This window comes from Coffea arabica, chromosome 1e (genome assembly GCF_036785885.1).
Source record: "Coffea arabica cultivar ET-39 chromosome 1e, Coffea Arabica ET-39 HiFi, whole genome shotgun sequence".
NCBI classification, from domain to species: Eukaryota; Viridiplantae; Streptophyta; class Magnoliopsida; order Gentianales; family Rubiaceae; genus Coffea; species Coffea arabica.
The window spans coordinates 2,725,318-2,796,185 of NC_092311.1; the positions used below are offsets into that span (position 1 = coordinate 2,725,318).

General features: G+C 35.7%; 6 protein-coding genes across 8 annotated transcripts; 2 read left to right on the forward strand and 4 right to left on the reverse strand.

The window, feature by feature from the left end:
• Positions 1-4,335: 4,335 nt before the first annotated feature.
• Positions 4,336-8,957, forward strand: LOC140007827 (F-box protein At4g22280-like). 3 transcript variants are annotated; one of them, XM_072051233.1, is made up of 3 exons: positions 4,342-6,076; positions 6,201-6,362; positions 6,441-8,957. In XM_072051233.1, the coding sequence occupies exons 1-3, from the start codon at positions 5,009-5,011 to the stop codon at positions 6,741-6,743; spliced, it is 1,533 nt and encodes a 510-aa protein (XP_071907334.1). In that variant the 5' UTR covers positions 4,342-5,008; the 3' UTR covers positions 6,744-8,957. The 3 variants fall into 3 exon arrangements, with proteins under 3 accessions (XP_071907329.1, XP_071907336.1, XP_071907334.1); XM_072051228.1 differs by having other exon boundaries at positions 4,336-6,076; positions 6,201-8,957; XM_072051235.1 differs by lacking the exon at positions 6,201-6,362 and having other exon boundaries at positions 4,338-5,874; positions 6,392-8,957.
• A 1,200-nt stretch (positions 8,958-10,157) lies between these two features.
• LOC113690520 (F-box protein At4g22280) lies at positions 10,158-12,610 on the forward strand. The gene is made up of 3 exons (XM_027208456.2): positions 10,158-11,840; positions 11,953-12,123; positions 12,205-12,610. Exons 1-3 carry the CDS (start codon positions 10,770-10,772, stop codon positions 12,496-12,498), a joined length of 1,536 nt encoding a protein of 511 aa, XP_027064257.2. The 5' UTR covers positions 10,158-10,769; the 3' UTR covers positions 12,499-12,610.
• Positions 12,611-16,185: 3,575 nt separating this feature from the next.
• LOC113699334 (F-box protein At4g22280-like) lies at positions 16,186-18,766 on the reverse strand. The gene is made up of 4 exons (XM_027219632.2): positions 18,677-18,766; positions 17,134-18,394; positions 16,854-17,015; positions 16,186-16,774 (listed from the first exon to the last, which is right to left on the reverse strand). Exons 2-4 carry the CDS (start codon positions 18,196-18,198, stop codon positions 16,442-16,444), a joined length of 1,560 nt encoding a protein of 519 aa, XP_027075433.1. The 5' UTR covers positions 18,199-18,394; positions 18,677-18,766; the 3' UTR covers positions 16,186-16,441.
• A 2,030-nt stretch (positions 18,767-20,796) lies between these two features.
• Positions 20,797-25,007, reverse strand: LOC113699326 (general transcription factor IIH subunit 2). The gene is made up of 5 exons (XM_027219619.2): positions 24,780-25,007; positions 23,782-24,090; positions 22,786-23,247; positions 22,023-22,395; positions 20,797-21,159 (listed from the first exon to the last, which is right to left on the reverse strand). The coding sequence occupies exons 2-5, from the start codon at positions 24,070-24,072 to the stop codon at positions 21,011-21,013; spliced, it is 1,275 nt and encodes a 424-aa protein (XP_027075420.1). The 5' UTR covers positions 24,073-24,090; positions 24,780-25,007; the 3' UTR covers positions 20,797-21,010.
• Positions 25,008-25,739: 732 nt separating this feature from the next.
• LOC113699318 (scopoletin 8-hydroxylase-like) lies at positions 25,740-28,709 on the reverse strand. The gene is made up of 3 exons (XM_027219606.2): positions 28,127-28,709; positions 27,224-27,569; positions 25,740-26,252 (listed from the first exon to the last, which is right to left on the reverse strand). The coding sequence occupies exons 1-3, from the start codon at positions 28,633-28,635 to the stop codon at positions 26,001-26,003; spliced, it is 1,107 nt and encodes a 368-aa protein (XP_027075407.1). The 5' UTR covers positions 28,636-28,709; the 3' UTR covers positions 25,740-26,000.
• Positions 28,710-33,370: 4,661 nt separating this feature from the next.
• On the reverse strand, positions 33,371-35,410 carry LOC113699309 (UDP-glycosyltransferase 74G1-like). The gene is made up of 2 exons (XM_027219595.2): positions 34,516-35,410; positions 33,371-34,215 (listed from the first exon to the last, which is right to left on the reverse strand). The coding sequence occupies exons 1-2, from the start codon at positions 35,269-35,271 to the stop codon at positions 33,493-33,495; spliced, it is 1,479 nt and encodes a 492-aa protein (XP_027075396.1). The 5' UTR covers positions 35,272-35,410; the 3' UTR covers positions 33,371-33,492.
• Between the last annotated feature and the right edge of the window lie 35,458 nt (positions 35,411-70,868).

Genomic DNA, 70,868 nt, shown 5'->3' on the forward strand with positions numbered 1-70,868 from the left:
CAATCTCTTTAGATAGAATTACCATTTCAAATAAATTTTCAGGAAAGGCTGGAGGGGTCATAAGCGGTCCCACTTAAAACCCAATCTCCTATAACAGAATTTTCGTGCACGGTGTATTATCACAACTAAACCCATGTATACATAAATAATACGTACACATGAATAAAAATACACCCAAATGAGTCATATAAAACACTACAAATAAACCCAACAAATATATTGAATACTGTACTACAATTGAAAAGAAACTACCAAATAAATGCGGAATAAATAAAAGAGATAAGGAAAGAACGCACCTGAAAAATTGATAACGAAGTTCGACCAATTTTGCCTAATTTTCGAGCACCGCCTAAGCAGCGCTTTTATAATTTAGGAGAAGAAAGAATTACAAAATAATTCTTTTTCAAATTCTTTGTTGGTGTACCTATTGGGAAGGCTTGAGAGTTTGCACCTACAACTAATCCCACCGATGTGGGATTTGGAAATTATGCCAAAAATTCAAAGTCAACAATTGTTGGCTTTGAATTTCAACAATTCCAACATGCTTCATTCAACATCTGAGGGAGATTGAAATCAGAAACTTCAATGGGATGGAGCATGAAGGTAGTAGAGTATTTCTTGGAGAATGGGATTTCTTTGAAGAAGATGACTCTTTGCAGAGTTAAGAATCCTTTTAAGTTTTCATCAAAAGGTTGCAAAAGAATATTGTCATTTAGTAAATGCTCTGCAGATTGCTAGATTGTATTCAAATGATCTGAATTCGAATACATTTTAATAAATGCCTATCTGATGTAATGAAAACCTCCCAGTAAAAGAATATCAAGTTTCACTCATTTAATCTTGCTTTAACGAAATTAATTGTCAGTTCTAAATTTATTTTATTTCAGCTCCTTTTAATAAAATACAAGCAGGAAAAACATATTTTGTTCTTGTCATTTTTGTGTTCAAAATTCTAATCATATATGTGATGTCGTTGTTGAGGCTATTGGGGTGGATTGAACAGCTGATCCTTTAATTGCAGAATTGGAATTTTCAATTCATAGTGTTCAGGAGCAAACATTGATACATGAATTTTCGCCCATGGCTTTTATGGATTCCTAATAACATTCACTTGTAAGGTGAAAAAACATTGATACATGTTCAACATTGGGAATACCTTATATTCATGAACATTGGGCTTGAAGTATGAAACGATTCTGCTACAAAATTGGGCTACGGTTAGATATATTGGTGTTATCCATATGGTGCCTGTAGATGAAAGATTTTGGTGGAAATTGACTTGTTGATATCTACTGTACTTTTTTGTCTTGTCCAAAATCGTGGTAGTCGTGCTTTAATAGATTTATACTGACGGATCATCTCTCCAGGAAATCTCTACATGTGGAATGCAAATTATGTTCTTAGGTTAACCATGACTGATTATCATTACGATCATCCTCAGAACCCAAAAGGGCTTTTAAAAGAAAAATGCCAGATGAGGGATTAAGTGCCTTTCCCGATGACATTCTTCTTCATATCCTGTCATTCTTCTGTACAAAAGATGCTGGAAGAACCTCAGTTTTGTCCACCAGTTGGAGAGACCTTTTTATTTGGCTTCCTTATGTTTATCTTACTTTTTCAGAACCATATAAGTGCAATTTCACAGATAAGCGTTGCTCATTGTGCTGTCGTTCCAAGAATGAGCGTGACATATTGGTTTGTAAATCCATGACATTTACCAATTTCACCAATCGAGGGATTATGCTACGAAAAGGGCTCCTATAAGGAAATGGGTAAAATACCAAAAAAATTCCTTGTGATTTACCAAATGTTCAATTTAACTCCTTATAGTTTGGAAACATACATTACAGCTCCACATGGTTTTGATTAAATTAAAAATTTAAAAAAAAACATCCAATTTAATGGTTGTACGTGAAATGTCATCTATAAGTGCCTAGCCAATCTAGTCCATTTTGACTGAACAACCAGTCACATAAAAACTGCCAGTGGACAGAGGAGAAAGAAGGATGCTCACATTCTAGCTTTCATTAAAATCGTTTTGAAAAAAAAAAGAGTTTTAGCTGGAGTAGTATCAACTGCGATTGAAGGAAAAATAACCTTATAGAACCTGCCCCAAAATTTCGGATACAAATTTCATCTTAAAATGCATCCAAAAGATACCAATTAATCTAAATCAGGAACTTCATCTATGGTGTGAAGAGGAGATCGAATGACAGAATGCATGTACGAGGTGGATTTGGAGCAAGAACAATTACAACCATTTTTGAACAATGAAACTCATTTTGAACAGTTTGTTACTCCATGTAAACTACTTGTACAACTTCATAATAGATACATAATTATTATGTATAGGACCACATGAATATTACTGGAATATCATACATTTGTTGTAAAGTTGTACAAGCAGTTAAGAAGGAGGTACAAAATATTCAGATAGAATTACACTGTTCAGCAACGATTGACTAGGCAACTGCTTCTACCCAAGTCCGTAGGAGGTAGCATTAGTGAACTTTTGAATAGTAAGTTTTGTCTCTCTACAACACCACCACAATCTAGCATGAACAGTGGAACCCGGAAGTGCTTCTTATATGTAAAAGGATATAGCATTTTGATAAAGAATATTTGTTAGGTTTGTGCAGTGTTTATGACTATTTTTGTCTGGGTGTAAACAATTTTATGATGTTTTAATGCATGTTCATTAGTGAGATTTGATTAATGTGGCTCAAAGTTGAATTGAATTTGTATCAATGAATTACCATTTGTGGTTCACGGCATGTGATTGTTTGTTTGGCTTTGTTGATTTCATATCCCTCTTTTTTCAAGACAAAAAGGTTCTTGGTTCTATTAGAGTGTGTCTCTAGTGTCTGTAGTCGGTGAAAGGGACAATAATTTTTTTTTTTTACTCAAAATCTATCATGGTGGGGTAATTGTGGAGGAAAATGACAAAAAATATGTTGCCGAAAATGTGGAGGATTTGTGGAAAGTGATTAAATGGACTCTAATCCAGCTTCCACAGAGGTTGCTTAAAAAGTTGAAGTTTAAGGGTTCCCTAATTTCAGTTATTTGGTTTGTTTAAGATGTAGGAAGAAGTTTTCTCACCGAAAATGTTTTAAGGTAGTGGACTGAAAACAACTTATCTTGAGAAATTACGGAAGTTAATTTCCTTTAAACACGCATCTACCTCTCTTCCTTTTAACAAGCATCAAAACTTCATGGTTTCCTGCTTAATTCTTCACTCTTGACATAGCAAAGGAGGAAAATCTAACCTACCAGTTACCCGCTAATCATTGGCTAAGAAAACACCATATAAAAAACCACTATAACATGATGCTGACTATTTTGTTGATTGCCTATCAACTCTCTAATCGCCAACAATCATTTTTTGATAATACATATCTAGGCTATCTTCACTTTCAACTGTAGAGTTACGAGTTGGAAGTCAGCTTTTTTTTTTTTAAGTTTTTTTTTTTTTGTATCAATTGAATTACGCATCAGAGGAGGGTTGGCCTTCAAGCAACAAAATTCCTTTCATCTCGTTTTGATCTCATGTTTATTGACCAAACCACTGTAAGATTTTTGTTTTAGATCATTATAATATTGGTTCCATATGGGTTTTTGTTTTCTTGTCGAGAATTCTTCTTCCATAGCTTACCAAACACTAGAAAATTAGGATCGGAGCAAATAATTTTCCTAAAGAAAACCTTTTACACTGTACCAAACTGACCCTATGGGGACATTTAGTTTTGACAAGAAACTTATTGTAATTGTAAACTTTTGACATATATTTGTGGCCTTATAACTCCTCATAGTTATGCATATTTTTTGTGGCTTTTGATTGAAATTGAATGTAAACTTTATTTTGATGGCATATAAATTTGTATTTAGGTAACTAGATTTTATGTTTTATCAATTATTTTATTGTTGAATGAATTATGTACCAAATTTGGTGCTTGATGCAATTATTTTTCATAATTGTTGTTAAATATTTTAATTTAGAGACATTGTGTGTTGGATTGTTATCTTGGAATGCTTGTAATACGGACCAAACTTTGTCAAAACTTAAAAAAAAAAATTTTGTCCCACCAAAAATTTTTTCAAATTGATTTTTAATGAGGGTTGGTATATGGGTTTCCTTTTTTACCCCTCGATCCACCTACAATTTTTTTGTGAGATCCGTGGCTCAATCCAAAAACAAACTACATTGACTTGACATATATAATTGAGGGACTAAAATTGGTCACAATTAAAATTTAAAAACTATATCAACTTCTGATACATAATTTAGGGACTATTTTGGGGTTTAGCCCGCAACGGGACCTAAATATTTTCTCACTAGGATTATTCCCTACGCTCCAAATTGGGCAATGGGGTACGGGAAAGGAAGGTAAGAATAGGCAGTTTTAGATTTGAAAAATTGGGAATTTAAAGAAAAGTAACCATTTGGGCATTCGGTATTGGGTATTGGGTTAGCCCTTGTAGCTTGTACTCGACATGTTGCTACTTTCTGTTTCTCCAATTAATTTCTCCCATATTGGGAATGATAAAAGGGTATTTGGAATGATTTGCCCAAAACCGAACTCCCAAACGAACCCTTAAGGCTTGAACACTGCAAATGCAAGAAACCTTGGGACAAGTGCAGGCCTTTTAATGGGGTGGAAAAGCTTCAGCCCTGCAGGTATTTGGAAGCAACAGCATTTCTAAATTTCTAATCTTCATGGAGAAGAACATCACAACTCAGTTGATGCTTACAGAAGCTAGATTGTAAGGACGGTGTTTGAGAAAACCCAGCAGAAAACCAGGTTTTTCTTGATCTTTTTGGTGTCAATTTTCGTTAGGATTGCTTTGGTATCTTTCTGCAAAATTGTGCATTTATAGACTGGATAATTTTGGTACGTGTCTTCTCTGAATAAAAGAAAAGATCCCTTCTGGTTTTAAGCCTCACAGTTTCATAATCTCTGAGAAACTTGAAAAAGGGGAAAGAAAAAAGAAAGAAAAGATAAACGCCCAGATGGCTGATCCTCCAGACAAGAAGGTGCTTAAGGCCACTCAAGAAGATGATGGTAACGTTGATAGGTTGAGTGCACTTCCGGACTGTGTACTGCTCTATATCCTCTCACGTTTCTGTTTCTGCACAGAAAGTGCTGCAGCCACCTCAGTATTGTCCAAAAGATGGAGAAACCTTTTCGTTTTGCTTCCTGAAATTAATCTATATTTCTTTGCGGACGAGGATGTTTCTGACCGTGATAGACTGTACTCAGATTTTATAAATTTCACAAACAGGGTGATCCGACAGCGAAATGAAGCTCCAATTAGAAGAATTCGACTCGTTCTGAGCCATTTTTCGGAAAGGCACCGGATGCTCTTTGAGTGGCTGTTGATATCTGTTGCTGCTGCATTTTCTTTGTCGATTATCCAAGAACTTGAGATTTTAATCGTGATTGATAGAACAACTAAGCCACTTTCAATATCTGTTCCGCCTGAAATTTTTACCTGTAAAACACTAGTTTCTTTATCACTAAAACTTGGGGTGTATTGGACGGTTCCGGATTTGGTGTGCTTGCCTAATCTCAAGGTACTTGGCTTGGACATGTTCAAATTGGTAGATGAAGCTTGTATTGGGAAGTTTCTTCAGGGTTGTCCTTTGCTTGAACAGTTGGAGTTATCTATGCGACCTTTCAACCATGAGCGTGACGCTGACGAACATATTGAAGTCAATTTTTTTAAAATCTCAAGTCCTGTGTTAAAGAGAGTGATCCTCTGTTTCCAGGGAGTTGAATCTGAGTTTACTACTGTTGTTGAGTCCAACAGTCTTGAACACTTGAGTTTCTTACTTGATGGACAGCATAAAGTTGCTATAGATGCCCCAAATCTCAGGTCTTTGAAACTTGATGGCGATTTACTTGAAGTCGATATCATTCAAAACTTGATTTCTCTTGACAATGCATTACTGGAAATTGATTTTCTGTGTCATATGAGAACTAGAAGCGCCATAATTTCATGCAGTGAGCGTGCTTTTAAGTTTTTTAGAGGATTGCAAAATGTGAAATCAATTTCTTTCTCAGAGAGCTTCCTTATCGTAAGTTTTATTTTATTTTATTTTTTATTTTCATACTTCTCATCTGGCTTCATTTCAGAGCTTATCCTTCAAATTATAGTTGTAGAATTGAACGTTTATTCTTACTAAATTCTTCTCTATGAAGGCTCTCTATTTTTCTCAAAGGGTTTTGCCAACATTCAGAAACTTGATCAAATTACAGCTTGATCCTTTTGATTGCCCTGCTTTTCCTCGCGAATGCATGTCTAGCATATTATCAAGCTTATTTGAAAGTTCTCCGAACCTTGAAGTGCTTATCTTCAGTGAAGTAAGTTACAATGGACACTTGTATTGCAGGCTTATTTCAGTTGTATTATGCAGTCCCTTATGTACATCAAATGCACAGGTGTCCAAGAACTACTTTAGCAAAGATGAAGAACTTAATTCTGTCTTCCATGAGGCTCTTCCACTAGTGTTGGTTGAATGCCTTAAGGAAATAGAAATCGGAAATTTTAAAGGGGAGGAACATGAATTGAAGCTGGTAGAATTTTTTTTGGAGAGTGGGAAATCTTTAAAGAAGATGACTCTCTTTGGTCATGCTGGTGTGTCTTTATCAAAAGGTCTAGACAGGATATTGTCATTCAAAAAGTGCTCAGACGATTGCCAGATTGTGTCAAAAGCGCCATGGAACTGGTTTTTTCGCTCATGACCACAAAAGGCACTGAAACTCTCCCTTTTAAATAGTATTTTCTTGGATTTTCCTTCTGTTCTTGTTTTATTTGTCTAATTAGTTATTTTTTGCTTTATGACCACCTGTTTCTTATTTTTTGGGTGAAGACTTGATTAAATCTTCAACAATTTCTTGAGTAAGTAAAGATGGTGCTTGAACTTGTACTAAAAATCATATCTGATGCCACTGTTGATGCTCTATTGTGACTGGTAAGCATACCAATTGGTTGCAGAATAGGAAGTTTTGGCTTCATAAAATAGGATATTGGATAATAGGATCATATGCCAAAAGTTGGTATAAATGCACCCAGGAAATAATAATAGCTGGGGAGATTTACAGTTTTCAGTAGAACCTTTGTTTTGGCAGTTCTACTAAGTCAGTCATTATGCAGCAAAGCTTACCAGAAAATGCCCTGAATCTTGAAGTGTTCATCTTATGTTATGCAAGTAATTATGAGCTTGAATAGATGTTAAAGATGGTCGAACTCATCATTAGCACTTCTTTGAATGCATTTGTTAATGGTTTTCAGTAGAAGTGATTAATAGATAATTCAATTGCACAACTATAAGTTTTGGTTTTGAGGATATGATAGCCTATTGCACGACTTTAGAGGTACCAAGGAGTTTTATGTATATTTTGTCAAAGGCTATTACAGTAGGGTTCACTAAAAGTCATATGGAGTTGGAAATCAAAAACTTTGACAACTATGATTCCAAGCTGGTAGATCATGTTTGGAAAATTAACATTCTCATTAAAACATAACTTTTGGTGGAGTTTAGAGCCCTTCAAGTCTTCATGAGAAATGTTACAACAGGATATTGTCCTTAAAGAAAAGCCCTGAGAATTGCGGAAAAGCATTGGATAGTAAGAAACATCTGGATTGAATCATTACTTAAACCAATTTGAGCTTGATGGTCCTTTTTTTCTTTTTATGTTTCATTTATTTATTTATTTGTTTTGGTGGGAATAGGGTGGTTCTTGGTCTGTTGCATTTAGCCTGAATGATATGCTGGAGTGGCACACTTGATATCATTGATAAGAGGTGTATTATCCTTGATATGCTTCTTGATGACCCATTTATGTCGGTTTTTCTTGGTGAAGTCCAGATTGATGGTTCATTTGATGTGCATATGCGCTTCTAAAAAAATTGGTTTTTGTGGTGCTGTCTTTTGGTCTTTTGAAGTGGATCTTAAACTGGTACAACAATTAATAGCAGAACTAGAATAATATTGACAAATTTCAAAACCCGCATGTGAATGATAATATTCTGGTCACATTACATTTGTAAATTGACATGTTAAAAAATGTTAATAAAGCACCCCTACAATGTTTAAAGGTCAAAATCCTACATATCAATTTTCTACCCAGAAGGTATCTAGCTTAATGGCCTAAGCAGATTCAAGGGTGTTGTGTTTCCAAGAAGAGCATGGGTGTAGCATTAGAAAATAATACTTGAATAATCTTATGTTGAGAGATAGCATTAAGGAGTAAAAGGTATGAAATGATCATATATTGAAAGGTAGCATCAAAGCTCCAGAGGAAAGATTAGCTTGGAAAACTTATTATTTTTTCAGTTTCAAAAGTTAATTAGGAAGTTTTAACGTTTAAATCTTATATCTCTAGACATATTTGTTTGGTTTAGTTGTATACGGTTTCTTTGCAAGTAATTTGCAGTCTTCTTTCTGAAAATTGGAACATTTTTATTCAAAAAGTTTACTGTAATTGCAGAACTATTACAAGCTGTTTGACAGGAGACGGAAATCACAAGATATTGCATGGAACCAATGCAAACCATTCAACAATTTAGTCATCTTGCTGGTTAGTATGGACCCTTGTTGAAGATCTATGCTGGAACCAGAACACCTGCAGACGCAGAAAGTACGAGTTCAGGACTGTTGAAACTGCTGGAGTATTTTCAGGAAGTTCAGATGTGTTCTTACCATCAAGAAGGCGAAATTTCGACAGATTTTATACTCTTATCAGTGGACTGTTACGAGGCCTTTTGCAGCTAGCTGTCCTATCTACTGTAGTCCTCTGTGTTTTGCTCTGGAAATGCTAGATAGTTATAGGGATGTGATTAGTACTAGGACCAAAAGGGTACTCCTGGCTTGTTGCGATTATGTAAACTCTTACGACTGTTTCTGTACGATGGTTGCTAAATTTGCTTTTTGCTTCCTAAAGAATCTTACAACATACCACATTGTCAAGCTCTACGCATGGATGATTCATTCTAGAACTCAACCCTTTGGCAGCAACCTTAGGATATCAGTTGATATTGTATTAGGTTATATTGGATCAATTCAAACTCATGACCTAAATATGACTTTACATGGCATTTTATACGTTTTGATACATAGTACTCTTTCACACATATTTACACACACAAAATGTTTTTTTTAACACATATGAACACATTTTCATGTACATAAACATATTTTGACACACTAAATTACTTCCATACATACAAACAAATACTCACTTTCTTAAGTTTCTTGGATAGAAATACATCATTTTCACACATATAAACACACTAAAACATACACTAACATGCTTTCATACATATAACACGCACATATTGGCTTTTTATATTGCTTGGATGGACCTATTAAGAGCAAAAAATCCTTTTGAAAAAGCAAATGAAATCATCTAAAATGCAATTAAAGGAATCGAATTGAAGAATTAAAGAATTCAGGGAAATGTAATCATCCAAACAAATGCTTTTTCTTTTTTCTTTTTTTTTTTTCCTTTATCAATATCTAAATTGATGTTAGGTAGTAAAGACAATTCCGTTCAGCCAATAAAACAAAGGTTCAAATTTTCTTATCCCTTCCTATTTCTTAAATCTAATCCTTCCCCACTAGGATTTTTTTTAAAAATTAAATATTAATTTAAGTACAATTACACTTGTATGCATACCATATACACATGATGAGACTACAACATTTTTTTTTTTTTTTTTTTGCATTCTCAGTAGTGGGCTGAATCCACATTTTGATTTAGGCATTGTTTGGATCGAAGGAAATGAATGGAAAAGAAAGGAAATGATACCAATAATAATAAAAAAAAAGTAGCAGAAAGTGATTTCCATCCATTTTGTATGGATTATGTAAGGAAAAGAAAGGAAATACTGAATTTTTGTTTAGATTGATGAAGGAAAAGAAAGGAAAGGAAAAGATCAAATCTTAACTTACAAAAAAAATAGAGAAAAATGATCCTTTAAAAAAATTCAAATTATTTCAATTAATCTAGTTTAATTTCCCTCTATTTTCGCCCAATTTTAGGTGAAAATCATAATTCAACAAAATAACTAAATCCCTCCCTATCATTTACTTTCCGTTCTCAAAAGTCAATTCAAACAATAAAAACTAAGCCCCTCCAATTCCTCTCCTTTCCTTTTCCTCCCATTCCCTCAATCCAAACGGTGCCTTCGGTAATGCAAGGCTCGGGGTTTTTATTGGAGATATATTTGGGCCCTAGACTCACCCTTCTGTCAAAAGTGAACGGGAGGAAAAGAAGAAAAAGAAGAAAAACCTAGGTTCCCACATTCCAGTATGGAAAGGGAAGCAAGCTTGAGAAATGTTGATGATTATCACAGAATATCTAGGCAAATATAAGCAAAACCCTGATTGTAGTTAGTTTTCTAATGGTTTTTTTGCCCTTTTTCGTTTTGGGATAGTGTTTTGTTTTCGTTCTGCCTTCGTTTCTTTTTCTCTTTTATTTGAGCCATTGCAGATTATGATCTTGCTCCCCTGCTCATTTTGCTTCTGTGGCTTTATTTGTTGATTTCCTAATATTCTCTCCGACACATTGATTTTGTTTTGTGAGTTTTTGGAAAAGGTTTCCTGCAACGCAGGTTCTGTTATGCTTCTGCCCTTCAGTCGTTTTGTTTTGTTAGTTTTTGGTGCAGGCTCTCTAATTGTAATTCCTTGAACCCTTTCCGAGTTATTAGTGAAAAAAACTAACCATCTTCTTGGGTTGGGAAAATAGTAATCAAGTTGATTAACGATGACTGATCATGATTACGATCATCCTTCGGAACCCAAAAGGGCTTTTAGAAGAAAAACCACCCCAGATGACAGATTGAGTGCCCTTCCTGATGAAATTCTTCTTCATATCCTGTCATTTTTCTGCACGAAAGATGCTGCAAGAACGTCAGTTCTGTCCACCAGGTGGAGAGACCTTTTTATTTGGCTTCCTGATGTTGATCTTACTTTCTCTGAAGCATACACGTGTAATTTCATGGATAAGCGTCGCACATTGTGCTGTCATGCCCTAAATAAGCGTGACATGTTGCTCTGTAAGTCCATAAAATTTATCAATTTTGCCAATCGAGTGATTATGCTACGAAAAGGGGCTCCTATAAGAAAATTGAAACTCTTTTTGGCGTCCGTTATCCCAGGTAATAGCGTGACAATTGATTCGTTGATATTTGCTGCACTTTCGTGTACACTCCTAGAAATTGGTATATTTATTTATAGTGATAAAAATTGGAAATTAGCTCGTGCTGGATTATTCTCTTGCAAAACGTTAGTTACTTTGAAAGTAATCGGTGGTGAAGTGGATTTGGTTCTGCCAGATTCAGTTTATTTACCAAATCTTAAGGCACTGCACTTGCTTGAATTGGCACCAGTAGATGCTCAGTCCATTACTAGGCTTATCAACGCCTGTCCTTTGCTTGAAGAACTGGAGTTAGGTATAGAATCACACAATTTGAGTAAAAGGCTTTTAAGTAGAGCAGTCAATTTATCTAGTCCTTCACTGAAGAAACTGATACTCTGTGGTCGCTTGGCTGGGTGTTCTTATATTATTGAGGCAAAGAATCTTGAGTATTTGGAATATCGTGCCCGGCAAACGCAACAAATTAGTCTAGATGCCCCAAATGTTAAGTATTTGATCTACAGTAGTCTTGACAGTATAAACTTGATTCAAAACTTGAAGTCTCTTGTTGAAGCCAAAATCAGAGTTCACTGCTCCAGTTATCCAACTGAAAGAGGCTTCTCATTGAATGATTTGCATGCTTTTGTTAAAGGACTGGAAAGTGTGAAGTCACTCTATCTATATCATTCTAGTCTGCAGGTAAGTTTACATCTCATTCTACTATTGGTTTCTCGTTCTGGAGCTTTTCCTTTGAGTTGTAACAATATGGAACTTCATGTGTATTCACTTACTTTTTCTGATTTGCTTGAAGGCTCTCTACCTTTGTCGTGAGTTGCTGCCGACTTTCAAAAATTTGACTACTCTGTCTCTTGATCCTTCCAATGATTTGTTTCTTACGAATTATGATCATACCTGTTTATGGAAAGTGTTACCTAGCTTACTGAAAAACGCCCCTAATCTTGAAGTTCTGATCTTTGATCAAGTGAGTTGTTTGCGAGCTTTTCTCTTGTTGAACTAGTTACATTAGATTTTGTAGTCTGTAACTTTCTTCCAATTGGCACAGGTGTTTAGGAACAGCTTTAGTGCATCTGAGAAATTTGAGTGTATTCTGCCAGACGCAATTCCAATATGCTCCGTTCACCATCTTAAGGAGATGGAAATCAAAAAATTCAACGGCGAGGAACACGAATTCGAGGTAGTAGGGTACTTTTTGAAGAACGGGATTTCTTTAACGAAGATGACTCTTTGCGGAGTTATGAAACCTTCATCAGAATCCTGCAGAAGGATACTGTCATTCTGGAAATGCTCTGAGGATTGCCAAATTTTGTTCAAAGAACTCAATTCAAACAGGATTTGACGATTGCCTATATGATAGGGTGATCATCTCTTGTTAGTTTTGTATCTAAATTTCTAATCATATGTTTTGACGCCATTGTTGAAGCTATTGGGATGAATTGATTCTTTCTGAAGTTGATCATTCAATTGCAGAATTTGATTTTTTTTTTCTAGTGTACAGGAGAAAGATATTTGCACCTATCGTTTTTTCTTTCCTTTTTGATTTAGCATTGGTATGACATTAGAAGAAAAATATCTGAATGATCATATTTTGAATGATAATATATTGGAAGATGGCATTGAAACTCCCGGGGAAAGAATAGCTCAGTAAGATTATTGTCTCGGCTCAAAAAGTTACTGAGTTCTTTACAATTATATTTTTACAGATATTTCTTTGCAAGTCTGTACTCTTCTTTCTGAATGCATTTGTGTTTAATTGTTAGTCATTGAGTCCCTTTGCGTTTTGGTACTTAAGCCACAATAGGATTTGGGTATGATGGTTCTGACTGGTCAGTTTGGTAGTTTTATTCCGTCTAGAAATTAGGAGTTTGCTTGGTCTATTTAAAGGGCCTATGACTCAGTTCTGTTCCTTCTTTTCTCTTCTTCATAGTTTATTTTGTCTTTCTTGCTTGCTATCCTGTTCACGACCAATTTCCTTTTTTTGTAGCTTTATTTGTTAACTTAAGTGGGTTAATTTCCTGCATTGATCCCTCAGAGAACTGCAACTCAGGATTGATTCTTTAGCACAGGTTCTCTTCTGTTTCTGCCCTCTCTATTTTTGGCCTTCCTCTTCAGTTGTTTATACTTTTATGTTCTGTAATACTTATAAACAAAAACTGATTCTTGGTTCAGCCTTGATAATTCTAATCTCTTGAACGATTTCGAAATTATTTGGTCAAAAAACCATTTTCTTGGATTAGGAAGCAGCAATCAAACTGATTAACAATGACTGATCATCAGCATCATCATCATCATCATCATCATCCTTCAGATTATTGTACTGATAGGTTGAGTCCCCTTCCTGATGATACTCTTCTTCACATTCTGTCGTTCCTTTACTACACAAAATGCTGCAAGAACTTCAGCCTGTTCACCAGGTGGAGAGGCCATTTTATTTGGCTTCCTGAAGTTCATCTTCAATTCTGTATACAATGTAGGGGCAAATTTATCAGTTTCACCAATCCAACCTGCATAACCAATTAAACGTCTTACACGATTAAAATCGTTCTAATATGACTCAATGTTTTATAAGATTACCCTATTTACCTATGCTAGAAAAACTCTAACATCTTAATTGCATATTTTAAGCCATTTAATCATGTATCTATTCAATGTTGATGTTGTAAAATACAGAACAAAGCCTACAAATCATAAAACAAAGTCCAAATATTCAAAAATTAAAAGTTTTCGTTAAAAAAAGTTTAATAGTGCAATACATAGTAAAACACAAAATTTAGAGTTTTCAAAATCTTCGAAAGTATAATACATAACGAAGCTTTTCAAGCATGACATAAATTACAAATCTTATGTATTTTACAGAAACACAGTCTAACAATTCCATATACGATTAGATATGAAACTTACACATCTTTAAAATTTCTAATTGAAATATTCAAGCCAAATTTGATCATTTTTAATTGTTGTTAATTACTCAAAATGGGGTTTGTAATGTTTAGCTACTATAAGAAAAAAGCTACTTTATCAGGTTAGTGAGTCAATCAGCAAATTGATCCAACCAAATAGAAATGGAATCCATTAGTGTTAGCCCTAGGGATGAAAAGTCTATTATATCCTTACACATGAACCAAGTCGAGTACCTATGGCTCGAAAAAAAATAGTGAATCACAACCCAATCTTATAATTGGGCAAGCCAAACCATTACCCAACCCAATCGAAACTGGTTCAATGCCCTAGTTTTTTGGGACCAAATTGGGTTAGTTTATTCTATTTTCCTTTGTTAGTACAGAAAATCATCATGCAGGTTGATTCAACAATCACTCGTTTAATTGATCCAATCAAATCCGTTTATATTATTAAAAAAAGCTGTTTTTTATTATTATAAAGAAAAGCTATTTTATTCGGTTAGTATGTCAATCTACAAGTTGATCCAATCAAACTTGTTTATATTCTTGTCGCTAATGCTAACAGGTTGATTCAACAATCACTCGTTTAAGTTTGAATTGTATTTATACTTCTTAATTATAATCGTGTTTGAGTTGTGTTACAGCGTCATCAAGATTCAGTTTATTCAATTTATTTGCCTAATCTTAAGGTGCTGCACTTGCTTGAGTGGTCACCACTGGATGACCAGTCCGTTTCTATCTTAGCCTTGTCAAGGCTTGTCCTTTGCACCAAGAACTGCATTTAACTTTACAGTCTTTCCATTCGACAGGTAGAATCTAGTCCTTCACTGATACTCAATAGCCTGTGGACTAGGTATTCTTTAAAATCTCTTGAGTTCTTCTTAATTGGGTGTTGATACAAATAGGACTATTTCCATAAACGACCCTTATTTTGGAAAGCTATGGTATATTTGGTCCTCCTTTGCCTGATTTGTTTTCCATAACTAGCAATATTACATCAAATTCTGATTTTGGCTATCCCAACATTTCAGGGGTCTGAATTTGCACCTTTTCAATCCGATCTTCACTAAGAAAATTCAACATAAGTGGTCCAACAATATAAACCTCTTAAGAATGTTGTCAAGCCATTCCACCATACAAGTCAGACCAGTTGCAACAGAATAAGAAACAAATGCTGGTTGAATCCTATCTTTTCTGCCTATTGAACACTATTGGTGATCCTAAGAGCTTTTCTTGAATGGTGATACCACATGCTTATGGAGATTTAAAAGGCTTTACTAGCATAAGTTCATGTTCCCTTCTCTAGATTTGGTCATTTCCATCTCCCTATGATGTTTACTAAAGCTCTATCGATATAGCCATTGGCAGAATAAACTCAAAAACTCCCAGGTCCCTCTTGCAGCTGCTCCTAATTGCCTTAGGCACTAGAAAACGTACTAAAATTGATTCTACACCAAAACAGATAATCATACTCACCAAATGAAAGATAAGCACTTCCAAGATTAGTAGCAGCATGAAGTAAGCTTGGGAATATCTTGCATAAATGGCCTTCATACAGATGAGAAGAAGATCTAAAACAACTCAATGCTTATAATCATAAAAGTTCATTTACCCAATAATTGAAAGAACAAGCTTCAAATTGAGGACGGCAGAGTAAGAGGACGAAATACATATTTTCACACAGTAAAACATTTCAAAGTGCAGGCAAAATGATCGTTCATGTCTTAGCCATGATTCTTTCTTTTGCCTGGTGCTTTAGTGCTATCTTTGATCACATGACCATATCAATTTTTGCTCCTAACTATCATATCCCAGAACCAAAACTTCTACTTACGATTAAATGATCCACTACTCGGTTCAACAAAAAAGCACCAGCAATTGCATTCAGATATGATGCTAAGCACGAGTTCAATCATCTTTAGATTAGAGTTTAGGGACAGCAGAATCTGGAATCAACTCCATGATGTTAAAAACTCGTTGTAACTTACTTGATGAAAGAAAGATTAGCAATTCAAGATTAGGGGCATTTTCTTGTAAAGTTGCTAACATTTTCATAGCCAGGGATCATAAAAAATCGTGAAAAAAGACTAATAGACTAACAAAACTCCCCAAACTCAAAATTCTAATTGAGACCATAAATCTCCCCAGCTGTTATTCTTTTCCCCGGTGCATTAATACTACCTTGAAATCACAATCCAGTTACACTACATATTGCTGCAAGATTTTATATACATTAAGCCAGAACTTCCCTGCAACTAAATGATGTGCTTATCAGTGCATCATAACAGCATCAGATTTAATATCATAATAAACAAGTTCAAGCACAAGAGATAGGTAGTCAAATAGTGAGGAAAGAAGAAGATTATATCCAAGAAAATACGGCTACACAGAGAGATTCAGCGCCTTTCGTAATTGTGGGCACTTTATCCAATCCATTTTCTTTTTGAACACAACCTGGCAATCCTCTGAGCACTTCTTGAATGACAATATCCTATCACGACATTCCGGTACAGAGTTCCAAGGCTCTTTAGCTATAGTCATCCTCTTTAAAGTTTTTGCGTTCTTCAAAAAATACTCTACCAGCTTGAATTCATGTTCCTCCCCATCAAAATTTTTGAATTCTATTTCCTTAAGATGTTCAATGAAAGTCAGTGGAAGAGCCTCTGGGAAAACAGAATCAAGTTCCTCGTCTTCACCAAAGTAGTTCTTAAAGACCTGTGCATATGAAGTAAATAAGTGACTGCAAAATTTAATGCAATTAACTGTTACAGTATTAATGTCCACGATAACTTACTTCCTGGAAGATAAGCACTTCAAGATTAGGGGAACTTTCAAATAAGCTTGATAACACTTTCCAGATACACATGCGAGGAAAGTCATGGCAATAAAAAGGTATAAGCTCCAACTTAATCAAGTTTTTGAAAGTTGGCAATCCCCGTTGAGAAAAATAGAGAGCCTTCATGCATACAAGGAGAAGAACTGAGTAAGAAGAAACTTCTAATTTTTCTATAAAGATTCAAATGGAAAGCCCTGAAATGAAGCCAAATTTAAGAAAAAGAAGACAGAGGACATACCTTGAGAATCTTCTCTGACAAACTAAGTGATTTCAAATTTTGCAACCCACTCATAAACTTAAAAGCATGCCAACCACGTAAAAATAAGTCGCTTTCAGTTGTTATATAATAAAGAAAATCAGATTGCACTCCTGCAGTATCTAGAGACATCAGGTCTTGAATGATGTTTACTTCAAGTACCCGACCGACAATGTCCAAAGATGTAATTTTTGGAGCATCTATAGTAACTTTATGCTGTCCCTCAAGGAAGCAGAGCAAATATTCAAGATTGTTTGACTTTACGATGATTGTGAACTCGAGTTCAACTTTCTCATGCCAGCAGAGTATCAGTTTTTTCAACGAAGGATTTGAAATATCAAGAACTTCAACCTCAATACCTTCTCCACTCTCCCTCTCATCATAGAAAGGCCGCAAATGCAACATCAATTCTTCAAGCAAAGGACAACCCCGAAGAAACCTCACAAAGCAATCTTCATCTACCAGTTTGAATTCCGACAAGTTAAGGAACTTGAGAGTTGGCAGCGACACTGAATCAGGAACAATCCAATCCGCCCCAAGGTTTAGTGATAGAGAAACTAGTGTTTTACATGAGAGAAATTCAGGTGGAATAGATATTAGAAATGGCATGGTTGTTTCATTAATTAGCACCGAAATCTCAAGTTCTTGGATGCTAGACAAAGAAATTGCAGCTGCAGCAGATAGCAACCATGACTCAAAGGCCAAACAGTACCTTTCAACAAAATGCTTCACAAAGAGTCGGATTTTTCTAATGGGAGCATTATTTCGCTGTCGAAACACTCTATTGGAGAAATCTATAAAATCAGAGAACAGTCTATCACGGTCAGAAGCATCATTATCCATACAAATACTGAGATGAATATCAGGAAGTGAAATGAAAAGATTTCTCCATCTCCTAGACAGAATTGAGGTGGCCGCAGCATCTTTTGTCTTAAAACTTGAAAGGATGTGGAGCAGAACACAGTCCGGAAGTGCACTCAACCTATCAATATTATCCTCATCAGACCTCTCTCCACGAACCTTCTTTTCTGGAGGAGGATCAGCCATCTGTAATTCTTCTTTTTTTTTTTTCTTTTTTCTTTCAAATTTCTTAGAATATATAAATTTTCAGCAGCTCAAGCACAGATTGTGCAATTCTGAGGCTTAAAACTAAAATGGATCTTTTTTTCATCGACATTCAACTTCTTCATTACACAGGCACTGATGTCACTGATGTTAAAGTTCTCCTCATCAGCAAACAATTCTTGGGAAAAAAAAAACCAATCAGCATCATCCACACCTAACCAGTAACAAGTAAAGCAACAAAAATTCCAACAAAAGGAAGAAATCCCAGATATTATAATTGCCACATAGCATTTGAACATTGCATAAGAAGTACAAACTCACACAGAAGCTATTAGAAAACTAGGAATAATTGGCCCTTTAATTGAGTGTACATTCTTGTGCATGTAATTGAAATACTTCTTTTCATCAAATGCATAGAAAATTTAGTAGCTAGAGAAACCAACGAGACAAGATTCTTTACCTGAAATATTATAGTATGCAGATAATTGGAGCTTCTGAGATTTGAGTTGCAGCCTTGAAGTTGATAATTGTACTTCTGTACTAGGCAGGTGGAGAACCGTAGAAGTCGATTTCAACAAAAACGCCGTCGTTGTGTTCTGTGAAAAATTAGCAAAACGACGTGGTTTAATGAAGTTTATTTGAAAATGACCTGGTTTGATAAATTAATGAACATAATTTGTTACTATTCATTATCATATACTAACTAATTCAACATATTGCAGTATCCAAAATACAAAGACTTTGGTATCTAAAATGGTGACTTAATACTCACTACTTCAATCAGTAGTGACTTAGATAAGTGTGTTTGAATATAAGATTATTTGGAAAAAAAATATTTAAAATAATATTATAGCACTTTTTATGATGTGATGTATGATAAAAAAAAAAGTGATTAGAAATTGTATTTATGATATAAGTAAGATAATATTTCAGGGAATACTATCTCTCTTTGCATGTTTGCATGTATCATGCCATTGCAAACCAATAAAAGCCAAGCAAAGAGACTAAGGGTGTGTTTAATAAAACTGAAATATGAAATTTGAAGTTTGAATCCATTAAGTTATTGAATTGTTAAGTATTAAATCTGATACATTTAAGTGTATATCACATTCAGTTATAAGTGACTAGCTAATCACTTAATTTTGGGAGCAAATTTTGCTTAGAAAATTCAGTGCTATTTAATTAATTTAGATGTTTAAGTTTTGATTATCAAATGATTTTAATATGTTAAGATCTGCATCCATTGAGTTTAAGTGCTAAATTAGGTTATCAAACAGGGTCTAAGAATATGAAGGAATAAAAATTTAACTATATCACGGAAGGCATTTAAGTAAAAAAATGATAGAAGAAAATCCGACATAACAATGGAATATAACATGAAGAAAAATGAGATTTCAGAAATTAGAGTTTAAAATTTTAATCACCCACTTCCTCCGCTATTAGAAAAAAAAATTTTAAAAATGACATGAAGAAAAATAAGTTTGGTGAATTTTTTTTTTAATAAAAAAGTTGCTAGTAGTTATAAGGACTTTAAAATTACCATGTCAATTAAGGAGCAATTTCTACATGACCGTTTGAAGTGGCAACTTTAAAGCTACCATTTCTCAACGGCCGCTCTCAAGAAGCAATATAGTGCCGTTTCTAATTCTATACATTGCCTGGTCCAAACGGTATGATTACCCGTTTACAATCACCCGTTGATCCAATGCTGTTATTTGTGTTAGAACGTTAGATCTTTTCATCATCCGTTAGAGCAACAAATCTTTCTATTACACAACAAGGTATAATATCTATGTTACACACTCTAATATGACACAACAAGGTATAATATCTATGTTACACACTCTAATATGTCGATATCTGTCATCTTTATAATTTTAATTAAGTTGAACTTTTGAGAAGGACATGATGTCTATTATAGGTGTTACATATTAGTGTGTAATACAAGACTCTAGTTACTTATTAAACATCGTTGTGTGCATGTTGTAACATGTTTATAATATTCCTTTGCAAAAGAACTAAAAGCAAGATGGCCTATATCATCACTTGAATTGAACTTCTTGTCTCTATATCTTTTCTTTTTTTTTTTTGTAAATATTGTCCCAATATCTTTATTTATCTTTCATAATTAGAGAACCTTGGTTGGTTGGAGAAGGACTGAGCTTTTAGCCACCTGCATGGTGAACAAAGCCTTCCAATTTCCATGAGAGAGGAATTGCAAACGGGTCATTGGATGCTTCATGATGATGATGATCTCAATTTCAAGGTTGCTCACTTGCATCCACTCACCAAGCTAGTTGAGATGGATAAAGCCCAAAAAAAAAAAAAAAGCCAGTGTTTGATCACCTTTTCTCGTAATTATTCTGGATTTTAGTTCGAGGCAACTATTCTACACCTGCACGACCAATTACTGATACTACTAAGAGATTTTGTCATTTTGTTATTTTTTTTTCTTCATGCTCTAACTTCTTGGAACGTTACATGCTTGATTGAGGCTGCACAAATGCAAAAAGGTTCTTAACAATGTGTAGGAATTGGTCAAATTTTTGAGGGTTGAACTCGAACTAGTATTATTCAACCTTTTCTCAGTATCAAAATTCTCAAAAAAAAAAATTGGTTTTAAACCACTCTGTCTGTGCGTTAACACTACTTTCAAAATAACACACTGTTACACTGTAAACTATGTTTAAGATGTTATATGTCAATGGAGCCAAAACTTCCTACTTCTGTGACTAAATGATGTGCACCAATAAGTAAAGGAAGGAAAAATGGAGATGGTCAACATCAACAAATATCATACTTCCATGTTGGTGACTGAATTAGACTGCTTGAAGCTCTCACAACCAGGACAATTGTGCAAGCTCTCGTGAATGTAGATATCGCAATCAAGGCAGAAGTGTTGTTTGCATTTGGGACAAGCAACCCAAGGCCCTGGCAGATTACCTGCACGGCAAACAAATGCTTAAGTTTCAATGGAATCTGATAAGTGAGATTTTGAGTAAGTGTTTACATAATCTTCTTCTGTCTGGAAGGCCTCCTAGGGATAAGAGACATAGGGCTAAAGAGAGAGCCAAAAAAGGATCTTTCAATTTATATGACCTTCACAACTCATAAAGAAGCTTGCAAATTGTAAAGCAGTACCAGTGGCTGTGAGTTTATCTCAAGTGCAGCACAAGCCATAAAAAATAAGTCTAAAAAAAAAAAAGGCATGGGCATGGACCATGCTAAGCCATGCCTTACTGACTGCTTAGCCAATTCACAACCATTACAGTCTTAAGGTCAGTGGTCACTAACTTCAGCTTACAATTCTTGGGCATAGTCCATGTCCATCCATCAGACACCAAGAAGAGAATCATAATGACCAGGCACCCAAAAACATGGAACAACACATGATCAATATTCTCTTCTCAGTGTTTTTACAACACCTTCAATCCTAGTTTAAAGTTGAAAAGCCAAGCGGGAGTTGTTATGTCTATCAATCAACAGTAAAATGTTCGAAATTCTTCCTTTCATATAATGCGACTTAAGTTGTCAAAGTTCCCAAAGTTGTTCAACACAGTATTTTCCTTAACTTCTTCTTGCTTTGGTGTGGAAATGAGTGGAATTTGAGAGTAGTTATAAATACTAGTTCTATACAGGCTTCTAATCTTCCAACTGGAATTAAAGTACATAAACAGTCAGTTTAGAAGATCACGTGAAGCTCAAACAGTTCATATCAACAAAAGCCATCATGACAACCTGGAAAACTCATGAAAGAAAAACAGTAGTGCATTCACAGAATGCATCAACAAAGTTTAAGTTCTTACCAGGATTTAGTAGACTTTGCTGGCAACCAAAACAACTCTTTGGCAGCTTATGTGGAATGTTTGTAATTGATGGCGACACATCATCAAAAGGTGTTATAGGAAATAAGTGATGGTATGACCTTGCCAAATGTGGAGATGAAACAAGAGTCAGCCCACATATACGACACTCAGTAGGCAGCTCACATACACGGGCTTTGCATCTTGGACAAGTGTAGCCTCCACCAAACTTAGCCTCTTTATGACATGAACAGATTGAGATGACACCTTCTGCAGCCCTCTGGGGAAAACCCATCTTGATTAGATTGGCAATTGCAAATTCAGCTATTGCCGGAGGTGGTGGTGCATGTTCCAATACTAACTCTTTCAAGTGTGGCTGGCACAGAAAGGAATTTATGTATTAGACAATGACTAGTTTTTCGTTCAAGAAAAGGCTCCAACCCTTACAAAGGGGAAGGGGGAAAAGCGGAGGGCATGAGAGTTGAACCAGGGGTCTCACTGTCTCCTGGCTAATGTCCCTGCCAGCTAAACCAGGTCTTGGAGATAATTGACTAGTTTCATACTTGACGTGCTCCTCATTCAGCAGATTTAACTATGAGTTTCCTTGACTATCACTACAATTAGAGGAATTAGAAATAAAGTTTTGAGCTTTATTCCCTGTTCCATTCTATGCTTCAAATTTATCATTTGCACTGACAGCAGGTTTTAACAATTTTGGTGATGTACTTCAATATGTAATGGCAGATTTTTCAAAATAATTACTCACCTCATCCAATGCAACTGAGTACAATCCACCAGTTTCTTGACATAGGTATTTGCATATATACAGTTCAGCTGATAGACCAATGATTGAGCACCTTATCTTGGCACTTTTGCATTTCTGGATGGTTTCCATAATATCCCCTGGATCACAAGTACTAAGAGCCGAATACAAAATAAGAACTTCGCGATGACCATATGATGGGATTTGGTTTAGAAGGTCATGCACAAGATCAAGCCCATTCTGGAGAGAAGAGTCACCCGAGCACTCCAACTTACCCATCAAAGCTTTGATATGAGACTCAGGACTGCCACCAAGATCAGTCAAGCATTGTGCCACCCCATCTTTTAATGTTACCAAGCCAATTTGGCTCAAAGGATTCTGATCAAAGAACTCCCTAATGAAAGCCTCCACTTGTCGTGCCACCACAACCATCCGGCTTGGTTTATAATCCATCTCTCCAGCTGCCTAGATAACAGAATTTAAGCTGTTCATTAATCAGTGAAAGTCAGTCATCAACCGACACAAGACCAATGAATGAGCTCTTAACTTTCCAGTTGTTTGGACTACCAGGTAAACAGGTGTTTATAAAGCCTTCTTAATTACTACAATCTTATCTAGGATAATTAACTTTCTGAGATCATTTGGATATTGTCAGGGCAAAAAGAACTCTCTGAACTCCACCAAAGGTCATTCATTAAAGGAATTATTTGATCCCAAAATTAATGGATTTGTGATGGTGCCTTTAACATGTTTACCGTGTACAATTCTTTTACTATTTCTGTTTCGCATCTTTAACTAATAAATATACTACTAAAAGCTTTCGTCAATGTTATAAATATGCTAGTAAAAGCTTTCGTCAATGTTATCTTTGAGAACTGTAAAAGGAGGTAACCAGTAAAATGTGAATATTACACCTCTTTCAAATTCATGGTACAATTAAAGATTTCATTAAAAAGCACAGGTCCAACACATGCAAGTACAAAATGATTATAGCCTTACTCGGGAAAGATCGATGACAATGTAGAGATAGCGAATAAGGCCCTTCTGAATTCCAGCAGTAGTTGCAGTCCGAAGGCGTCTGCGATATTGAGCATGGTGGAGAGCTTTGTTGTCTATAGGCCTAAGAAGGCCAGATTCATCCTCTTGTAGAGACTCCCATGACCTCTCATCTGCATAAGTCCTCTCCCACGCATCACGGCCCCTCCCACTTTCCTCATCTTCATCTTCCTCCTCTTCTTCTTCACCTCTATTGAATTTTCTCCCTTCACCATTAATGTCCCTATTCATCATGTCATATATTCTTCGTCCCTACATTCAGAAAAAAACCGAAGCGTTTCAAGATAGAAATCTGTAATCAACTTCCTAGCCTACCAGCTATGACCAGACCAAATTGAACCACATCCTTGGCGTGCGATCTCAAAACAGAGAATAAAGTACCATGTGAATTGCATTGTCGAGGGAGAGCTTAAACAGAGTCCTCCTAACTATTTTCCCTATCAAAAAATAATTCTAATGAATCCAGTCCATCTGTTCTGCCCTCTCAATGGACTTCACAATATGCTTGTTTCTTACACTAACTATGTTATAACTTAAGATCACTGACTTATCCAAGCAACTAAATTTCAGGGAGAAAAAACTTCTATCAAAAAAATTGATTTTTTGAAGAACAATCATGTAGTACCGTCCACATAACCACTAACAGCCGAATGCAACTCAAACTAAAAGACAAAAAATAAATCCCAGAATTACAATTGTCACCTTGACACGTCAAGATTGCATAAGAACTACAAATTCACTACATCCATGATGCAAAAGTTATTGAAAATTAGCAATGATTAGAGCTTCTGGAAATGGGTTTTGGCCCTTTATTCGAGAATATATATTGCTTTGCAAGAAAACCTGATCGGCTATTGAAATACTTTTCTGTTTTTTAACTTTTTGATCAAATGCAATGAAAAGCTAGTAATTGGACAAATCAACAAGACAGGATCTTTTACCTGATTATGATATGCAATAGAGGAGCTAAAAGTGTTGCTTTGCTTCTCCCTGGAACTTCAACGAGAGGGAAGAGGCGGCGGTGGTGAAGGCGGTGGCGGTGGAGCAGAGCTGAGAGGTTTCAGTCGCCGTACTGTCTTGCAGGATTTGGCTTTGGGTTCTTTTTCAAAACGACGTCGTTGGTAAAGAGATCACTCTATTTTCCGGTGATTGGGCTTGTTTTGAACTAACTCCCGGTTACAGAAAGTGTGTTTAAGCAAAGAGATATTCATGGGCTAGTTCTGTGGCCAACTACTTAGCCCAAGTTTGTGAAATTATTTCCCCAATTTGGGCCGGATAATGGGTAGTAGTTGTTTTAGAAAGATTACTGAGAAAGCACGCCCTATGGGCGTGCAAATACAAATTTTTTTTTTTGAATTTCATAAAAAATATATAAAAATTAATAGTTACAAAAAGAAGTTATTGGAATATATTTTAAAAGTAGATTCCTATTATTACGGGAAACATTCGAATTTGGATTTGAAAAATGGTCAATATTTTCAATTTGTCTTTCTTCAAATTACTAATTCGTTGCTCAAAAAAATTATTAATTAATCACAAAGTTGCATCTTTAATATTACCCAATAACTATGCAATATTTTCGTTTCTACAAACAAGTAATTTTGTATGCTGAAATCTTGAAACATAATCCTTGGTAGAATCCATGGCAGGACTCTAAGCCGGATTGAATCCTACCATGAATCCATGGCTGGATTCTGGGTTGGATTCAAGTCAAACATTCCATTTGTAACTTGTTCAATTTGCGCAACTTGTTCAATAATTTCACTTCTTTTGATGGACAATTTGCAGACATTTTAACAGTAAATTTGAGATTCTAGAATTGTACTCCAAAAGAAATGCCAATCTTATCTATTATCATGGGTATAAAGCAAAGTAGTACCAGTATTCTTCTCACATAAAACTCAAAAAATGTATATCTGTATTTCCCTCTAACAAAAAAGCTAGTCAAGTTATTCAGGTTCCCCAAAGAGCTATCTATCTAGCATAGCATGAAGAATTGTACAAGAAGAGAACATCAAAACCTAACCCACAATATAATGGTTTTTCAGTGTCTTTCAACAATCAAGATAAATTGCAATCCAGTGCGTACTCTCAAGTAGCGGCTGGATTCCCTTGTCAACGATAAAAAAAAAAGTAATTAAAGAAGCTCCATATGCTTCGTTCTAATTGGCTTTTACTTTGACAAAGTCAAGGGATTTCTTTCCTTCATGAGCATGTCCAACATGATTGCTCATGTACTCTTGAAACATAACTTCTCGGTAGACAGCTCCACCATCAACCTCTGCAACATGAGGGAGCGGACCTATCTTCTCAGTTGGCCTTGGGAGATTGAAAACTGGAATAGAAATTCTTGATTTTTTGCTTGTGGTACGCACTCCATGCTCAGCACTTTTGTACCTTCCATTGCTTAGGATCTAAGGTGCAGCAAAAGATAAGAAGGTAAAAGTACCAAAAAAAAAATGTTAAGATTCGTAATCAAGATAGCAATCGAATCGTTGTTTGTTTTAGCCAACCTCCAAAAAGTCATTGAGTTGGGAAAATTTGCAAAAATGGATCTGGTTTTGATCAAGCAAATGAATTCCAGTTCAGTTTTACTACATATATGGCTACATATTGGTCGTCTTATAGTACTTCTGCTCCAATAACGAACTAAAATTTCCATTTTTCTACATCTCAATGAAATTTAGAGCATAATAACAAGCAAACATACGAGCAATACTAAAATAGATAATTGTGCAAACGTATATGTTCGGTTGATCCAGGAAAGCAGCCAACTTAACCTAATTAGTTAACTGAACAGCAGATTTTTGTGAATTGTATTAATTTAAGGGCAAATTACAATTTACCCCCATGTGGTTTAGTATTTTATTACATAATCTCTCTATGGTTTCAAAAGCTATACATAACCCTCTCATGATTTGAATTAAAGTGTTAAAGTGACGGAATTTGCAATTCATAACGGAATCAACTAAAATGTAAAAAATACCCCTATGTAAAGTAAAAAATTATTTATTAATCACATGGGGGTTATGCACATATATTGAAAATCATAATGGGGTTGAATGATAAAACATTAAAGTATAAAGGGGTTATATGACAAAATATAAAATTATACAAGGGCTAGAGTGTCATACATATTATGTTTATATAGTATGATCACTTAAGCCATTTTAGTTTTTAAACAAAGGTAATTTCGACATTTTCTTCGGTTCCGTTAAGGATAATCATTTCCATCACTTTGACACTTTAATCCAAATTATGAGGGGGTTATATATAGTTTTCAAAACTAGAGGAGGTTATGTAAAACTTAGAGCAAAGTATAATTTGCCCTTAATTTAACATGCTCAAAAGAAGTAATGAATATGGTCATTGAGTACGAACAAACCTGTAATGAATCCCCAGCATTAATAACTAAAGCACCTGGGATTGGCGGAATCTCCATCCACTCTTCCTTTCTGCCATCAAGTATTTCTTCTTCAAGCTTTACATATAAACCTCCAACATTATCTTGCAAAAGCACAGTCAAGATGCTCATATCAGAGTGGCGCCCCACACCAACAGTCAGTTCCGGATTTGGGCAAATTGGATAGAAGTTCATGTTGACTATCTTATTGCCAATTAGTGATTCCAGTCTAGAGTCATCAAGGGTCACCCCAAGATTTCCAATTAAGATTTCCAACAGCCTTCTCACCATCTTAGAAGATAACTTCAAGTATTCAAGTGCCTCTTCCCTGAGGAAATAATCCCAAGGCCAAAAGATATATAAGTACCCTTTAAATATAATTAACAGGGCGGCAAGTAATATTTAAAGAGTGACTATGGATAGACAGAGTATATGGTGAATCCTTTATTGAGAAACTAAAGTCATGCTGATACTACTAAAATTGGTAACATGTAAAATCCACCATTATAAGCCAGAGAGCCCTAGCATTTAAATTTATGTAACATCAATTCAAAGTGGATCTATAATTGATGACTTCTTAAAGTAATAATGTTTCAATTTGTAGTTCTTAGCAAGGTTTTCAAAATCTATCTGAATCCCACCCAAGCTAGTTTTGAGGTTTATACTTCTAAATTTAAGCACCATTTAGCTTGAAAGTATATTTAACATAAAAAAGTGTACTTTTAACATTATTAAACCTGTTCATTGATCTTGATTCTACTATAATTCTATTCCTTGTGCTATAGGAATTTGAAACCCCCCCCCCCCACCCCAAAAAAAAAAACCAAAATTTGGGGTCGTAGCTCTCTCCCTAATTGGCTAATTGAGATAATCAAGAAAACTCACTTGCACACTTTAGGCCAATGCTGTTGTGCATCACCATCATTGGTGTAAACCATGCTAACAAAATCTTTCCATTCCAGAGCCTTTTCTTGCTCCGGTGCAAAGCTTGTGCCATACTTCACAAAGGGACTGGGACTGACCCTCTTCAGATAAACAGCTTTAGCATCTGCTGGCTGTGCAAAAAACCGCTGTGCAGCATTTTTCAGGGACTCCAGCAGGTCGAAAGACACACCATGGTTGATCACCTGAAAGAACCCTAGTGTCTCGGCAGCTCTAACAATGGCCTCGACCACTTGATCATGGTCGGGACCATCAAGCTTTGATAAATCAATTGGGACTGATGCGAAGTGATCTTTGGAGCTTTGGACAACTTTCTCAATTCGCTCAGATGGTGGTTGGATGAATCTTTCTGGTACTTTTGTAATTCCTGAATCCACCAGACCCTTGACTCCGTTGCCATCTTTCACAACAAAATCAAACAAAGAGTTGCCATCATCAAAAGTTGGTGCCATTTTCTTATGAAGGCTGTTTAAGAAGGTGGTGCACGGAATCTGATTAGTGGTAAATGAAATTGGGTCCCTTGTGACTTCCATTAAATAGGCAAGGTCCATATGGTGCTGTAAATTGATAGTGCGCTATTGAATAATTCAATATTTTACTGAGGAGAGCAAATTATTCAATATTTTAAGAAGTTCAATAGGCAAGGTCCATATGGTCCATATGCCTTTCTTCACTTACGAGTTTGAATTTCTGTTTAATTTGTTCAGTTGTGTATAACTTTGATATAAATTAGTACAATTTTAGTGGAATCGTGAGTTTTACATCAATTTAGTATAACATTTACATTTATATTCAAATTATACACATTTATACTGAATGTTAAACCCATTACACAACTGGAGAGGCCCCGTTCCAAACTAAATTGTGATTTTTTATAAAAGAAAATTTATATTTTTTCTTAACATATTTTTTAATTATTTTTTTATTTCATGTATATTAAATTGTTATTTTATATTTTTTTAAAAAAATCCTAAAAATAGCAATACAATCAGGGCTAAAGGCGTGAAAAAAAATTGTTTGATATGATAGCTTAGAATTATTGGTGAAAACTGTTGGCTGATGTGATAGCTCGCAATTATTGGCAATTGGATACCGATGGAATAAATGGGCACGTGAGATTTACCAATCTGGGGACAAACAAGTGCCCTATCCCGACAATGCATTATTTTGTTTCCTTCCAGTATGGCCAGCGTATAGAATTTTGCAACCAAGAAAGCAATGATGCCCTTCGAATAGAAGGAGGAGGACATTGTTGATCTTTCATTTTCCTGTAACTAATATTCCATACGATTAACGCTATAACTATTACTCCTTAAATACTGCAGCATCCACAACATCTTTGTCTAAAGTATACCTGGTAATTGGACGCGTTTGACAGGTTTTGGATGGGTTTATATTATATTTTCATTTAAATGAATTATATTCAACTCGTCCAACTTTAAATTGGGTTGATTTTGGGTTGATTTATATTGAGTTATTTTAAACTCATGATCCAATATATTAATTAATACATGTTGATATATAAACTTTCGCACATGTATTTTAATACACAAAATAATTTTTCACACACATAAACATATTTTCACACACTTTCACACACACAAACATACACTCACTTCTTAAACTTCTTGGAAACACATCATAAATAGAATAATATTTTATATTGCTTGTGTTGTGAGTTTTGGATAATAAACTGTACATTTAAATATATTAGCTAAAAAATTTGTTTACTTTATATTTTTTAATACTACTAATTGATTAAAGCTTATTTTCATCACAACTTATTTAACACTTTTACTATTCATATATGCTTTATTGTAAGTTTTAATATTCTGTGTATTTAAATTATTGAATGCTAGATTATATTATGTGTGAAAATGTAATTCAGAGACATATACTTTGTTGTGAGGAATTATTAACAATAAAATAAACCAAGTCAGAAAAAAAAGTAAAAAAATGCAATTAGAACAAATTTAAAACTCTATTCTATGTACGTGAAATATTAACAAATAGAAGCAAGTAGCAACTTGAGAACAATAACCAAAAGGAAAAAAAAGAAAAAAAAAAAGGGGAGGAAAACAAGCATAATAAATCATTATAGAAGTCGAGCAAGTTTAACTATTGTTGTAAAAGTAAAATAAGTATGAGCTTTTATTTCAACTTTCATTTTGAATTAGGAGGGGTAAATTTGATCATTTTCTTTTTGGTAACAAACACATTAATAAGTTTACAAATTAATCCACTTGAATCATATATCTATGAACTTTTACTTGTTCTAAGATCTCTCTTATTTTTTAAAGTACAACAGAAAACTGGTATCTGTTCTTGGACTTAATTGAGAGGGAAATGCCGAATTTGAGATAAATTTAAATGCAGTCAAGGCTAAAAGTAGAAGATAATATGGGCCATAATTAAATTCCATGGATGCCCCAACTTCGTCGTGTTTGCACCAAAAATTGGTTAAATGAATCAAGAGCAGATCATGGCACAATTGTTCATCAAAACAACCAGAAAGCAATTTAGAGTCAAACTCATGATACCAATTATAAAAACCTACAAAAGGCATCAATAGAGTTCCTTTTTTTTTTTTTTTTCTTTTTGGTGTTTGTGATAAGAGGAAGATTGGAATTTATCAATAACCCCAGTAGCATTGGCTAATTTCTTAGATTATAGCCGAAAAGAAAATTCGGTGAAATGTTGTTCTGACAAATGTATATTCTCATACTATACCTAACGTGTTAACTAAGGATAGTAGGTGATCCACACATTTTTTTTTTAATAAAACAGGTCAAGGCTACTGTGCTTAGTCAGTACGGTAACCAATAATTGAAACAACCAGTCCTGCCATGCTTACAAAGCACGGTAGCCTTAAGTTTTTTTTTTTTTTTTGAAAAGGTAAAGGCTAAGCACGGCAGGCAATCTTCCCATTTGCTAAACCTTTTGCAAAGGCTTCCCGATGGCTAAATTGGAAAGAATGGGCAACATGTGTTGGGAACCTAGGAGTTGAGAATGTGCGAAAAAACCTGGCTAAGCTATTCCCAAAAATTTTTTCAACTAATAGATTCCAAAACAAGCAAACAAATTCTATTTTTCTTGTAATGTCATGCAAGAGTTTAGCTTATTGCTTGAATATTTCAAAATTTACATGAAACGTTATCAATACTTATTCCTTTTTCATTTTGCAAAAATAGTTTGAATATTTATATATTATCTATCAACATATTTCTCACATTTTCAGTAGCAAAATTTAAGTACTCAATTTCTCAAAAGATGTTATCATTTCTTATTAAGTGAGCCAACATGTGTTGACTTCTAGTACTTATCCAATGGCTTAGTCCTTATTTGGATTGTTAATTTTTGTGAAAAAAATTTACATTTTTCTTGAATATTTCTTTTACATAATTTTTTAATCATCTTTTTATCTTGCATATATTACATCTTAAAAAAAACTATTATAGTAATTATTTCCCAAACTTTTTTTTTTATAAAAAAATTTAAATAAATATTTGGTAAACGTTATATTTAAAATGGAAAGAAAATACTTACTTACAAAAAAAAAAAAAAAAAAAAATCTACCCCAAAAAAAAGGGTATAGCTAAAGATTTGCTAAATTGTTTCAGGTAAAATGGAAAAGAAATACTTGTATTTTAATGCGAAGTACTACCAGCATTAGCCTAAGAGAGAGAAAGGCCGGACATGGATAGGGAGGAAGGCATGTGTTTTTATCCTACAAAGCTATCCTCTTTTATCCTATACCTGCAAAACAATGACAAGCTTTGCAAACAACGGACAAGGGTGCAACCGTTTGTGCAGGTTGTGTGCATTTTACACTGTGAGTAACATCAATTGCACACGGTGTAACTTTCTTTGCACACGACGTAACTTTACAACAAATTTTTGTGAACCCCACACTTGACGTGAAAATCAAGTTACAAGACGTGATTTGAACCGCATAAAATTTTGAGGCCAAATCATGGCCGTCCACTGGCAGGAATGGTTGTCTCTGACAACTGTCCCTGCTCCATTTCCGCAAACAACCGTGCAGCCGTTTTTTTTTTTTTTGACTGACAGTCAGAGTTTTTTAAAAATTTCTGTGCTGCCGTGCTTAGTAAGTTAGGCAAGCATAGTTTAGGAAGACCAACTTGTCAGAACTACAATTGAGAACTTTTTTTTTTCGAGCTATAATCTAAGGAATTATCCACTAGCATTGCTACTATGCAAATTGTAATTCCTTTTCTTTGTAGGTAATAAGAGGTTAAGAATTTGTGCAAATTGCAAGCCGTAAAAGTGAACGCTAGGCAACCCGTTGGAGTGAAACACAATCATTTTCTTTGCTTTTTCTACGGGCCAAATATATTATTATTAGAAAAGATTCCTCCCGTCCGCGCTTGCTTCCGCTCTTATTTTACACTTTAAATCCTCTATCCCGCTAATTTGTTTGAGTTATCAATGCATCAATGTACGTGACAACTATATAAACACAAAATAGACAGGACAAATGGTGATTTTGGAACAAAGGATTTGAAGTGCTTATTTTAACTGGCCACGATTGGCATAAACCCAAGACTATGTTTGAGTGCAAGTTTTTTTTGCCTGATTTGTAATAAATAAACTCTTTTACAACTTTATCTATAGCAATCTTCTAAAAATATTCTAAATTTTTTTAAAATACCCCAAAAATACTTAAAAATATGCAAACTTTTTTCTTTCCTTTCCTTCTTTTTTTTTTTCCTTCTCTCCTATCTCAACTCACCACTACTAGTCAACAACACCGCCGGTTGGCATCTTTTGTTTTTCCCCTCCCTGTCCTTTCCCCTCTTCTCCTCTTTCCTCCCTCCTTTCCCTAACCCCATCTCCAACCCCTTCCCCTGATTGACGACTAGATCTCTTTGCGTGCGATCAGATCTTTGGTTGCCTACTAGGGAAAAGGGTAGGAGGATGGGATTAGGGAAAGCAGGACAAGGGAGAGAAGGAGGAGAAAGAAAAAGAGAGGAGGAGAAGGAGGAGAGGGAAGGAGAGGAAAATTTTTTTTTTTAAAAAAAGAGGGGAAAGTATGGTGGCGATAGTGGGGGATAGGAGAGAGAGAGAGGGGGAAGGAAAAGCAGTGATGGTGTGGAGAGAAAGAAGAAGAAAGGAAAGAAAAAAAAGGAAAAGAAAATAAAAAAATTTTCTCCAAATTCTCTACTACATAAAAGTTTTTTTTTTTTTTTTTTTTTTTTATAAATTCTACAATAAGCGAAGTAAAGTTTATTACAAACTTTAAAAAAAGCACCATCCAAAAGAAGAGAAAATACACTGTTTCAATCTCTTCAAGATTGAATCAATTTGGAGACAAAGTCTTTAATATTTTTGTCTGAACTTCCCCCTTCATCAAAAGCCTGTCTTGCTAAATCCTTCCACTTTTTTGCATGCTTACTAATCTCTTGTCCTTTCTTCCCGTCCATCACTAGCTTTATGCATTGACTAATCGCATCTCTTCTGACAATTCCAGCTTCATCTGGCCCAGCTTTGATTCCCATTTTCCAAACGTCCATTACAAACTTGGCATTTGTGCTTTGATCTGTCCATTGTGGCATTGCTATCATCGGGACTCCCAAACTTAAGGCCTCCAATGTTGAATTCCACCCACAATGAGTTATAAAGCACCCTATAGATTTGTGGGCTAAAACGTCAAGCTGAGGACACCATGAGATTATTAGTCCTTTGCCAAATGTTTCTTTAACAAAGTCTTTTGGCAGCTTCTTTGACTCTGATTCTCTAACCACCCAGAGAAAATAATAGCTGCTAGCTCTCAAGCCCCATGCTAATTCTTCCATCTGCTTAACTTCAAGTTCTGCCAAACTTCCAAATGATACATAAACAACTGAACTGATTGACCTTTCATTTAGCCATGACATGCAAGCATTAGTCATTGGCTTAAAAAGATTGAGACAATACTGCTTGTCATCTTCAAGGCGCTTTTCTAAGTACATGGATGGAATAGTTGGTCCAATTGTCTTTACCGGTAGGATTTTTGCCATCCAGTGAATCACCTAAGCAATATGTAATACAAAACCAATAAAATTCATAGAAGTAGACAAAATGCCACTTTTTTAGTTTTTAGTTAACAAACACCTAAATGGTCATTCAGGACTTAGGTTCTCGACTGTAATATGTGTAGGTATTATTAGATATATTGGCCGGAGGGAATCTTGATCTAGTGCTTAAAATTCAGCTCTCAAAAATTAGAAATCTTAAATTCAAACTCTCCTTCTCCCTCCCGGGCTTCTTAAATCTAATAATTTCCCTATTAAAATAAGAAAATAAAAAAAGACGTATTGAAGTACGCTTACCTCTTCCTCCAACCCGTAAAATGTGTTGAAAAAGATCCAGTCAGCTTCTTCAAAATTTTCGATTTGGTCATGTACAAACATCTGTGTACTTGCTGGATATAGACCAGGATTAGACACAAAAGAGGGCAGATCTGAAGCTAATAATGGTGGCAAACCGGGAATGTCCACTCCACTCTCCTCTAGAGGAAGCTTCAAAAGTCCTTTGTGGACATGGTTGTAGATGTTATTGACAGCACAGGATTGAGTGAAGAACACACCCGCACGTACGCCAAGATCCTTGGCTACATCTAGACACCAAGGCAAGAATGCATCATAAATGATACAATCAACAGGACGGCCCGAATCTTGAAGCTTCAAGACTAGCTCAGTCAGAGTTTCTGAGCCAACCTTTTGAAACCTAGGAAAGTATATTTCCATTGCAATTCCATTTGCACCCTCATCATATCCATCAGAGATGGTCTCCACTGAGATAGAAGCTGAGACTTCATCCACGGTTTCAAACAAGAACTTGGTTATAGCAAACGTGATTTTGACGCCCTCATGTTGCAAACGCTTAGCAAATTGGAGCATTGGGTTTAAGTGACCTTGGACGGGATATGGCAATAGCAGGCAATGAGCTCTGTGAGTTTCCATCAATTGCTGTAACCAAGAAATTTGAGTATGCACTGTTTGGAGGTTCCACAACCTTTGCGTAGCACTTGTAGCAGAAAACACGACATTAAAATTTAATATAGCGCAGTACGTGGTGCTGTCCATCGCTATGGACCAATGGAAAGTTTTTCGGATAAGGGGCACAAACAGTCATCACAAGAACCGTTTAGGAGCGGTCCTCTCACATTACGAAACAAGAGGTCCAGCAATAGCCACTTCGCCAAGGAATAAGCAAAGCCAAAATGACCTCGTTTCAGTTAGTTAGGCCAATAAAAATAAATAAAAGGGATTGCTTACCCTAACAGACTCTGTTAGAGCCAAACGGGCTTTTCAAATTTTCAAAATTTGAAATGAATTTGTGATTTGGTTCGTGACTTTGAAATGAAACTCGGGAAAAATCACCTACCATAATTTTGAACAAAACACCATTCTCTGTCTAGCTAGGAAAGGAAAAATCAATAGAAAGATAAACTTGCATACATTAAGTTTTGGGGAGAAGGGCAGAATCTATTGGAAGGAGATGTGTGGGGAAATTTGAACTGAAGAAGGAAGGTGCACTTTGTCTTTCTTATGTTAGTGGTGGATTTCAACTATGGAATCATCGAGAAGAAAGGTACAGTAACTTTGTACCACACAATATTCTGACCACCAAGCATAATGAGGGTGATATGAAATAGAGAAGATGCCAAATACGGCTATATCCATCTCTGGCAAATTCGGTAAAGTGCACAGCGATTTGAAGCAAACCATATACAGCATGGTGGTCAAACGCAATGTCGGAGTCCGACGAAGATAATGGCTGTGAGAACCCAAAAAAAAAAAATTCACATTTTCTCAGCATTATTTTATTTCTTTGCCTACATTTTATACTTTCCTTGGAAATATTAAATTTTCTATGCATTTTTATAAGTAAGTAAGTACAGTTTTAAAATCATTTTCCTAGTATGAGTTAGTGTACATTAATTTGAAGTGCGTTATAGACGTGGGACCCGCTAGTGCTGTAAGTGCGATATAATTTGGGTGACTAAGTGAGTTCTGTGCTAAGTGTTATTATTGTACAAGGTGTTAGAGGATAATTAGAGGTTAGCTAGATGGATTAACCATTGGAAGAAAGAAGATAAGCTTGAAACATTAAAAGTGCCATGTGTCGCGACCCGATTGGATGGTGGACTTGCCTAACTTTCTTACCTTTACTAAAAGATCAATTTTGACCCAAATCATCTTCATTTTGTACCCTTCTTGGCCGAACCTCTTAAAGGAAGAAACAAGAGAAACTTTTCAACTTCAACTTCGATCCCTTGCTTTAATCTTGATTTCCAACCATTGAAATTGTAAATTACTCCATCAAAGTTGTTTACTAAGGAGGATTAAAGCTTCTAGTGGAGGGATTTGTGAAAGGAAAACCCTAAGTTATCATCTTTCTTGAGGTGTCAAGGTACTTTGCTTACAAACTTCCTCTTTGTTCATGCTAATGTGAAATTAGTGGCTTTTGGTGGTTAAATATACTATTGTACGGAAGATTTTATGGTTTGAGGTAGAGTTAGATAAATTTCTGATTTTCTTGGAAATTTTCTATTTTATATGATAGTTATTGGTCGGCCATGAATGATGGCTTGATATGGTGTAAAATGAAGCTTTTATATGTTAGTTGTGGTTGTTTGCGGAAAATTTCGGTTTTGTGCGGAAATTTCAGTTTTAGGGTTCCAATCTGCCCTGTTCTGACCGGCTTTATTCGTGCATGTTATAGGCCGAATCAGGCTTAGGTTAAAACATGAAACTTGTAGTAAATGGTGTTAACTAGTTTCCTACAAAATTTCAGCTCGATCCGAGCACTGTACCATGTGAAATGACTGAAATACCCTTGACTGCCCATGAACCCTGTTTCGCGGACAGATTTCTGTTTTCGTGGGGATTTCCATTTTTGACTATGAAACTGCATGATTTGGCTTTGGAAGCTTTCATAAGGAATGTAGGTATATGTCTTGGCTTCGAAACGCCATATGATTCATTTCAATCCGATAAGTATAGCTTTGGTTATGGTTGTTATGCCGAAAGGTGTTTTATCGCCTATGATTTGTATGTGAAATTGTATTTGATTTGGGATGAGATTTGGTATTTGATTGTAGGATGGAAAGTGAAGAAATTAAGGGGAAATGCTGTCCGTTTATTTTGTTGAAGTTTGAATAAGTAAAAGTGAGATTTGAAATGTGATTTGGGGATGCGTTGGACTTACTTTTCTTAGACTTACTTAGGTTCACTTTAATGATATTACTTGAACTAGATTCCATTTGAACTTGTACCTTTCGCATGGTGAATGCGACAACCGTTTTAAGCATGATACTTAGTTACAAATGTCAAGTTTTGAACTTCAAATGTTTACTCATTTTCTTTCCGAAACAAAGAAGAATTGCCTAGGGTTTCTCGGCCGCAAAACCTAATTTTATCAAGCGAGGTTTTTGGTGTGCATTTAGGGTTTGTTTAGCTTCCTTTTCATATGATTTTACCCAAGACAATTGTTATACGTTATTTCTTTACATATGTGTTAGTTTCGAGCCAAACAAAAAATTTTACGAAAATTTGAAGAAAATTGACTTTTCATATCCGACCGTATATCCGGCCAACTCTTGGCCGGATTGCTGGCCGGATTGACAGGGGAAGAAGAAAAAACTTGGAATGCTCACTGCCTTGAATCCGGCCGCAAATCCGGCCGAATATCTAGCCACTTTCTGGCCGGATTCTGACGTGGCACTGTTCATTTATTTTCAATGGAATTTTCTAAAAACCTTTTAGTATGGTTTTGTGTTTGATTCGGGAAAACTCTTAGTTACTCATGTCCTCTGATCTAAATATACTCTTTTCACTTTAAAACGCATATTTATATATTGCACTAGTACGTATTTGGATTTTCTTTGAATCACTTAGGTTTTTTATGGTTGAAACATAATGTGTTATTTTGATTATATTAGGGTTCCTTGGTAATTGAGGGTATCATCCGGACGAATACTTTGGACGTTATTTTGCGTAAATAGGCGAGTGCTCTTTGTACGTTATGTTTCCATTGACTATGTGACTTATTGTGGATGTTGATTAACTGCTAAATGTTTTCAATGATTGCTGAAATTGAGTTTTGCTAGGCGAGTGTATACTTTATCGCACTCGACCTAAATAAATGTGAAATTTTCAATGATTATTTGATTACACGCTAGTTGTGCATGAATGTAAGCCTCGTGACTGAATTTGGCCCTTGCCCTTCGTTGTCGGTCAACTCGAGGCAGAAGCGGACTCGATCGGGCGATTTGGTGACCCTAGGTGAAAGTTTGGTATACTCGAGTATTACCACGTTATCGGGTGGAGTCTGGTCAATGTCCAGAAGGGGGAAGAAAGAAATGAATGAACGAGTGACAATATCAATGGAGGGATTTTCACTTACAAAATGCATTTTAAAATGATTGGAGGAATAAGGAAATGAAATGTGAATGAAAGTACGAAGGGCTCCATGTGAGCATGTATTCTTTTAATGAATGTGTTATCATTGCTTTATATTGTGAATGTTTTCTAAATGACTTGTTATTATCTGATTAATGTTTTGTTTAATTGTTTTAATTATACGTACGAGACCTCACTGGATTTTTAGCTCATTCCTTTAGTTTTGTTTTCCTTATAGGGGATGCGAGCAAGGGCGAGAGACCTGTATAGAATAGCATTGTCTAGTCCTTTTGAATTTTATTGCAACTTGTACTCGCTCTAGTGCTCGAATAGGAATTGGAAGTATGGGAACTTAAATCTCTTCTTATATTTGGGTTGTATTTTATTTCGGGAAAGAAATGAATGTAAGTATGCATTTCAAGTTTGGGAATTAGTTTTGTTTTACTTTTCTTCGAGATTTTATCTTATTTTGTCTGTAGTGAGTGAGTGAGTCCCGATGAGAGTTGGGCAGGCGGTCCGCCGAACCCTTTGGTTCGCCTTAGGGGGAGGTGGAGCCGTTACAGTTGGTATCAGACCCACTTCGCGTGGTCTCTACGCAGAGTGAGATTGGGCCAAGTGGTGTTATGGTCCTGATTTCGTGAGTAAGTAAGAAGGACTAAGTGCTCTTTTGAGCATAAGCTATGAATCATGAATTATTATAGGTCTTAAATCTTTCTCATGGTACTTGAGGACGATAGACATGTACGTCAGGTAGGAATCTCAATTGTAGATAATTTACGCTTGGGACTGCCCAACTCGAGTGGTGAATTATCTCGGATTCCTATACCCGAGTATGCGGGAGTTGAGGGCGATACTAAGGACTTGTGATCTTTATTTCAGAAAATAGGAATGGGCTACCGTTTGGTGAAAGCAAGTGCAAGGGGTCAACGGACGTTTAGTTCGGATAGTAAGAGAAGTGAGAGATCGGACGAGGGATACTTTAACCGAGTGTGGGACGGCATGTTGCGTTTTCTTCATGTTTTGCCTCTGTGCTGCTACTGTGTGTATATTGCTTGTGGTATGTCCATCATTTCATGTATAATATTTGTTGCACTTGATTTTGTCTACTTGATATGTCTTTTTGTGAATTTGGTGTGTTATATTTTACCGTTTTAGTTGATTTACTTTGCTCACATACTAAATCACCTTTTGAAAAAAAAAAAGAGAGAAAAGGGTATGGAAGGGAGACGTAGTCGTGGACGTGGAGCTAATCGTGGCCGTGGGACTAGGCAAGCTCAAGAACCGAGAAAAGAAAGAGAGACAGTAGCTGGCAAGAACGTGGACCGAGGGTTGAAGCCGGAGACCAAGTAGCGATGGCGATACAGCAAATGACAAATATTTTGGCGCGATTGGTAGATCAACAAGGCCAAATGCCAGTGAATCAACCCCAGAATCCTGAGATAGGAAAGGATAGGGCTTTGGATCATTTTCAAAAATTTGTACCTCCTAAATTCCTTGGAGGACCTGATCCAAATGTAGCTGAACAGTGGTTAGAGGCAGTGATTAACATTTTCGCGGCCTTGAACTACACGGAACAAAGACAAGTAAACTTTGTTGTATTCCAATTCGAATGACCGGCCCGAGCATGGTGGAACGTTATTAGGGCAAAGTGGGAGAGAGAACAGACTGCATGGACATGGGTGAACTTTATAAGAGAATTTAATGAGAAGTACCTCTCACCTTTGGTTCAAGAAAGGAGAGAAAATGAGTTTATTGGGTTGCATCAGGGAACCCTGAGTGTGGCCGAATATGAGACCAAATTTACCAGACTGTCTAAATTCGCTTCCGAATTGGTGGGTACGGAGCGAAGGAGAATAAGGCGATTCATACAAGGCTTAATTTTGGAAATTCAGGAAACTTTAGCGGCGGTTCAAGTTGATACTTTTACGGTGGCTCTTGAGAAGACTCAAAGAATTGAAGATGCGAAAGCACAAGTAAAAGCCTTTCAAACGCGGAAAAAAGGTACATCTAGCAGCATACCTGAGGAATCGGGAGAAAAGATAATGCTCTCCAAAGTGCAAAAGATGAACCATTTACCTCGCCCACCTTGGACATTAGGAGCATTAGATGAAGGGTCTACGAAAAGAAGTTAGATCGGATCAAAAGAAATTTCTCGAGAATGTCAAACAGTAGCTCCTCGATTGGCCTGTGGATACTGTGGAAAGACAAATCACACTGAGAACGATTGCTGGCGGAAAGGGAGAAAGTGTTTGATTTGTGGGAGTAGCAATCATCAACTTAGCAATTGCCCGAAAAAACAGCCACAAGAGAGTAGTACTCAACAAGTGAAAGAAACCAAACCGAAACAAACTAATGAAAGAGGAAACCGAACAAAAGTACCAACACAAGTTTATGCCGTAGACCAGCAACAAGTTCCGGGGTCATCTGAGGCAACAGAAGGTAAAAATTTCGAGGACGAAATTTCTTAAGGGGGAGAGAGTGTGAGAACCCAAAAAAAAAAAATTCATATTTTCTCAGCATTATTTTAAATTTTTTTGCCTACATTTTATACTTTCCTTGGAAATATTAAATTTTCTATGCATTTTTATAAGTAAGTAAGTACAGTTTTAAAATCATTTTCCTAGTATGAGTTAGTGTACGTTAATTTGAAGTGCGTTATAGACGTGGGACCCGCTAGTACGGTAAGTGCGATATAATTTGGGTGACTAAGTGAGTTCTGTGCTAAGTGTTATTATGGTACAAGGTGTTAGAGGATAATTAGAGGTTAGTTAGATGGATTAACCATTGGAAGAAAGAAGATAAGTTTGAACCATTAAAAGTGCCATGTGTCGCGACCCGATTGGATGGTGGACTTGCCTAACTTTCTTACCTTTACTAAAAGATCAATTTTGACCCAAATCATCTTCATTTTGTACCCTTCTTGGCCGAAACTCTTAAAGGAAGAAACAAGAGAAACTTTTTCAACTTCAACTTCAATCCCTTGCTTCAATCTTGATTTCCAACCATTGAAATTGTAAATTACACCATCAAAGTTGTTTACTAAGGAGGATTAAAGCTTCTAGTTGAGGGATTTGTGAAAGAAAAATCCTAAGTTATCATCTTTCTTGAGATGTCAAGGTACGTTGCTTACAAACTTCCTCTTTGTTCATGCTAATGTGAAATTAGTGGCTTTTGGTGGTTAAATATGCTATTGTATGGAAGATTTTACGGTTTGAGGTAGAATTAGATAAATTTCTGATTTTCTTGGAAATTTTTCTATTTTATATGATAGTTATTGGTCGGCCATGAATGATGGCTTGATATGGTGTAAAATGAAGCTTTTATATGTTAGTTGTGGTTGTTTGCGGAAAATTTCGATTTTGTGCGGAAATTTCAGTTTTACGGTGCAGAAATTCCGTTTGGATTGACTTTTTTTTCAAAAAATAAGTTTTTCAAATACAATGTTACAGTAATATACAATGACTCAAGAAACATCCCATCCATATTAATATATCAAATATTTCAAAAAAATTTTATAGTAAAAATTTTTCATATACACTGCTACAATAAAATATTTCAAAAACACCTACCAAAAACAGCTAATGCAAACGGAGCCCTTGCCATTTGAGCCCAATGGGTACCCAAGTATTTCCCATCCTTTCCCATTCATTAATGGGTATAGTTGGGATGTGTCCCAACTTAAACCCAATACCAAATTATAATACCCATCCCGCCCAAAGTTCCTTTGGGCATGGGTAGCCCATTGGGACTTGGGACAAATTGCCAGCTCTAACTAGCTGCCTGCAAAATTTCAGCTCGATCCGAGCACTGTAGCATGTGAAATGATTGAAATACCCTAAACTGCCCATGAGCCCTGTTTCGCGGACAGATTTCTGTTTTCGTGGGGATTTCCATTTTTGACAATGAAATTGCATGATTTGGTTTTGGAGGCCTTTATAAGGAATGTAGGTATATGTCTTGGTTTCGAAACGCCATAAGATTCATTTTAACCCGATAAGTATAGTTTCGGTTGTGGTTGTTATGCCGAAAGGTGTTTTATCGCCTATGATTTGTATGTGAAATTGTATTTGATTTGGGATGAGATTTGGTATTTGATTGTAGGATGGAAAGTAAAGAAATTAAGGGAAAATGCTGTCTATTTATTTTCTTGAAGTTTGAATAAGTAAAAGTGAGATTTGAAATGTGATTTGGGGATGCGTTGGACTTACTTTTCTTAGACTTACTTTAATGATGTTACTTGAACTAGATTCCATTTGAACTTGTACCTTTTCGCATGGTGAATGCGACAACCGTTTTAAGCATGATACTTAGTTACAAATGTCAAGTTTTGAACTTCAAATGTTTACTCATTTTCTTTTCGAAACAAAGAAGAATTGCCTCGGGTTTCTCGGCCGCAAAATCTAATTTTATCAAGCGAGGTTTTTGGTGTGCATTTAGGGTTTGTTTAGCTTCCTTTTCATAAGATTTTACCCAAGACACTTGTTATACGTTATTTCTTTACATATGTGTTAATTTCGAGCCAAACAAAAAGCTTTACGAAAATTTGAAGAAAATTGACTTTTCATATCCGGTCGTATATCCGGCCAACTCTTGGCCGGATTGACAGGGGAAGAAGAAAAAATATGGAATGCTCACTGCCTTGAATCCGGCCGGATTTCCGTCCGCAAATCCGGTCGGATTCTGACGTGGCACTGTTCATTTATTTTCAATGGAATTTTCTAAAAACCTTTTAGTATGGTTTTGTGTTTGATTCGGGAAAACTCTTAGTTACTCATGTCCTTTGATCTAAATATACTCTTTTCACTTTAAAACTCATATTTATATATTGCACTAATACGTATTTGGATTCTCTTTGAATCACTTAGGTTGAAACATAATGTGTTCTTTTGATTATATTAGGGTTCCTTGGTAATTGAGAGTATCACCCGGAGAATACTTTGGACGTTATTTTGCGTAAATATGTGAGTGCTCTTTGTACGTTATGTTTCCATTGACTATGTGACTTATTGTGGATGTTGATTAACTGCTAAATGTTTTCAATGATTGCTCAAATTGAGTTTTGTTAGGCGAGTGTGTACTTTATCGCACTCGACCAAAATAAATGTGAAATTTTCAATGATTATTTGATTATACGCTAGTTGTGTATGAATGTAAGTCTCGTGGCTGAACTGGGCCCTTACCCATTCGTTGCCGGTCGACTCGAGCCAGAAGCGGATTCGGTCGGGCGATTTGATGACCCTGGGTGAAAGTTTGGTATACTCGAGTATTACCACGTTGTCGGGTGGAGTCTGGCCAATGTCCAGAAGGGGGAAGAAAGAAATGAATGAACGAGTGACAATATCAATGGAGGGGTTTTCACTTACAAAATGTATTTTAAAATGATTGGAGGAATAAGAAAATGAAAGTACGAAGGGCTCCATGTGAGCATTTATTCTTTTAATGAATGTGTTATCATTACGTTATATTGTGAATATTTTCTAAATGACTTGTTATTATCTGATTAATGTCTTGTTTAATTGCTTTAATTATACGTACGAGACCTCATTGGGCTTTTAGCTCATTCCGTTAGTTTTGTTTTTCTTACAGGGGATGCGAGCAAGGGCGAGAGACCTGTATAGAATAGCATCGTCTAGTCCTTTTGAATTTTATTGCAACTTGTACTCGCTCTAGTGCTCGAATAGGGATTGGAAGTATGGGAACTTAAATCTCTTGTTATATTTGGGTTGTATTTTATTTCGGGAAAGAAATGAATGTAAGTATGCGTTTCAAGTTTGGGAATTGGTTTTGTTTTACTTTTCCTCGAGATTTTATCTTATTTTGTCTGTAGTGAGTGAGTGAGTCCCGGCGAGAGTTGGGCAGGCGGTCTGCCGAACCCTTTGGTTCGCCTTAGGGGGAGGTGGAGTCGTTACAGTTGGTATCAGACCCACTTCGCGTGGTCTCTACGCGGAGTGAGCTTTGGCCAAGTGGTGTTATGGTCCTGATTTCGTGAGTAAGTAAGAAGGACTAAGTGCTATTTTGAGCATAAGTTATGAATCATGAATTATTATAGGTCTTAAATCTTTCTCATGGTACTTGAGAACGATAGATATGTACGTCAGGTAGGAATCTCAATTGTAGATAATTTACTTTTGGATCTTGTCAACTCGAGTGGTGAATTATCTCGGATTCCTGTACCCGAGTATGCGGGAGTTGAGGGCGATACTAAGGACTTGTGATCTTTATTTCGGAAAATAGGAATGGGCTACCGTTTGGTGAAAGCAAGTGCAAGGGGTCAACGGATGTTTAGTTCGGATAGTAAGAGAAGTGAGAGATCGGACGAGGGATACTTTAACCGAGTGTGGGACGGCATGTTGCGTTTTCTTCATGTTTTGCCTCTGTGCTGCTACTGTGTGTATATTGCTTGTGGTATGTCCATCCTTTCATGTATAATATTTGTTGCACTTGATTTTGTCTACTTGATATGTCTCTTTGTGAATTTGGTGTGTTATATTTTACTGTTTTAGTTGATTTACTTTGCTCACATACTAAATCACCTTTTGAAAAAGAAAAAGAGAGAAAAGGGTATGGAAGGGAGACGTAGTCGTGGACGTGGAGTTAGTCGTGGCCGTGGGACTAGGCAAACTCAAGAACCGAGAAAAGAAAGAGAGACAGTAACTGGGCAAGAACGTGGACCGAGGGTTGAGGCCGGAGACCAAGTAGCGATGGCGATACAACAAATGACAAATATTTTGGTGCGATTGGTAGATCAGTAAGGCCAAATGCCAGTAAATCAACCCCAGAATCCCGAGATAAGAGAGGATAGGGCTTTGGAGCGTTTTCAAAAATTTGTACCTTCTAAATTCCTTGGAGGACCTGATCCAGATGTAGCTGAATAGTGGTTAGAGACAGTAATTAACATTTTCGCAGCCTTGAACTGCACAGAGCAAAGACAAGTAAACTTTGCTGTATTCCAATTCGAAAGACCGATCCTAGCATAGTGGAACGTTATTAGGGCAAAGTGGGAGAGAGAACAGACTGCATGAACATGGGTGAACTTTATAAGAGAATTTAATGAGAAGTACCTCCCACCTTTGGTTCAAGAAAGGAGAGAATATGAGTTTATTGGGTTGCGTCAGGGAACCCTGAGTGTGGCCGAATATGAGACCAAATTTACCAGACTGTCTAAATTCGCTACCGAATTGGTGGGCACGGAGCGAAGGAGAATAAAGATGTTCATACAAGGCTTAAATTTGGAAATCCAGGAAGCTCTAGCGGCGGTTCAAGTTAAACTTTTACGGAGGCTCTTGAGAAGATTCATAGAATTGAGGATGCGAAAGCACAAGTAAAAGCCTTTCAAACGCAGAAAAGAGGCATATCTAGCAGCATACCTGAGGAATCTGGAGAAAAGATAATGCCCTCCAAAGTGCAAAAGGTGAACCATTTACCTCGCCCACCTTAGACATTAAGAGCATTAGATGAAGGGTCTACGAAAGGATGTCAGATCGAATCAAAGAAAATTTCTCGAGAAGGTCAAATAGTAGCTCTTCGATTGGCCTGTAGATACTGTGAAAAGATAAATCACACTGAAAACAATGGCTGGCGGAAAGGGGGAAAGTGTTTGATTTGTGGGAGTAGCAATCATCAACTTAGCAATTGCCCGAAAAAACACCCACAAGATAGTAGTACTCAACAAGTGGAAGAAACCAAACCGAAACAAACTAATGAAAGAGGAAACCGAACAAAAGTACCAGCACAGATTTATGCCATAGACCAGCAACAAGTTCCGGGGTCATCTGAGGCAACGGAAGGTAAAAATTTCGAGGATGAAATTTCTTAAGGGGGAGAGAGTGTGAGAACCCAAAAAAAAAAAATTTCACATTTTCTCAGTATTTTTTTATTTCTTTGCCTACATTTTATACTTTCCTTGGAAATATTAAATTTTCTATGCATTTTTATAAGTAAGTAAGTACAGTTTTAAAATCATTTTCCTAATATGAATTAGTGTACGTTAATTTGAAGTGCGTTATAGACGTGAGACCCGCTAGTACGGTAAGTGCGATATAATTTAGGTGACTAAGTGAGTTCTGTGCTAAGTGTTATTATTGTACAAGGTGTTAGAGGATAATTAGAGATTAGTTAGATGGATTAACCATTGGAAGAAAGAAAATAAACTTGAACCATTAAAAGTGCCATGTGTCGCGACCCGATTGGATGGTGGACTTGCCTAACTTTCTTACCTTTACTAAAAGATCAATTTCGACCCAAATCATCTTCATTTTGTACCCTTCTTGGCCGAACCTCTTAGAGGAAGAAACAAGAGAAACTTTTTAACTTCAACTTCAATCCCTTGCTTCAATCTCGATTTCCAACCATTGAAATTGTAAATTACTCCATCAAAGTTGTTTACTAAGGAGGATTAAAGCTTCTAGTGGAGGGATTTGTGAAAGAAAAATCCTAAGTTATCATCTTTCTTGAGGTGTCAAGGTACTTTGCTTACAAATGTCCTCTTTGTTCATGCTAATGTGAAATTAGTGGCTTTTGGTGGTTAAATATGCTATTGTACGAAAGATTTTATGGTTTGAGGTAGAGTTAGATAAATTTCTGATTTTCTTGGGAATTTTTCTGTTTTATATGATAGTTATTGGTTGGCCATGAATGATGGCTTGATATGGTGTAAAATGAAACTTTTTAAGTTAGTTGTGGTTGTTTGCGAAAAATTTTGGTTTTGTGCGAAAATTTCAGTTTTAGGGTTCCAATCTGCCCTGTTCTGACTGGCTTTATTCGTGCATGTTAGAAACCGAATCAGACTTAGGTTAAAACATGAAAGTTGTAGCAAATGTGTTAACTAGCTGCCTGCAAAATTTCAGCTCGATCCGAGCACTGTAGCATGTGAAATGACTGAAATACCCTTGACTGGCCATGAACCCTGTTTCGCGGACAGATTTCTGTTTTCGTGGGGATTTCCATTTTTGACTATGAAACTGCATGATTTGGCTTTGGAGGCCTTCATAAGGAATTTAGGTATATGTCTTGGTTTCGAAACGCCATAAGATTCATTTCAATCCGATAAGTATAGTTTCGGTTGTGGTTGTTATGCCGAAAGGTGTTTTATCGCCTATGATTTGTATGTGAAATTGTATTTGATTTGGGATGAAATTTGGTATTTGATTGTAGGATGGAAAGTGAAGAAATTAAGGGGAAATGTTGTCTGTTTATTTTGTTGAAGTTTGAATAAGTAAAAGTGAGATTTGAAATGTGATTTGGGGATGCGTTGGACTTACTTTTCTTAGACTTACTTTAATGATGTTACTTGAACTAGATTCCATTTGAACTTGTACCTTTTCGCATGGTGAATGCGACAACCATTTTAAGCATGATACTTAGTTACAAATGTCAAGTTTTGAACTTCAAATGTTTACTCATTTTCTCTCCGAAACAAAGAAGAATTGCCTAGGGTTTCTCGGCCGCCAAACCTAATTTTATCAAGCGAGGTTTTTGGTGTGCATTTAGGGTTTGTTTAGCTTCCTTTTCATATGATTTTACCCAAGACACTTGTTATACGTTATTTCTTTACATATGTGTTAGTTTCGAGTCAAACAAAAAACTTTACGAAAATTTGAAGAAAATTGACTTTTCATATCCGGCCGTATATCCGGCCAACTCTTGGCCGGATTGCTGGCCGGATTGACAGGGGAAGAAGAAAAAATTTGGAATGCTCACTGCCTTGAATTCGGCCGGATATCCGGCCACTTTCTGGCTGGATTCTGACGTGGCACTGTTCATTTATTTTCAATGGAATTTTCTAAAAACCTTTTAGTATGGTTTTGTGTTTGATTCGGGAAAACTCTTAGTTACTCATGTCCTCTGATCTAAATATACTCTTTTCACTTTAAAACTCATATTTATATATTGCACTAGTACGTATTTGGATTCTCTTTGAATCACTTAGGTTTTTTATGGTTGAAGCATAATGTGTTCTTTTGATTATATTAGGGTTCCTTGGTAATTGAGGGTATCACCCGGACGAATACTTTGGACGTTATTTTGCGTAAATAGGTGAGTGCTCTTTGTACGTTATGTTTCCATTGACTATGTGACTTATTGTGGATGTTGATTAACTGTTAAATGTTTTCAATGATTGCTGAAATTGAGTTTTGCTAGGCGAGTGTGTACTTTATTTGAGTTGTATTTTATTTCGAGAAAGAAATAAATGTAAGTATGCGTTTCAAGTTTTGGAATTGGTTTTGTTTTACTTTTTCTGGAGATTTTATCTTATTTTGTTTGTAGTGAGTGAGTGAGTCCCGGCGAGAGTTGGGCAGGCGGTCCGCCAAACCCTTTGGTTCGCCTTAGGGGGAGGTGGGGTTGTTACAGTTGGTATCAGACCCATTTATTGAATTGTTGTTACTTGTAGGCTAAAAAATAAACAATCATAATCGAAGAAAGAAATCATTTGTAAAGTTTGTGTATGTGGACTATATGATAAAATGATGAGCAATTATGTGATGGCCAAGCATTGTGTTTATGTGTTTGTACAAAAAGCAATGCAATAGTTACACTAGTTTGGTATGAGTGCACATGTGCAAATTTCGTTACTTTGTCATCGGGTCTTAGAGAGTATGCATTGCCTAGATATGGTTTATGAGTAAATCATAAGCTATTAAGTGGATGGCATGACATATATAAAGAACTAAGTGATATACTTTGTGTCTGTTGGAGTGTGTAATTTGTTACTCATCGATAAAGAACTAAGTGTACACATGGTGTGTGGTTGTGTACAATATGTTTCCTATAGTGTACATCTTATTAGGTGAAAATTACGGTATGTATATTGTAAAATGGAGGGCACTGATATGCACACCTTTTTACTAGTTGTAGAAGTCTCAAACTCGTGCAACATCTTGGATTGGATTTGCTTTTGCATAATTTAGTGCTAATTTACATGATATACTTTATGAATATGGTGTTTTTAGAAGTGTAGACCTTGTGAGTTGCAATTTGTTAATTTGTCAGTATGAGTTTAATTAAGTCTTCACCTTTCTCTTCCTTACATAGTTTGTATAGCGCAGTGAATGTAGCTATGTGAGCTAGATTGCATTTTAGAAACGTTGGTATAGTTGATATTTGCATATTTCTGTAAAGTGTGCACATTGTTAGTGGGCATGGTGTAGTGTTGTATGTTTTGTATGTTGGCGTAGTCATAAATTTATAGCAGTTAGCCTATTACTTAAATTTGCATTTGGTTATTGGCTCTTATGTACTGTCATGTCATGTGTATGACACATAAAGTGAGAATGAACTTACTATACTGTTGTTCATTGGCTACATGGAGTTCATATAGTTGTACAATGGGCGTCTGATTGGATATACCCTATATGTAATTGATAATCATGTAAAATCTTTTTGCACAACTTGCACATTAAATGGGTCATATTGTGATAACTAACATACATGCGTGATTTTTAGGAATTGGCATTATGGAAAGCAGCAAGTGGACAAAAGGTGGAACTCCACAATTAGGAATGGAGTTTGACACAGAAGATAATGCCTATAAATTTTACAACAACTATAGTTTTGTCAAGGGTACTATATAGCTTTCTTTGCAATCATTCAAGGTACTTGTTATAGTTGATAAGTTGTTGTAAATGAACCTTTCTCACTCACAATATTTTTGTTGCATTTTGTGAAAAGATTAGAACTCTTTGGCAATTTCACCAAATTTACACGAAAAAGCAAGCAATGCAGTCCTATTATTAGTCCAAGTAATCTATAATTGTATTTGTTGAAGAAGATTTGAGTACCATTGCTATGCTTGTACAACTCTACTCCTTTGTCATGTTTAATTGACAGTGATCTATTTAATGTGTATGCTGGTTTATTACTGTCATCACAGCTAGGAGACAATAGAAATCGCATGCAGCTAGCCATAAGAACAATGTTAACATTGTAACATCAACCAATAAATTTTTATGTATCTTTGTTTGTGGCACCGACAAATCAGTTGTGTAAATTTTTAGAGTTTAAAGTGAATTACAAAACATGAAATTATTTATATTCATCTTAATCAGATTTGCAAATTGTTCATAGAGAGCGAGGAATGGATGTAATGTTCTTGAAATGGCTTGTAATATAGTTTCCACTATTTGTATAACTTCATAATAGAAACACAATTATTATGATTAGAGTCTACCTGAGCAGCTGCTAAATTTATCACACTTGTATTTTGAGATTGTACAAGCAATTATTAAGGAGGTACAACTTGTGTAGACAGTGTTATATTGATCAAGAACAAATTATTTCATGTTACATTAAGAATCCTAAATTGCTAGAACTTAGGTTGTCCTAAATTTATCACACTTATGTTGTGAGATTGTACAAGCAATTAATAAGGAGTTACAAATTGTGCAAATGATGTCACACCGAATAGAAACGGTTTATTTTCATGTTATGTTAGGAATCCTAAATTGCTAAAACTTAGGCAGTGCTAAATTTATGACGCTTATATTGTAAACTTGTACATGCAATTAATAAGGATGTACAACTTGTGTTAATAGTATTATACTGATCAAGAAAGGTGTATTTTGTGTTATGTTAGGAATCCTAAATTGCTATAATTTAGGTAGTTCTAAATTTATCACACTTGTGTTGTGAGGTTGTACAAGCAATTAACGACTTACAAATTGTGTAGACAATGTTACACTGGTCAGGTATTGTGTCAAGAATCCTAAATTGCTAGAATTTAGGTGGTGCTAAATTATGGTGCTTGTCTTGTGAAGTTGCACGAGCAATTAGTGAAGATGTACAACTTGTGTAGATAGTGTTTATACTAATTAGGAATCGTTTATTTTGTGTTACATTAGGAGCCCAAAATTGCTAGAATTTAGGTAGTCCTAAATTTATTAAACTTGTGTTTTAAGGTTACACAAACAATTAATAAGGAGTTGCAAACTATGTTGATAGTGCTACACTGATCAGGAACTATTTATTTTCATATTGTGCTAGGAATCCAAAATTGCTAGAACTCAGGTAGTGCTAAATTTATTATGCTTGTGTTGTAAGGTTGTGAAAGCTATTAATAAGGATGTATAACTTGTGTAGATGGTGTTATACCGATTGAAAATAGATTATTTTGTGTTACATTAGGAATCCCGAATTCCTAAAACTTAGGTAATTCTAAATTTATCACACTTGTATTGTGAAATTGTATAAATAATAAATAAGGAGTTACAAATTGTATATATGGCATTACACCGATCAAGAATGGTTTGCTTTCGTGGTATGTTAGGAATTCTAAATTGCTAAAATTCAAGTAGTGCTAAATTTATGACGCTTGTGCCGTGAGGTTGTACAAGTGATTAATAAGGATATATAACTTGTGTAAACGGCATTACACTGATTAGGAACACTTTATTTCCTGTTATGTAAGCACACAAGCACTAAATTTGACATGATCAATTTGTTTTCATGTAAAAGTACTACACAGTGTTCAAAATATCACCAATTAATTTAGTGTATTAGAAGAACTTTTATTTTGTTTAATGGAATCAATTGAAATCCAATAATTAGTCAAATATATGTGCTGGACAATAACTCCAATAATTGCCACAAAGAGGTACACAACTACAACACTATTCATTTTTATTGCATTCACAAATTTACAAAAAAAAAAATGCTATTATTTTTCTAACATGGATGAACTTTTTCCATCTAATGACCTTAACAAAACAAAAACTATTTGAATATAGTCATTTGTTTGTTAACTTGCAAGCGGTCATTTTAGTGTACATTCAACTTCAAGCATCGGTAAGAGTTAGTCTCGTTCTATTTAGAATCTGCAAGGTCATTATGATTTCCTTGAAGTTAGCATTGTGCTCTGAAATAAATAGCTAAGTTGTGTATAGCAACCAATACTTGGTATCGTTCCTGCAAAAATTTTTTTCCACAAAAGGTATTCAGTATATAAACAACTAGCTTTGCAGGTTATGGGAGATGAGCAATTTCAATAAATCTAAATGATGCACAACCAACCTTTCGCTCCGGTGATCTCGGTACTTCATCATGAATATTAAAGTCGCCATAAAATTACACGTCATTGGGTGATAGGTGAGGAATATCGACAACATTGAAGGTGAAACTACTGAAGTCAATTTCCCTTCGAAACTTTGTCGCCATGATCAACCTAAGTGCAGAGTTCTATTTATCACATTGGTAAGCAAAATAGACAAAATATTGAATTGTTTAGGAGATGGCAGCTAAACCAAAGCAGTAAATGCCAGTACTTAATCTAGTGAGCGATAGTTTAAGCCAAATTGATTACAAATGGAAAATAAAAAGTAATTGCAATTAATTATCACACAGAATATTTAAATTCTCAACTTACACTAACCTTTCCTTTTTATGCTTCCCAAAGCCAACTGTGCTAGTGTTTGTGCCATCTGACCACTATAAGCGTGACTACCAGAATGTAAGGCTAGTTATAATGGTAGTGGGATCTCTGAAATGCATTTCAGAGCCTTTAATTCAGCTGCATAAATATCTATCACATTGCCATCAATAGTAATTACTTGATCAGACTAGCTTGCTAAGGTTAATTGTGAATCAAAATCACCTATGGTGGACTTTGTTAGGGGTGCTTCACTAGCCACATCTCCCTCAGTTGCTATGGGATGCTGCTGCTAATGCTGTTATAATCAAACACATTCTAAATGCACTACTAAGTATGATTTAGCATATTCGGAACACTCAACGTCAAGAATATTCAGTCTAACACATACATACTATAACCCACACTCATACCAATCAAATTTAACTTCATGAAATTCAAATACTGGGTTGCTACTATACAAAGAGGTATCAAGTGACAAATATTAAGTAACAACTATTAATGATTCATAGTGTTGCACTTCCCTTCCCCCTCCTTGCTTTTATTTTTTCTCTTCTATTGTCAATCTCCTTGATTTTGCTTAAATATAATTATGCTAATGGATTACTAATTTACAACTGTATGAGAGTATTGCTACACTGTCACTCTTTGTTCACACAATAGGTATTCAACATGATATAAAGGAACGCTACTAAAATACATTGTAACCATTCTTTTTCACTGTGTCATGTATACTGAATAATATGTACATTCGAACTAATACACATAACCTAGAATCTATACTCATTGCAATCAATTTTGAAACAACCCATTTCAACTAGATTGCTACTATATGAATAGGTACCAACTCACAAACATGAGATAACAACAGTTAATGCTAGTATATTGTGTGCACTTCCCTATCTCCTTCCCCCTTTCTTTTTAAATTTTTGTCCTATTGTCAATCTTCCATACCTTGTTTTAATATTGTTATGCTAATAGATTATTGATTTTCAATTGCGTCAGAGCATTGCTCCAATGTCACTAATTAGACAGATGACGTAATACGTAACCAACAAAATGTATAGGCACGCGTAATAATCTTGTAACCAATTTTTAACAGTAGGTGAGGTACATTGAAAACTGTGTAAATTTAGCATAACACATGCAAATCCCAATCAATAGTAATGGTAATCAATTGTAAAGCAATTAGTTCCAATTACTGATTTACATTGCATCCCACTATTTCTCTACTATCATTAGTTCATCTAAAAAAATATTTGCTATCAAACATGATATTATGACATACTTATCTAAACATCTTCTCCTATATATATCTACTTTTGACGAGCCATTTTGTTTACTTTTTCTCTTCCTATGTGTCTCAATTTATCTCAAAGTGATCACTCATAAACACCTAGTAATAGTATATTTACCATAAGATTTGCTTGCTTACCCAAAAAAATACAACTTTTAAATTTTTCTATTCTTTTACTTGCCCAAAACCTCCTCACTTATTGTGAAAGTTTCTCATATAGTTCGTATAATGAATATACCATTCTTATTATTGTGGAAACTCATGGCTTCTATTTATCCTCTACTAACAATTCCTACCAATAATTGGTTGGACAGTTGTTCTTTACTTTTTTCACAAACACTTGTTGTGCAAAATTTTCTTCCACTTTCCTCCTTTATATGGTGCATCAACATATTTAATTCCTAGTATTCATATAGTTTTCTGAACAAACTTTCTATTTTATTTTTTTTATAGTGTTTCAATCAAGTTGTGTACTTAAAACAAGTACAAGTAAATTTGTTCCACATCATTGTCAAAATATGCAAATTATGTGATAAGCTTGCAGTATTATTACTTGGGTATGTCTCTGCTTAGTCTTTGCTTCGGATCCCCCATCTCCCATTTTCCAATTCGGGTTCATCTTCCCTAAACTTTTTTAGATTTCACACTTCCGAGACTATCCCTTTTTGCCACTATTTCTTCCTTCTCCTCATTGTAATTTCTATTAGGTGACAGTGCATTTCCACCATTTTTCTTCTTTGCCCTTGGTCTGCCACTTTCCTATTCTACGATGTTATTTTGCCATATGCTATCTTGCCCTATTTTCTAGAGTCATGGATGAATGAATATTGGCAATTATTTTGGAGGGAATGCAAGGGACTTTTTTTTTGTTTCAATGACTGCTTCTTATTCATTTGGGCCGGATTCTATGGAACGGAGTCCTAAAGCTTTGTGACGGAATCTGTTAAAGTAAAACATCCTTTTTTATTTTTTTTTGGCCTTACTAATTGAAACGAGGTCATTTTGTCTCCTACTTATTCCCTTGCGACGTGGCTCTTACCGAGCCTCTTGTTGGAGTAGGTGAGAGGACTGCTCCTGAACAGTCCATCTGATGACCGTTTGTGCCCCATATCCAAAGTTGGAATAGTTGTGTTCACCAAAAGCCAATATTTTAGATTATTTTCATTGAAGATTGTTTGGAAAAGTTTTTATAATAATATTATAGTATTTTTTTGAAATGCCAGATATATGATACTTAAAATTGGTTGAAAAATTAAAAAGATTTTAAAAAACGTGTTTATAATACAACATAAAGAAAATTTTCAAATAATTTACTATTAAAACACACTAGTAAAAACCTTTTGGAGCGGTTGCTTCCTTGCCGCTATTTCAGAGAACAATGGCTATTTTTATAAATTACAATCTTCAAATTAGCTAACCTCTAATAGCTATTGATTGGATCAGGTTGGATTCTTCTCAATCGGTACTAACACAACAAATGTCGACATTTAATAAGAAATCAACTTTGATCTTCTCCTTTTATCAATCTAATTAGAGGTAAAGAATTCCAACCATGTCTGGAACTTGAGCTCAATGTTCTTACATCGTTCTTGATAGCCCTGATGCATTATACACAGCTGAAACAAGTAAAGTGCATAAACAATCAGAGAAAGAGGGCAGAATTTTCATTAGCAGCTCTCTCAATATGGCTCGAGATTTAAAAAAAGTAGTGCATAAACATGAATAATTTTGAAATAAATATAATGTTTTAGCTTTCCTCGAGCATCTACCCTACTGCCTGATAGATACCAAAGAAAATTGGTCGGAAGGGCATGCTAGGTGCATTATTATTTTTTTTTGGGTAAATAATCTCCTATCCAAACACTATGATATCTAATCAATGGTTGACTATGATTTACGCTAAGAAAATCAACTCTCTAGGTGTTCAAAAGTTTGATTTTTTTATTTTATGGAGAAAAAGGAAGACCATGAGACTCAATTTTAGTAAGAATCATCTTAATCTTTTTTTTTACAATTACATGACTGGTTTTTTACAAGTATTTATTTCTGAAAATTTTTCTCAAAAGCTGCCACAAATTTTAAGGTTCGCATTGTAAAGATGTGCACTTTAATCGGTTCCTTTTTTCTCATCTAACAAGGGCTCATAAGGGAAAATTTTTTATTTCTTTATTTCTATCTTTTTGTCTTGCCAATTCTCATTCAACAACAAATTAAAGAACCAATCATCTAAAACACAGGTAGGTTTTACATTAGATTATAGGATAATTTCAGAAACCTCCCTTGAGTTTCTAACAATTTCATTATCCTTCCTTGAGGTTTGAAAATTACACAAATCTCCCATAAGGTTAAGATTTTTGTAATGAAATTAGTCCAAGTCATAAAAAGTAGCATTAAAAAAAATGCCTTAAGAAAAGATATGAAACTTTTATTCCATAAATACCCCTTTTGCATGTATATAAGTTGTATTAGTAAAAGAATAAAAATACTTAGAAGTTAGAAACAATTAACACACATATTTTACTATTCAAAAAGTTCACATTCATTGCATTAGACAATGACAAAACTATACTAATGATCACAAGATTCAGCAAAAATAGATCAGTCATATCACATAATATGAGGTTTCCCTCCTTTTTTTTTTACTTCCACGGAATTAGTTTACAACTACCACAGATTTAAGAGTTTTAAAAAAAATTTCTTATGAACAACTTTCTTTTCCCCTATATTTTTTTTCCTTCTATTAAAACCCCTCTTTTCACATTGCATAAAATTGATTTTTGGTCATTATCAGTCACCAAAATAGTGTTATTTAGTATATCAATTGGCATTATTTTATAATTGCAAGTCACCATTCATCATTAAAAGAAATTTTCGACAGTTACAGCCGTTACCAATAGTTAATTAGTGTTTTAATTATTCAATAGTCAGATTTTAGTTTCTAATAAAATATAATGTCTTAGGGTATATGAGTAATTTTTACCCATATAATGTAAGTAATTGGGCCCACAATTTTACAAATGGGAGGTAATTATTATTTTATAAATTTCAGAGGAGACCAGTGAAATTGTTAGAAATTTCAATAGAGGTTTCTAAAATTATCCCAAGATTATAAGTCAAAATACTTTAGAGGCTAATTACTCAGAATATTGCAAAAAAAAAAAAATCAGACATTTACGGCTTTGACAATGGTGTGATATTAAACTATTGCTGCCGGTCTGACAGCACTACCAGTTGTGTCAGTCTGGCAGCCAGTTGTATCAGTGTTAGCCTGGCAGCAGCTTCTGATGTGCATGGATGTATAGTGCCGACCACTACAAAAAATGTTTGTAGGTTTTCCACTTGTCCTTTGCTCCGCTATAGCAGCTCAACAAAGATACTCTATATCAGTGACGGAGCCAGAAAAAATTTTCAGTGAGGGCAAAATAACTTTAAAATTTTTTACCTACTCTTTTTCTAGTTTTATAAGAAAAAAATATTCACCAACAAGTACAAATGATGCATATACTCTATGAAAAACATAAAAAGGCAAATTCAAAATTATTAATGCAATAATAATTTTATTTCAAAAAACAAACTAAACCATTTACAATTGCTCATGACAAGTTTTCACATTAATACAAGTTTACAACCTTTTCATTTTGAACTTCACGAAACATATTTTTCTCAATAAAAGTAACTAAACAATCATTCATCCAAGTGTCTTCTATTCTATTTCATAACCAATTTTTCACCATATTCATAACTGAAAAAACCCTTTCTACGGTAGCTGTAGTAACAGGTAAAATCAAAGACAACTTTAGGAGTATAAAAAGTAATGAATATACAAAACTCCAGAGGCACATTCGAAATTATATCAAATTTTTATGGGTATTATAGAAATTTAAGGCCCCCACAGCCCCCAGTGTAAATCCGCCCCTGCTCTATATCAAGTTGCTTTCCTATCTTACGAGAAACACTTGCAACCATTCCATGCGTAAGTGGTTAAGAACTACTCTTTGGATTACTCCAAATGAAACAAAATCAGAGACAAATCTGATAAGAACATGTGCTGGGCTATATAATGTGATGGTCCTAACTTAACTTTTTCTGTGGAACTTATATGAACCAATGCCTGGAGGTGTAAAACATCTCAGTGCATGTTGCCGAAGACTTTCAGCTCTCTGCATCACTCGGGTTCACAATTAAAAGATCAGCTTAGCTATGTTAATTGTTACCTATACAGATGGCTTTTGATGTAATTGATGCGTTTGTTGTTTTCTTTTCAATATTTGCTTAGAGATATGGTTGTACTGATATATGGAGTTTGTGTATTTGAATAAAATTTACTATCAAATCATGTAAAAAAAATACAATAATCGCACAAAAATCTCAACGGTATCTGTCTCAAATCCCAAAGAAACATGGGTGGCTTAGGAAGTTTTAAGCATTCAATCAGGTGGAGATTTCAAGTCCCATGATACAATTTTTGCATAACTACATGTGTAAGTAGTACTTGCACAAGAGATTTATATCCTGACAAATATTCGGCTTCATAAGATTTTCCTCCGGGGAGGTGCCTGTTAGCCTGAGAACTTTCTAATCCGCCTTTAATGGAAATGAAAGAAAATGTACATTATACCCCTCACATGATGGTTGACAAAAACAAAGAAAGGTAATATTGACCGATTTATCTCAGAATACAGAGTAAAGGAAAGAAAGCACTAAACGCCCCCGTATACGACATTGAGAAGTGAGAGGGAAGGCATTGCAATCCATGGTAGAAATGGTCAATCAGCATATGCTGGAAAATTTGCCCCTACGGTAGTGCATTCAATAACCATTCCAGAAACTTGCACATATGAAACTTTTTTCTGCTGCATTAGGTGAGTTATTTATCACAAAGTTAGATGGAAAATATGAAAATTCTAAGAATTGGTATAGTGACTTGTACCAATGCATTGGTAAAGTGGTTTGATGTGGTACGGATGTGATAGGAGCAAGGCACGTTAGGAAAAGCAAAATTCAAGGTTGATTTTGGTGTGGGTTAAGGCTACAGGAACTTAAATGAGTGTTGTGATGGTGGGCTCCAGATTGAAATGACCTAAGACAATTTGTCAGCCACATGGGTTCACCTTCACTATGGGTTCACTCATCGTTAACCCAGATGAAAAGACCCAAGACATTATTAATATTGTTTTCTAATTTATGAACAATAGACATAATGAAGAAAATGCTCCTAACGGGGTCTTCATGTCCACCGGATGCCACTTTCCAAATGCTCGGTCACCAAGCTGAACTCCCAACTCTTCGAGGCACGAAGAGGAAAGCTCAAGCGGAGGCAGAATCTAATTGCTGTTGCAGACGCCATCGGACGGATCCCTTGCCTAAGTTCTGGTCTTCGCTCACCATTTGTCAGGCTCCAATCCAATTGGGCATGCCTATCTATCTGGTGAACTTGGCTCTAACCTGGACAGTCTCACTCTGAGCCATTTTGACTTATCTGCTATGGGTTTGCAGGTGGTTGTCCCAGAACAGCCACCTCATGCCCCATGAGGATTTTAAGCTGGAACTGTAGGGGGATGGGTCAACCCCTTACAGTTCAATTTCTGTCAAACTTGACCCGGGGCACCTAACGTTTTATTTCTCATGGAAACCAAATGCACGACTAAAAGGCTTGTCAGTTGGTTAGACGCCTCTTATTTCTCCTTTTGGGATTTGGTACCTCCCACTACTAAAGATGGTGGCGGTTTGTGTTTAGCTTGGTGTGACTCAGTTAAGGTCCAAGTTATTTCAAAGCATGTTAATTATTTCTGTGTACAGGTAACTGAGCTATCTGGCCTCCAATGGGTCCTGTTTCTTTTTTATGGTCATCCTAATTTGCAAAAAAAGGCACAATGTCTGGCAAGAAGTAAAGTCAAAACTTTTCCCTTGTAATCAACCGTTTGCCATTGTGGGAGACTTTAATCAGATTTTAAATGATCAAGATAGACTCAGCTTTTCCAAAAGATCTCAAAAGGGTTCGCACCAATTTCGCTCCTTTTTGTCCGACTTGGGGCTGTCAGAGTTACAACACCTGGGCGTCTGGTATACATGGACAAATTCAAGGTCAGGTTCTCATGCCACCTTTGAACGATTAGATAGGGCTTTTGTCACTCAGTCATGGCTGCAATTATTTCCCAATCCAATGCTTCGAAATCTCCCAATTATGCGTTCAGATCATGGTCCACTAATTCTTGATACGAAACAGGCATCTAAGAGAATGAATAGAATTTTAAAATTTGAATCCTTTTGGGCCAGAGATTCTGCATGTAAAACCATTGTTAGCAAGGTATGGAGGAACCCAGATGTGCAAAATGCAGGCAATAAAATGGTCCACTAATTCTTGATACGAAACAGGCATCTAAGAGAATGAATAGAATTTTAAAATTTGAATCCTTTTGGGCCAGAGATTCTGCATGTAAAACCATTGTTAGCAAGGTATGGAGGAACCCAGATGTGCAAAATGCAGGCAATAAAATGGTCCACTAATTCTTGGTCCACTAATTCTTGATACGAAACAGGCATCTAAGAGAATGAATAGAATTTTAAAATTTGAATCCTTTAAAATTTGAACCCAGATTCTGCATGCGTTCAGATCATGGTCCACTAATTCTTGATACGAAACAGGCATCTAAGAGAATGAATAGAATTTTAAAATTTGAATCCTTTTGGGCCAGAGATTCTGCATGTAGAACCATTGTTAGCATGGTATGGAGGAACCCAGATGTGCAAAATGCAGGCAATAAAATGCAAGGGGTAACTAAGAACCTTCAGAATACTATTACACATCTAACCCGTTGGCATAGGTCGTCATACGGTAATTTGGATTATAAGATCAATCAAACCCAATTGCACCTACAATGGCTCCAGGGTCAAATCAACAATACAAGGGCAATTCAGTATGACTGCCATTTGAGGAAATATCTGGATTTCTTATTGGATTGCAAACAAGATTACTGGGCTCAAAGATCTTCTGTCAGATGGGCGTCACAAGGGGACCGTAACACAAAGTTTTATCATCAATGGATGACAAAAAAAAGAGCTAAAACGCATATCTCCAATTCGTTAGATGACGGCGGTAACTGGATTTCTGACCCAACTGCCATCAGTAATCACATCTCGCATTACTTTCTGAATTTATATCGAGGCCAAACTACCAGAGGTTCTATAGACCTTTCCCTAAATCAGGAAAGACTGGCTGAATTTGAGCCTATCTTAGCCAGTGTAAATGGTTGTTTAAATGATGAAGACAAAAGTTTCTTACAATAGGAGTTTACTGAAGATGAGGTTCAAGCGGCAGTTTTCCAAATGGGCAAATGTGAGGCGTCAGGACCAGATGGGTTTCCGGCGGGATTTTTTCAACATTACTGGGACATAGTTGGTCCAGTGGTCACCAAAGCAGTCTTACAGTTTTGCCATACGGGGCTGGTATCAGAAGGTTTGAATCACACAAATATTGTCCGCATCCCAAAATCACCGTGTCCCACAAAGGTTTCAGACTTTCGACCGATAAGCCTCTGTAATGTTTTGTACAAAATTGTCACCAAAATGTTGGTCAATCGGCTAAGGCATAAGATCACAAAGTTGGTGGCCCCCTATCAAAATGCTTTTGTCCCAGGAAGACTAATCTCGGATAATGTCCTTATAGCTCATGAGGTGCTGCAGTTTATAAGGAAGAGGAAGCAGGGTAATACCTATTTAGCGGCCTTAAAGCTCGATATCAGCAAAGCCTATGACAGGGTATCTTGGCAATTTTTAGTAGCAATGCTTCATAAAATGGGCTTTCCAGATTCTTGGATCAGGATCATTTCACAATGCATATCCTCAGTCTCTTACTCAATTATTGTTAATCGGGTGCCTTCACCTATCATTTATCCCACTCGAGGTCTCCGTCAAGGCTGTCCGTTATCTCCCTATTTATTCATTATATGCCAACAAGCTCTGTCCTCTCTCCTAACAAATCTTGCAGAGACGAACTCATGCCCGCCGCTACGGATTTGTCGTGGTGGTCCCCCTCTATCCCACTTGATATTTTGCAGATGACACTATGGTATTTTTTAAATGTACCATAGAGGTGGCTGGGAAGTTAAAAGATGTGCTTGATATATACCGAGATGTTTCAGGGCAGAAATTAACTTTGCTAAGTCTAGCCTTGCTGTTAGCCCCAACACGCCCGCTGAAATCAAAATGGCCATTTCAAGAATACTTCATATTCAAGTGGTAGAAGGAATGGGAAGATACCTAGGGCTCAATATGGATTTTTCCCAAGGAAAATCTCAATTGTTTGCTCATCTCAAATCACAAATCTCCAAGCGCATTGGGAAATGGAGGTCATCCAATCTTTCAGTTTTGGGCAAAATCGTGTTAGCAAAACATGTGCTAAGTGCACTGTCACAGTATACCCTTTCAATGTTCCGTGTCCGCGCACTATAGCCAAGTCAATTGATAAATATATAGCGCGATTCATTTGGACCGGGGATGTTGATGGGCGTGGAATTCATTGGAAAGCATGGTCTATTCTAACTCGGTCCAAATTCAGAGGGGCGTTAGGAATGAGGTCCACAGAAGAAATGAACAAGGCCTTAGTTGCCAAATCAGCTTGGCGAATACTTTCTCAGCCGGAGAATCTGTTTAGCCGTTTGTTTGTAGCCAAGTACTGTCGACAAACTGACTTTCTAAGTATGCGTTGTGCAACTAATGCAACATAGGGATGGCGAAGTATCCTGTGGGGAAGAGACCTACTAAAGCTAGGGCTAAAGTGGCGAGTGGTAAATGGAACAAAAATAAAGTTGGAGGACAACTGGATTCCTGATTGCCAAAACCCCCTTTGCGACATTTCCAATCTGCCCCAATTGCTAAATATGAAAGTTGCGGACTTGATTGACTCTTCTAGGAACTGGAGGGAGTCATTGATTAAAGTGTTGTTCCCTAATCGGATATCCCATAAAAATCTCACCATTTATATCCCACAGTCTGGAGGAGAAGATCATATGATATGGGAGTTCGAAAGAAGCGGGGATTATTCAGTTAAGTCAGGTTATTATTTGGCCCAAACTATAGCTCAAAGCCAGAGTGCGTCATCATCCTCATCATCTGATGGGCCATCGATTCCACATAGGGTTTGGAAGAGGCTTTGGAGCTTAAGCATTCCTTCGCGTATCCAGTTCTTTGTGTGGCGATTATTGCATAATGCTTGTCCTACTAATTCGGCTTTGTTCCAAAGAAATTCCTGTCCGTCCCCGATTTGTCTGCGTTGTGGCGAGCATAAAGAAACGTCTTCCCACTTATTCCTGCATTGTCAAACTTCAATTAGACTATGGAGAGCATCACGGCTGGGATTTAACTTCGAGACAGGTGTGCCAATTCCTTTATCTATTTGGCTGCAACAATGGATAATAGAGGCCCCTGAGGACGAGGACTTAATCTTATCTCTCCACATCTTATGGAATATCTGGCTGAAGCGAAATAAATTTATATGGGAAGGTGTACAATCTAGCCCAGAGCAGATACTGCAGGCAGTGCAGAGGATGAATCGAAAGGGTTTGCCATGGCAAGAGGAGAGTCAATTCCAACAAGGTTCAAACTTTAACGCTTGCAAGAAGCCAATCAATATAAGGAATCTAGAGCTATTTTTTGATGAAATACAGACAAATCATCACAACTGTCAGCTGGTACTAACCATTGACGGATCATTTAAAGCAACAACTCAGATACATAAGGCAGCCATAGCATGGGTGGTTGAAGATAGAACTGGTAATGTGATTTTTCAGCACTCCACTCAAGTTCATGCGTTGACATCTTTGCAGACGGAGGCTCTAGCATGTTTGTTGGCTCTCAGGCACCTGTGCACCGTTTCCTGCCAATTTGTTCTTGTTAGAACTGATTCTCTCCTGCTACTTCACGCTCTAGCTAAACTAGACAATTGTCCTCCACAGGTTCGCTCAATAATTGAAAACATTTTATGTATTGGTCAGTTCTTTTTTGCAGTCCAGATTGTTAGGGTTCAGAGAACACTAGTAACGAAAGCTCATGTACTAGTGTGCGAAACTAGATCATTGTAACTTATGACTTAGCAATGAATTTCATTTCGGATCTTAAAAAAAAAGAATAAAATGCAAAGTTAGATACATAACTGAAAAGAAATTAGAAAAAATAAATGATATATATATGTGCAGAATTAGATAAATTTTGATTCATTTAATTTTGATCAATGTGCCTCAGTATGAGGAGTGTTCTAAATCCATGCGGGTGAGTGGTGCACCCGTCTGGTCCGATGGTGGTTAAGTCCCCGTCAGGTTCCCCCGACTCAATTGGCCCACTCCCTAGAGTCGCTTCCCTTAAAAAAAAGTAGTCCCTCCCCTTAGGAGTAGGAGTAGGCTAGGCTAGGCTAGAATGTGCCGCTAAAGTGAAAAAAAAATTACATAAATTGACAAAAGAGTAGATAATTTAAATATTTTGGAAGAAATGTTGGAATAATATGTACAATTAATTAAACCAATAATAGGAATTAATAATTGTAAAGGAGTAAATGAATGGTTAATTAATTAGTTGAGATGGAATATTTGTAGGAGAAGTAATATGTTGTTTTATTATATGATAAGTAATTAATATGATTCTTTTATTATATTTGCGGGTAGAACATAAATAAATGTTTAAAAAATGCATTCGTAATGGTATTAGTCCAAATTAATGAGAATGAATTGATGACATAATAACCGGAGTGCAAATAGGTGAAATTTAATTAGACCATACTTGTCACTTTTAAATTTTCAACATTATCATCATAATCACTTAATTATACTTTTATTATTTGATTAGCATATTTTCTATCTATTGTCATCCAATAGCACAACTAACTTTCATCGATAACCAGCCATAAATTTTCTCTCAAATTTTCTATCAAAGTTTTTTGTTTATTAAAATTTTATACCAATTTCTTCCATATAAACAGTGATTGTTTTAAATTACACATAGATTGAGTGTGCTCTTTATCACTAGTAATACTAATGGTATATGTACTAATGTATACATGCTTGAAATCAAATATTCGTATTGATTGGACTATGTAGTGATACAATTAAGAATATTTTTAATAAGAGTAAATACAGAAACATAATTTCTCATTGTCTATTCGAAAAGTAGGACAACAAACAATCTTCACATTAAAAGTATTCCATATACTTTCATGGATAATATAATACAAGATGACATGCCCGAATTTACTAATGAATGAATAATTTTCTTTCAAATAACATAAAAAACTTTTACAGTTGGTACTCTCGAACTTGAACATATGTTTAGGCAAAAGGAGATAAAAATTAATGAAACATAAGTCTATTGTTGTTTGTTTTATCTTGAAATTTAAATCTATCCAAACCTTATTCCTAATTTTCCTTATTGTATCTAAATCTTTTGGACATGAATTCTCATATTGCAATAAATTATGAAGAGTTAATAATGCTTTAAGTGCTTCTTTTTGTGTAATAGGCTCCAAAGTTACTATATCATCTCTAACTTTCATCATTAGCATGAATTTCAGTAATGCCAACAATAATCTCTTTTAAACTGGAGACCTCTAAACTTGTCTGATTTTCATCATCAGGATAATCCAATAGGTAATTTGCATATTTAGACTTTTAACATCTTTTTATTACTAGCATAATTCATATGTTTATAAAAATAAAATACAACTTTAGTTGATTAAACGAGTGTTTATTTGAATTGTAAGCACACTCAATAAATTAATAAATTACTAATTTATTAATTAATTTTAAATTAATAGAATTTGTATAACTCTTAGATTGTTAATTTATAAAGGACTTATTGTAATTTGTACTAAGAAAACTACGTAGCATTCATTAAATTGAGAAATTAGTATTTTCATTCAATAAGTTCAAGGCTAATTAACTATGCAGTTATAATTATTGCTAGTTATGATTGCATAAAAAGAAGAAGAAGAAAGTATCATACCCAATAATGCTGCTCAAATATAGTATTGATGTATACATGCTTAAATTTAAGAACTGGTATTGGTTAGACTATCATGACACAGTTAAGAACAATTTTTAGTAGGGACGAATACAAGATTATAACTTTGCATGTTGGACAAACAGAGTCATGAATAGATAATTTACATTTCTTTTTTAATTTTAAAAAGTATTGCAAATATATGATAAAATTAATAGAACAAGATATTGTAAGGAAATGATCATGTATCAGGGCTAACTTTTCATTTTCTAATGTATTGCTGCTTATCACGTAACTTCATCCTATAGTATCAGGTATAGTTGCAAAGAAAATGACCAAAAATCATTGCAAAAAAATCAAATATTGTGTAAGAATCGCAAAAGTGTTAACAATAATTGGTAAGAATAATTACAAATTCATGGATTCAATATGTAGTTTTGCGGAGTAGAAAGCAAGAACTCTATTTATGATTCTTGAATCATGAAATATGAACTCTTTTCATGATTTATGATCTAATTGCTTGAGTATACAGTATAAAAAGGCTAAGAATATTTGCAAAACCTTATTAATCTTGTTTTTCAGATTTATGAATTATAAATCGTAAGAATTGTGAAAGTGTTAAGAATAATTGTCAAGAAACAGTAATCTTATTCATTGAAGAGCCCCAATTTGTCCTCTGGTACAATCGGAAGATATATAAAATTAGTAACAGACTACTAGTCTAAGTAACAGACTCCTAGACTAATTCTCCTAGATGTACTGGAGTATTATTGTACAACTAGTTTTATATAAGAACACAAACACTAATTTGGATGAGGTACGCTAACGGCCGCCCTCAAGCTGGAGTATGGAGGAACGAAACACCAAGCTTGCACAACAATCGTTGAAAAGAACTAAAACCAAGCGCTTTGGTGAACAAGTCAGCAAGTTGATCCTCTGAACGAATGAAATGGGTACAAAGCTCATTGGCTGAATTCGTTCACGAACAAAGTGACAATCCATTTTAATATGTTTGGTACGCTTGTGGAAGACAGGATTGGCAACAATATGAAGTGCAGCTTGGTTGTCACAAAACAGATGCATCGGCTGCGAATAAGGAATGGTGAGATTAAATAATAAAACTCGTAACCATAACAATTCACTAGTGGTACCAGCCATGGCACGATATTCGGCTTCAGCAGACGAGCGGCTCACAGTTGGTTGTTTCTTAGTATGCCAGGAGATAGAAGCGTTCCTAAGAGAAATATAATAACCCGTGATAAAGCGTCGCGTCGTAGGACAAGCACCCCAATCAGCATCACAATAACCTGTGAGTTGGAAATTGTTCTGAGAAGGAAAAAATAATCCCTGGCGTAGAGAATTCTTAATATATCGAACAACCTTCATTGCTGCATCATGATGATCTAATGTAGGGGAATGCATGTACTAACTCAAAATATTAACAGCATACAGAATATCTGGTCGTGTGATAGTGAGGTACAAAAGTCGACCCACAAGATGACGATAAGATGAGGGATCAGCCAAGGGTGTACTGGTTGAACGCCCCAATTGATGTTGTTGAGACATTCGAATCGAACTAGGTTTTGTACCACTGAGACCAGTACCCGTTAAAATATCTAGAGCATATTTCCGTTGACTCAAAAAAATTCCTTCAGGATTCCTAGCAACTTCAAGGCCAAGAAAGAATTTAAGGGGGCCAAGATCTTTCAAATGGAACTATCCATGCAAGAATTGTTTAAATTTTTGGCATTGAAAGGAATCATTTCCTGCAATTATCATATCATCGACAAACAACAAAACTGCAAGAAAACTGGTATTAGTCTTCAGGGTAAATAAAGTAGTATCTGTTTGAGACTGAATAAAACCATATTGTTTGAGAGCAAGAGTTAATTTAGAAAACCACTCCTTGGATGCTTGTTTAAGACCATTGAGAGATTTACGAAGTCGACAAACCTTCTTGTCACCAGATGGTAAATATCCAGGGGGAGGGATCATGTATATTTCCTCATGTAAATCACCATGGAGAAAGGCATTATTCACATCAAGTTGATGTAATTCCCAACTTTTAGCCGCAGCAACAGCTATTAAACACCGCACTGTAGTTAGCTTTGCTACAAGAGAGAATGTTTCAGTGTAATCCAGTCCCTCATCTTGAGTATATCCTGTGGCCACTAACCGAGCTTTATAGCGCTCCACAATACCATCTGATTTATATTTAATTTTATACACCTATTTACAACCAACTGCTTTCTTTCCTGTCGGCAAGAATGCAAGATCCTATGTATGATTTGTAGCTAAGGCATCAAGTTCAATTTGCATGGTAGACCCCCATTTTTCATCTTGACTAGCCTCAGAGTAAGTAGAAGGTTCAGTCTCGGTTAATAAAGCTGCAAGAAAAACTTGATGGGATGGAGAAAAGCGATGATTGGAGAGATAAGAATTAAGAGGATAGGGAGTACCTGATACTCTGGAAGTGGAAACTGAATTGGAGTGGCAGGAACTATTAGGGTAATCACAGACATAGTCTTTTAGGTAAGCAGGTGGTTTTCGGATCCTCTGTTCTTAGTGTGGTGGAGAAGTCTGAATCTCTTCAACACGATTATCCGTAGCAGAGAGCTTATGATTGGGAATTGAGGGAAGAGTGACATCAAAATTATGCACTTCAGGACCAGAATTATAAAGAGAATCAACACATTGATCATCATCATCAAGAACAAGTGAGGGAGTGTTAGGTGTTAAGGTGGAAGACAGCGTCGAAAATGATGTATTAGAAGGAATTTTGAAGGGAAAAAAGGTTTCATGAAAGCATACATCACGGGAAAAGAAAAATCTTTTTGTCTCTAAATCATAAACTTTGAAACCCTTTTTATTTTGAGAGTAGCCTACAAACACACAAGGCCTTGACCTGGGTTGAAACTTGTCCAAAAGTTGTAGAGGATTAACAGCATAACACAAGCAACCAAATACTCTAAAATAATTTTATGTTGGTGGCTTGCCAAAAAGCGCTTCAAAAGGGGTTTTACTTCCAAGTGCTGATGTGGGGAGTCGATTGAGAATATATATAGCAGTTAAAACACATTCCCCCTAGAATTTAATGGGCAAGCTAATCTGAAATCTAAAAGCACGAGCCACATTAAGGATGTCTCTATGTTTTCTTTCGACAACCCCATTTTGTTGAGGTGTACCAGCACAAGAAGTATGATTAACAATCCCTTTATTTCTAAAGAATAATTTCATGTTACCTTCAGTAAGTTCTAGTGCATTATCGCTTCTGACTTATTTAATTTGAAATCCAAATTGAGTTTGAATCAAAGAATAAAAATTTTGAAAAAACATGACAAGCTTCATTCTTGTGTTTTAATAAATATGTTCAGACTGTTCTAGTACAATCATCCACAAGAGTTAAGAAAAAATGAGCCCCAAAACTTAAAGGTGTTTGATAGGGTCCCCATATATCAATATGAACCAAATGAAAAGAGTCACAGATTTATGAATGCTTGGAGAAAAAACTTGTCCAGAAGCCTTTGCCAAAGGGCACACAGTGCATTCTTGGCAAATTTGATCAAAATGAATATGGAAAAAGTTGGGTATTGACGCCAACCGGTTGTGTGAAGGATGTCCGAGCCTTTGATGCCAGAGAACAGCGGATCCTGCAACCGTATTAGCTTTGCCATGACGTGGCTCAGCATAGTCTATGGTGAAGTAGTAAAGACCATCCCGTTCCTTACCTACCCCAATCAGTTTCCTCGAGCTAGGTCCTGGACAACACAAAAATCAGGAAAAAATAGGGCAACACAATTGTGTTCTTTGGTGAGACGACTAATAGAAATAAGATTACAATGAAAACTCGGAGCATGGAAAATATTATGCAAAGTAATCAGGGAGTTCAAATGATGACTACCATATTCGCAGAGTTGTTTCACAGTGCCATCAGGTAGGAATATATTAGTGAATTTTTTTTATTTAACTAGGTCAAACAAGAAAGTTTTATCACCTATAAAGTGATGAGTAACACCTATGTCTAGTAACCAAGTGCAACAAGAGGACAAGGAATTTGGAGTTAAAGGATGGGTTATGTTACTAGCAAAATTAACCGAGCCAGAGCCAGAGTTTTTGTCACTTTTCAACAATGACAAAAGTTGATCATACTGTGTGGCTGTCAAACCATTAACCGAAGTAGTGGAAATTAAAGAATTTGTTGTATCATCCGAGCACACATTTGCAGCGGTGGGATTTTTCCTTGAAGACTGCCAATTATTTGGATATCCTATAAGCTCCCAACACCTATCTATTGTATGGCCAGCCTTATTACAATGATCGCATCGTAATTTGGGCTGTTTCAAAGATTGATTTCCATTCTGACATGGTTGGCCTTGCTGTCGCCGAACATGAAGCATCTCAGAACCAAATTGAGATGGTTGCTGTCTAATAGAACTAGATCGTGGTTGCTGCTGCTGCCGAACATAGAAGGCTCCTGCCCCATCAGAGTCTTATTGGCCAAGAAGACTCAGTTGTTTCTCTTCCGTCTTAACCATGTTGAATATATGATTAAGTGAAGGGGGAGGCTCAGTTGCCAATATTTGAGATTGAATGATTTTAAATTTTTCATCCAATCCCATCAAAAATTGGTGTGAG

What these genes read in the sequence shown, in the direction of transcription:
- LOC140007827 (XM_072051228.1), top strand. Translation starts at nt 5,009, where the DNA reads ATGGCTGATCCTCCAGACAAGAAGGTGCTTAAGGCCACTCAAGAAGAT. An exon ending in TCTCAGAGAGCTTCCTTATC is followed by an intron (nt 6,077 to 6,200) that starts GTAAGTTTTATT and finishes TTCTCTATGAAG; the next exon opens with GCTCTCTATTTTTCTCAAAG.
- LOC113690520 (XM_027208456.2), top strand. Translation starts at nt 10,770, where the DNA reads ATGACTGATCATGATTACGATCATCCTTCGGAACCCAAAAGGGCTTTT. An exon ending in TATATCATTCTAGTCTGCAG is followed by an intron (nt 11,841 to 11,952) that starts GTAAGTTTACAT and finishes ATTTGCTTGAAG; the next exon opens with GCTCTCTACCTTTGTCGTGA. An exon ending in AAGTTCTGATCTTTGATCAA is followed by an intron (nt 12,124 to 12,204) that starts GTGAGTTGTTTG and finishes CAATTGGCACAG; the next exon opens with GTGTTTAGGAACAGCTTTAG.
- LOC113699334 (XM_027219632.2), bottom strand. Translation starts at nt 18,198, where the DNA reads ATGGCTGATCCTCCTCCAGAAAAGAAGGTTCGTGGAGAGAGGTCTGAT. An exon ending in TGTCAGAGAAGATTCTCAAG is followed by an intron (nt 17,016 to 17,133) that starts GTATGTCCTCTG and finishes GTATGCATGAAG; the next exon opens with GCTCTCTATTTTTCTCAACG. An exon ending in AAGTGCTTATCTTCCAGGAA is followed by an intron (nt 16,775 to 16,853) that starts GTAAGTTATCGT and finishes TCATATGCACAG; the next exon opens with GTCTTTAAGAACTACTTTGG.
- LOC113699326 (XM_027219619.2), bottom strand. Translation starts at nt 24,072, where the DNA reads ATGATGAATAGGGACATTAATGGTGAAGGGAGAAAATTCAATAGAGGT. An exon ending in ACTCAGTTGCATTGGATGAG is followed by an intron (nt 22,396 to 22,785) that starts GTGAGTAATTAT and finishes TTTCTGTGCCAG; the next exon opens with CCACACTTGAAAGAGTTAGT. An exon ending in GCAAAGTCTACTAAATCCTG is followed by an intron (nt 21,160 to 22,022) that starts GTAAGAACTTAA and finishes TTTGCCGTGCAG; the next exon opens with GTAATCTGCCAGGGCCTTGG.
- LOC113699318 (XM_027219606.2), bottom strand. Translation starts at nt 28,635, where the DNA reads ATGGCACCAACTTTTGATGATGGCAACTCTTTGTTTGATTTTGTTGTG. An exon ending in CATTGGCCTAAAGTGTGCAA is followed by an intron (nt 27,570 to 28,126) that starts GTGAGTTTTCTT and finishes TTATTTCCTCAG; the next exon opens with GGAAGAGGCACTTGAATACT. An exon ending in ATGCTGGGGATTCATTACAG is followed by an intron (nt 26,253 to 27,223) that starts GTTTGTTCGTAC and finishes GCTGCACCTTAG; the next exon opens with ATCCTAAGCAATGGAAGGTA.
- LOC113699309 (XM_027219595.2), bottom strand. Translation starts at nt 35,271, where the DNA reads ATGGACAGCACCACGTACTGCGCTATATTAAATTTTAATGTCGTGTTT. An exon ending in TTTACGGGTTGGAGGAAGAG is followed by an intron (nt 34,216 to 34,515) that starts GTAAGCGTACTT and finishes CATATTGCTTAG; the next exon opens with GTGATTCACTGGATGGCAAA.